This window comes from Leptidea sinapis, chromosome 45 (assembly GCF_905404315.1).
Source record: "Leptidea sinapis chromosome 45, ilLepSina1.1, whole genome shotgun sequence".
NCBI lineage: Eukaryota > Metazoa > Arthropoda > Insecta > Lepidoptera > Pieridae > Leptidea > Leptidea sinapis.
This window is the reverse complement of record NC_066309.1, coordinates 385,058-457,146: the sequence shown is the minus strand read 5'-3', so window position 1 is coordinate 457,146 and position 72,089 is coordinate 385,058. Positions and strand designations below refer to the sequence as shown.

The 72,089-nt window shown below is 34.9% G+C and overlaps 3 protein-coding genes across 3 annotated transcripts; all 3 read left to right on the top strand.

The window, feature by feature from the left end:
* Nucleotides 1-11,974: 11,974 nt before the first annotated feature.
* Nucleotides 11,975-13,105, top strand: LOC126977523 (enhancer of split mbeta protein-like). The gene has a single exon (XM_050826380.1). The coding sequence runs from the start codon at nucleotides 12,000-12,002 to the stop codon at nucleotides 12,747-12,749; it is 750 nt and encodes a 249-aa protein (XP_050682337.1). The 5' UTR covers nucleotides 11,975-11,999; the 3' UTR covers nucleotides 12,750-13,105.
* Nucleotides 13,106-45,793: 32,688 nt separating this feature from the next.
* Nucleotides 45,794-48,121, top strand: LOC126977369 (hairy and enhancer of split-related protein HELT-like). The gene is made up of 2 exons (XM_050826132.1): nucleotides 45,794-46,089; nucleotides 46,640-48,121. The coding sequence occupies exons 1-2, from the start codon at nucleotides 45,958-45,960 to the stop codon at nucleotides 47,603-47,605; spliced, it is 1,098 nt and encodes a 365-aa protein (XP_050682089.1). The 5' UTR covers nucleotides 45,794-45,957; the 3' UTR covers nucleotides 47,606-48,121.
* Nucleotides 48,122-50,080: 1,959 nt separating this feature from the next.
* LOC126977350 (uncharacterized) lies at nucleotides 50,081-65,840 on the top strand. The gene is made up of 3 exons (XM_050826114.1): nucleotides 50,081-50,446; nucleotides 57,743-57,963; nucleotides 64,821-65,840. Exons 1-3 carry the CDS (start codon nucleotides 50,329-50,331, stop codon nucleotides 65,721-65,723), a joined length of 1,242 nt encoding a protein of 413 aa, XP_050682071.1. The 5' UTR covers nucleotides 50,081-50,328; the 3' UTR covers nucleotides 65,724-65,840.
* Nucleotides 65,841-72,089: the final 6,249 nt, after the last annotated feature.

Below are 72,089 nucleotides of genomic sequence, written 5' to 3'. Positions count from 1 at the left end.
AAGAAAGACCTTGGGGCGAAAAGAGACCCAGAGGCAAACCACAGACATAAGAATACTGCAGGGATGAAATGGATGAACGTCTACATGAAGTCAATTAAGAATGGTAAAGAGAATCCACGAGATAATATCAGAAGATAAGCATTAAAAAACAACAAAAGAAGAGAATTTGATGAACCTTTAAAGGAAAGCTTTAAAACAGTTTATTGGGAAACAGACTAAACAGAAGAATGTTAGTATGTCATTTATACATCTACAAAGAACTCATACATATAATAATATAACGATAAATTATTACTAGTCAACAACCTTGTGATTTAATTATGCAATAATCACGGGCTGCTATATGACATATAAAAATCTGTGTCTGTTGAATATACAGAGTGAGATAAAAATCGCGAACAAACACAATATTATGTTAAATTAAATCAACATTAGGATGATATCTAATTTGGTTGTCATTAATATTTAGATTCGTATCTGAACATTTAATCTGTAGGTCACAATATAAATCTCCTGCTTCGTGTCATACTGTATTTACAAGCTTTTATTTATCTTGAAATGTTAATATGTTTACTCAGCTCAAATGTATTTAGCACCAGAGTTCTGAATCAGTAAATATTACCTAATTTAGAAAAAAACAGCTCGATGAGTTTGTTGCGCCCATTCTTCTTAGGCCTGAGGCATTCATTTTGGAATGGTAGTATTTTTTTTAATTTCAATAAGTGATGTCACACCCTATTTTGAATAAAAATACATATTTGAATTTGTCGAACACGTCGCGTATTACTTTGTTGACATTAACCATTGCGGTAATATGTATTACGTGTTGGGTTGGGTCGGCCATTCCGAACAAATTATAGGGCGCAACTTGATGACAGCGAGACCAGCATTTTATATTCACATTTATTCAATCTTATATATAAAATTCTCGTGTAACAATGTTCGTTCCCAAACTCCTCCGAAACGGCTTGACCGATTCTCATGAAATTTTGTGAGCATATTGAGTAGGTCTGAGAATCGGCCAACATCTATTTTTCATACCCCTAAATGTTAAGGGTGGTCTACACGAAATTTTTTTTTTGAATTTTTTTGACATTTTTTTTTAATTTGTTGGATTGTGAGTCAGCATTAAAAAATACATACAACTTCAAATTTTCACCCATCTACGATCAACAGTTACTTTACCGATATTAAAATCGCGATGATTTTAATATCGGCAATACAACGTTTGCTGGGTCAGCTAGTATTTATATATAAGTTACGAGTTGACACGTGGTGACATATGGTCACCAATAAAATCAACAAAATAATAAGTGTGCTTTAAAAAAATGTTGAACTTGAAAATGAATGAACTATGGATACACGTCAGTCTATATACGGATACACGTCACTCGATTTATTTATTGGATAATTATTTGTTTCAAAATTGAACATCATTTAAAACATAATTAGAACGAGAATCGGGTATCGAGTACTCCTCCTAAATATCGTAAGTATAAATAATATTTATAATATTGAGACACTTTTACACAAATTATCTTGCCTCAAACTAGACATAACAGTATAGTATAATAGTATCTCGCCAGTCATACTGAATACATATTATATCGAGGTGTATATTTCATGTCTTACTACTTTCTCATAGTCGACGCGAGCCGACTTTACCTGATCGAGCGTTACATATTCAGCGTGACGGTCCAGTCCCATTCAATTTGTTTCACAAAATGTAAAACTGAGCACACGTAAATAATTTTTCTCTTCAAAATGATATGTGTAAACAAACGTAGAATCTGTCTATGTAATCATAGCTCTATATTCCGCGATTTCTACATGAATTGAGTTATCATGGTAATGCGAATTAAATTGGCCCGGGACTCTTTGACACCTGTGTGTGTGTGCTGAGTACAATCAGGGGCAATATGTCCATTTGATAGGGTTCGTGACTTACCGTGGGGCGAAACGCGTGACCAAATCGGATTGCCTGTTTTTGCGTGCATTTGCCTACATCGTAAATAACGATGATTGCGACGATGTAATTGTGGGTATTGTAACCTTAAAGCTATTCAAAATATTATTTTATGTACCTACAGGCGTATTTTATTATATTTAAGCCTCAGGAAATAAATTATCATCAAATATAAAATAGAAAACTTATTGAAAATCTATAGAGGAAGATAATGTAAACTCACTTTTATATTTTTAGAATGATATGTTATTTTATGCCAAAAAATCAGCAACGAATATATATTTAGTTAAGTTAAACCTTACACAACAATATTAGCTTACAAATACTCATACAATACTCATACATAAAAAATAAGTACACCAAGATTTTATAAAAAAAGAAATATAAAAAACGTGTGCGTCTTGACTTTGTGTGATAATTAATATGATATTATGTTGACTGAACTATATAATATTGAAATTGTTTAACTTGAGGAAAGCTTAGGTTTTTACTTAAATTTTATGTTAACTTAAATAATGGTTATTTATTAATAAAATCTTGGATTGATTATAAAATATATTTTACTTATAGTTATAATTCTTGAATATGTTCATTAGAAATATTGTGTCTGTACATTAATATTATTATCATTATTTAATCCTATAAAAGTATCAATTGGTAAGATCGAGAGAGGAGGAGCCTGCCTACCGCTGCCGTATGTGTGAGAGAGAGTGAAGCCAAACAGACTGGCTCCGTAACACGTTACGTTACCAAGCGGTTTATCCTCCGATAAGATATCACTCCAAAAACGACGTTAAAACTTTTAAACAAGGTGACCAAAAAGTAAAATATAAATTTTTATGTGCTTAAAATTACATACTTATGTGCTTTGAATCATAATACTGGTATCCCACCAGAAATAAAAACAGAACTCGACGAAAAAATTTTTGTTTCTACCTGTTTTGCGAAAATTGATCCGCTACCCTTTGTGACCGTGCAACCTAATGTGTAGACTGTCGTATCACTCTGGCCAAAGGTTCGCCAAACATCATCTTAAATATACGATTCCATTTAATGTCACAATGTGGTTAAGTTGTGTATCTTGTAGAGTCTAAACTATCGTGGATCTGAATTAAGTTATTGTTTGTATAGAAATGAAGTTAGATAAGAAGTACTCCCAATTAGTTTGATCTGAAACAACCTTCATACCTAAAATATGTGTAATTTGTAATCACAGACGAAATAATAAATTGACGACCTGTATAGCCGAGTGGTTAGCGATCCTACCTACTAAGCTAGAGGTCCCGGGTTCGAATCCCGGTAGGTGCAAGCATTTATATGGTTAATATGGATGTTTGTTGCTAAGTCATGGATGTTTATATGTATTTATGTATGTTTAAGTAAGTATATTGTATTAAATATATCGTTGTCTTGCAACCCAAAATACAGGCTGTATATGCCTAATTTGGGGCAAGATAATTTGTGTAAAAAGTGTGTCAATATTATATTATTATTATAATTATAATAAATTACCCATATTTGGTATGTAGGTACTTTACAGATCAAAACAATTAAAATATCCTATCTTACAAACAATTTTCATTTTACAATGAGAATTTACTACTACTTTTTGTGAATTTCGTGAACTGCGTATTTTAGTATATTTTTTATAATAATAGATATTTTTTAGTAGAATCTATCATCTCAGAATGTGTAATCTTTGAGTCGTAAGTTCGACATTTACCGTCACAGAAAATAACATGACGCTCTTTGATGCCGTCATACTCCACTTCAGTGTGTGTGTATATCTACTACATATATTATGCACACATGTACACTCCTGAAAAAATTTTGCTTTTTTGGTTTACATTATTTAGAAATTTGAATATCACGCAAGCTTCCCATGACAGGCAACTTTTTAAATTGTTTTGAGATTAATATAGTTTGTAATATCAATTAGTTACGAATACTTGAACATAGACGACACAATACATTTGATATGTTATCACGCTTCATATGTCCACACGCGGGTCTCACACAACCAACTAATTCTATTGAATCGAACCTGATACTTGGCCACAAAGATTTATAGTTTTATGTAAATTGATACCATGAACTTTTTTAATATAACGTGCGTGACAGGAACTGCGCCTCTGTTGCGTTTACTGAATGGATTAACTTTGTTACTTGCGCTAAGGATTAAGTTATTTAAGTAACTTGGGTAGAATTTAAATTTTCCACAAACTCTTTATTTTTTTATGTCAACAAACAATAAAAATAACTTATGCATACTTGTTACTAAATCAAAAACAAGTAATTTGTTATTTTGAGATTCTTTCCTTGACTTAACGACTAACGGGGATTAAATGTACATATATATATTTATAATCAGACGGAATTTTTAATTCTGGTGAACGACCACCCCATACGGAAGAAAATACATGACGTATCCACCATCAAGTAAAGCAAATTAAATAATTCACCCAATAATAAACGTAAGATTTAAATTATATAATCACATTCTTTTAACAATTTTAGGTGTACGTACCTATTTTAAATATGTGTTACTTAATAAATGAAAGTAAGTATAAGAATATAATATCCAAACTTAAAACAATCATCCAAATATACAAATAATAATAAAGAGTTGTGACACGGTGACCTAACTCTAAATATTTTTATAAGTAAAGAACGGTAAGTTATAACATATAGGTGACGGTAGCTTTATCGACGGGTATTTTAGTGCTTTTAGGAAGACGAAGTTCAATTTATAAGTGATATTCTATAATCCTATCAAGATATTTATTTCAGTTCATCGGCATTGTTGGCGATATACGCTTAGGTATGTATTTGTATTTTTATTTAATAAAATGCTCGCAATATATCTTAATTTATTTACAGTCTGTGTAAATTATATGCATGAACTGTACACAATAACTCTAGCTTTCACGTATTAATTTACATTTACTTGATTTACTTGTTTTGACTTAGGTTTCAGTATTTTTGTCGCATCACTTTACATAAATAACATTATATTGTAATTGAATGGATTTGTAAAAATATGACGCTGTAAATGTTAATTTAAAAGTGTGGCTATGAGTTTCTTGCGACTTCTTCTCATTAAAGTTCAACCTTTTCCGAAGTGTCATTTCCTTGACCTACTTAATTAAGTGATTTTGAATTGAGAGACATCGCCGAATGTTTATTTTGTAGAAGAGGGGGCAAACGTTCTCGAAGCTTATCTGATGTGGGGATTAGCATAAAAATATTATATATATATTATTATTTATTTTTAAATTATGTATTATCATTATTATATTATCATCATTGTCATGCTAATGCAATTGCGGTCATCTCTTTGAAACAAGATGTTAAGTCTCTAACCTAAAGACTTCACTAAGACGCCCTACAAATCAAAACACAATAATGCTGTAGATATGTTCGTCTAGAAAGATAACATCCATCATATATTGATATAATCTAGTACCATATTATAGTATCCAGTAAATCCAAATACGGACAATGTTTGCTCAACCGTTGGTAGCTGGCGGCGTCTCGTGGACGGTCTCCGGTCGGTCCGCGGGCGTGCCAATGGGCGGGTATCGCTAAAAGAATTCTCAACATTCTGCAATACATTGAGGACATTAATAACAAACAGTTTACTTCATAAATATCTAACATTGATTATAATGTATGTCTATATAAGGCCGCCTTACGTTGTGATCGCAGCTGATTTATATTTATCTTGGGTTTTAATCGCTTAAATTATAACCTATCTGTTATGCGGCGGTCATTTTAATTAGTTCTCATTGGTTTTTAACTGTTTAAGCTCTGGTTCAAATTATAAGTGTTGAGTGAAATTACTGCGGTAGCTACGCTGGTTGTATTATATTTTTTCAGAAGGATGTGAGAAGGCATGGAGAGGAGTTACTCGAATTGTCGGGAATCCAGTCTTTTGTGAATGGATCATTAGTGATAGATCCCTTTGCGTTGCTTAGACACGTTGCTTCATTGTGTGTCTTCTACCGCATTTATCACGGGGAGTGTTCCGAAGAGCTGTTTCACCTGATTCCTGCCGCCGAATTCCACCTTCGCACGACACCCCATAGGTTAGGATATCATCCCCACCATCTGAATGTGTGGTGTCCTCCACAGTGCGCTTTTCAAGGAACTTCCTTTCACATACTACAAAGCTGTCGAATGAGCTTCTTGGTCGGTATTTCCAGGACGATACGACATTAAAAAAAAGCGCGAACACCTTCCTCAAAGGCCGGCAACGCTGCATGATTCCTCTGGTGTTGCAAGAGAATGTGGGCGGCGGTAATCACTTAACACCATTAACTTTTTCCATTAAAAAAAAATAAAAAAATTAAGCTTCCCATTCCTCCCTAATCCGTATATTAGGTACACCATCTGCTAATATTTTCATTTATTTCCACAAAAAGATCTAATTAATTTGATGACTTTTAAAAAATTCAGACGAAGTTGACCGTTGTTAGTTTTGAAGTAAACAGTCTGCTTATGAACTAACGACCACGGTTTCCATAATTTCTGGTGAAAGTTATATCTCAACAAGAACCTTTTATGTTAAAGCCAAGACTCACGAAGCTATCATGATTTTACGATCGTCATTTTAATTAGCTCTTAGAGCGCTTGAGAGAGCTTGTATAAGATCTAGGAGGTGATAATAATAATAGCTGATACTCCTCCTAGCCGTATGATTGGGATTAACTGTAAGACAACACTTTATAAAAATACCAATACATCATTCAAAAGATGGATTGAAAAAACAGATCAAAAGCGAGTCCTAGATAGCTTATTGAAATTCCAAAAGAAAGTAAATGGATTAAAATATCAAGCTCGCTCGCAAACTTTACCAAAATATAGATAACTTTTGAAAAATGTAATTATAAACAATAAGTCCGTATTATTAATAATTAGTTAAATTATTCAAATTTTTCTAGTTTTATTTTCATAAACACATTGTTTGTGTAAACTAATCAGACATAAGCTTTGAAAGTTCTTGACCTTATAGTGTAGGAGTCATTTGTTAGTAGAGCAAGACCAAATGTTACTTACAATTACTTTCCTTTTCTTTAATGTTATCGTTCAAATTCGCGTCTAAAGCCCTCGTTTATTAAAATTTATTTTTATATATGTATATTGTACCCTTATTTTTAAACAGTAATATTTTTAAATATAAAACAGTAAATCACAGGCACAAATTATATAATTCAAACTTTAGGTCTCCTGAACTTAACTCATTTTTTAACCGACTTCAAAAAAGGAGAAGGTTCTCAATTCGTCGGTATTTTTTTTTTATGTTTATTACCTCAAAACTTTCGACTGGGTGAACCGATTTTGATAATTCTTTTTTTATTTGAAAGCTGGTGCTTCCCGTGTCCCATTGTATTTTGGTCCAGATCTAATAATGGCATCCATGAGAAAACCATAAAAGTCTTATTCTTCTTTCTTACATAGGTATAGCAAAGTGGATGATAAATTTACGAATAACTCAATATTCCGTCAACTGATTTTGATGATTCTTTTTTTATTGGAAAGGATATACTTCAAAGATAGTTTGGTGAGAGTTTGGTTAAGTTCTGATTACGGAATACATGACAAAGTAACGGAACTCTTCAATTCTTAAGAGCAAATTAACGATACTTGGCCGAACCTTATTTATACACATATTTAGACAAATTGTTAGTTAGTGTACTTCAAATTCAATAAAAATCTTAAAAGATTTTATTTTAACAAAAAACAACCGACTTCAAAAACACTATTCATATGACTTAAAAACAATTAAATTATTAATTTTATTTTATTGCTAAAACTTATTTTCAATAATATATTAATCAAACTAAAACCCTTCTTCAACAATGCACAGTATATACACATTAAACTTTTCATTAAATCCATTCAATTTCAGTTATAAGATATACACAGCACAAATGTTGCACAATACGTCAGCTGTATAGCTACAGATATACTGCTATAAGCATTCCGGTGACTCGGACTTACGACATTTCACCCATCTAAAAAGTGGCCAACGTGGTTAAAGAAGTGTTCACTTCAAAAGCCGTGGTCTTCAGAATTCAATCAATCAGTATATGGCGTGTATTGAACCCGCTGCAAACATCGTATATTGACTTAGTCACTATATCGGCTAATCTATAAAAAATAAACACCAAACTTTATTTACACGAGGCACTTGATATGGACTGATTATCTGAAGCTTAGACTCGAAGTAAACAGGTTGTATCGGGAATAACTGCGCAATTCTAGCACCTGGTTTTTTGACTGATATCTTAGTTTTTTTGTCAGAATTTTAAGTATTATAAATTATTTTACATAAATTGTAGAAAGGAGATTCTCCATTTACCTATATGGTGTGATTTTGTGGTTGTGTATCTTGGCCACTTCAAATTCAATTAGTACATAGCGGTACCTATTACCTATACTATAATTAATAACTCAGTTAATTTGAATCATTTACATATAATAATCATTTGAAAATAACAATATTATTTTATAGGAGACTTTTGTCACAATTATTATTAAAATTAATGAATCCTGTAAATTATTATTTTTATTATTAATTAATATTGTTAATATTGTTATTATTAATATTGCTATTTTTATATCAGGGAACACTTTTTGCTTTCCTGAGTAAGTCGACAAAAGTTTTAATATGAAAATGATTCTAATAATACACACTTTTGCAAAAAAAGGCACCATTGAAAAAAATATGTTTTTCAATAATTAAGTTTAAATTTTCTCCAAGAACCGTTAATGCGGGTTATACGTAAGGAATAAAAACTTCTGATAAGCACCGGTGTGCATTCAAAGTGCCGTTTTCTATGAAGTCTAACTCCGTACGGTCCAATACATTAATCGCTGCCCAAGACACAAATGAGCCTCCACCATAACGGCGTTATTTCTTCAAAGCAAACTTCTTCGAAACGTTCCCCTTGCGTTCGAATTACTCGTCGACGTCGGTCCTCACCATATAGAGATATTCTGGATTCATCCGAGAATAATACTACCCAGTCCTCTTGAGCCCACGTCGCACAATTTCAAGCGAAGCTAAATCTAGCAACTAAATTAAACCCTAAATTACTCCGCGAGCACAGGCTCGCGGAGTAATTTAGGGCCACAGGCTGGACGTGACTCCATATATTGGCAGCGAAAAGCCTCCTCCTGACAGTCCATAAGCTGGTTTGCACTCCTCTCACTTCTTCTATAGTCCTTTTGAGGTCAACATAAGAAGATTTGCTATTTCTCATTGCCTGGTTCACCAGGAAGCGGTCATCTCGAGCTTCTGTGCATAGTTTTCTTCCAGATCCAGGTCTTCTATTGACGGAACCAGTCTCGTAATATCGTTGCCATATCCTTTGGACGGTCAAACGACTCACATTTAGCCTTTGGGACACATATTATTGACTACACCCATCCTCAAGTGGCGCTATGAGCTTACCTGCTGTTAACGTTCTATCAACCATTTTAGAGACCGCTAAATAATGGTATTAAGGCTTAAAAATATCAAGGAAATAGGATTATCCGACAATAATTTTCTTAAAATGATTTAGAGTTAATACGAACTATCAACTATTCCCGCCGCCGATGTTTTCAGCGGGATCGAAGAGCAAGTCAATGCGAACGCTACCATTTCACCAATCGGAGTTTCCTTGACTCCTTTTAAACCTCATTGTAAAAATATTTAAGTATTATATTTACTAAGAAACTATAAAATCTTAAAAGACGATTTATTAGTAAACAAAGTTCCCATAGAATACCACAGAAATATATAAAAATACCCTTCTGGGTTTGGCAATGGCCATAAAATAGTTCGGTGATATAGCCCGGTAGGTGCCGGTAGGTCCGAAAGGCCCTTGCGTCATCCAGTTAACATACCACGCGCTATTCTACACGCCGATTGATGAAGTATAACATTTCTTAGTATCGTCTCACTCACAATGGAATTATGATAATTTATCGCTTGGCTTGTGCCGCCGAGTGTGTGGGAACGCGCAAGGCACGAGCGTTCCCACGCCACGCCACCGAGAAGATAAACGTCTTATGAACTATCAACTGTCCCGCCACTTACGGCTGTTTACTTCCGCGATGCAAAACAACTCCGTTATTAACTGGTCGTAAGTGCCGTTTGTTGGTAACAATAGTGTTTTGTACGTGTCAATACGGACTATTTTGCGTGATATGACGTTTCGGATATAGGTCTTGTGAGACAGAAGTAGAGTAAGTAGCGTCACGGATTTTCGACCGCACAATGGCTCGGTTTAGAATTGACTAGCGGTGATGAGAACTCACACCTTCACGGATGTAATAATTGTTATTGTTTTAACTAACTAATTGAGTGGTGTTCTTTAGTAATTAACGGGATATTTCTAGTTATAATGTTTCTGTAAAGGTGTACATATTTGTACACTTCAATTAATGTTTACATTAGTTATAAACATATAATTTATATTTTTAGTTATTATTCGACCAACCTAGGCCAATACATTTTAATATACAGTAACCACATGCTACTTATAATTTGGTAATGTATATTATATTTTACTTTAGCCGTTATAATGTTTGAAAATTTATACATGAAAAACCGAATAGTTTTCTATAATATTTTTCTAACTTAAAAGTACTACTTACTTAATTTGTATCTGCCTCAGTCTGTCTGAGCTGGCGAAGGCGATAAGGCTACATGTCACCGAGACCGTAGCGCCCGAATCTCTAGGGCTGTCACTTAGGATATATTGAATCGCTCATACATTTAATCAAAATATAAATAAATTGAAATACCATTTATTTCATAATATTAAAATAATTTTTTCTCGTCACGTCGTTGGGGAATCAATGAATGTTAGAATAAATAGATAATGCTAAGTTTACGAAATGAAATATTAACGTTCAGCTATAAGTACGCAAAAACGTTTCAATGATTGAAAATAATATTATTCAAAAATTTTTGGTCATTGATCATCATTAAAAAACTAATTCTATCAGCGCCTGTGGTGTTCTAGAGAATTCAACGATTACTTAGCAAGATGAACTAGAGAAAATACTGTATAATTTAGATTGTACCTAAACCACCGTATCCTTACAATATTTTTATATATTTAAAGCATACTTAATTCATAGAAAGAAAAATTATTTGTAAGTAATGAAAAAAATCGTTACAAAAATAGTGACTTATCTTTATAATTTCCCCTTTAAGTACACGAGCGTGACAGTGATTTAATGTATCGCCCTGCGACGCGCGGACAACGGTGGCGAGGCGGCGAGGTGGCGCGTATTGAAAGACGCGCGACCCTCGTACGTCTGCGCAGCTTTCTGGAGGGTACGCGTGGGAATACGTCTGTGAGTTGCCAGGTGATGTCACATGTCACCCTTGGAACTTGGAAGTCGTTGAAGGTAAACAGCTGGTTTCTTTTTAATTATTATTATTTTAATTATCCTAAAATTGTATTGAATACTTTACGTTATTACGTTAGTTGTTAACGTGGTTTGATGTTAGGTTTATACTTGGCTATTAAAATATAACTCCTAAGATTAATTTCTTGTAAACTTCGCACTTAAAAAATTACCCAAATGTTTTTTAGCTTATGTCAATTCAAATACACATTTTAAGATTAAAAATATTTAGATAACTTCATAGATAAATATTGTATTTGTATGTGTTTAATTTTTTTAACATAAATGATACCTACAATATTTATTCATGAACAGTACTAAATTTAATAAAAAATGCCCTCCGGAATTTTAGTAAAAAAATTAATATTTTAATTAAAAACTTCCAATCGGCTTCCATTAAAAAAATAAGAACTAATAAAAAAAAAACTCTAAATGTGTACACATAAATATGAAAATATTTAGTTTATTATCTTACAGTCCTTACAATAAAAATAAAAGATTCCCAGTGCCACCCCTATCATTATCACGGGCGTTTTGCCACAATCGCTGCAGGGCGCATAAAAGCGCTGCGACGACCGGCGCGCGCGCCATTCGCTCAACCACCGCCGCGAGAGCAACACCAATGATTCTACCAGCCCGCAACATGTCCCCCTCTCACGGGGCCTTCCACCCTCCGACCTTACAACACCCTGAAGAGGAACCCGTCTCCCGGACCTACCAGTACAGAAAAGTCATGAAACCAATGCTGGAGCGAAAACGGCGCGCTCGCATCAACCGCTGCCTCGACGAGCTGAAAGACCTCATGGTGACCGCACTCCAGGCGGAAGGCGAAAACGTCTCCAAGCTGGAAAAAGCTGACATCTTGGAACTGACCGTGCGACATCTACACAGCTTGAAGCGACGGGGGCAGCTAGTGCTCAAACCTGAAGTGTCGTACGCGGAACGCTTTCGTGCTGGATTTGCTCAGTGTGCTACTGAAGTATCTCAGTTCATAACAAATGCCACAGTGGCTGCGAACGCGATGCAGCGGCAGGGTCCTGTGGATCCTCAGGCGGGGGCGAGGTTGCTTCAGCATCTCAGTAACTGCATTCGAAGATTGGAAGCGCCGCCGGTTGTTCAGCCCCAGCCGATAGCTCCCAACGTCGTGGCGAGGCCCACTCCGGTCCAAGCTGTGGCACCTCCACTGCAAGCAGGTCAGCCGCCGCAACAGTGTCCGCGGACGGTGCTGACAGACAGGAGCTTGAAGAGGCCGTTGGAAGAGACAATCGACGTGGAAACAATCGGCACGAAGCGCGTGTACGCCCCGCCTTCGCCGCCGAACAGCCCCGCCTCCGAGCCTGACCCCACCCAGTCGATGTGGCGGCCCTGGTGACCCACCACTGCCCCGCGCCACTCTGATGATCTCTCACTCCATCCAGGATTGTCCCCAATGTGTGATAGTTATAAACTTTGTTGTTTTACCGTTAACGTTCCTAGAACTATGTGTGTTACAAATGCATGCTCGCTTGTTGAAGTTTGTTTTTTTTTTTATTTAAATAAAGTAAGTTTGTTTGTTAACTGAAGTATTTAATGCCTTAGCGTCTTCCAAAGCGGTATTGTGTTAGCATCTTCAGAAGTACCGTATTGTTGGGTTCTTACTGTGATTCATAGTATTATAATATAGGAGTTAGATTAGGTTTGTTATATAGAAATGTACAAAGTAAATAAATAAATATACGATCCATTAAATGCTATTGTTTTGTTTTTCAAACCATTTCAATTTTGATGTTGGGTTAAAGATAAGTTAATATAATCATAACAGTATATTATCTGATCTAATTGTAGGTTTAAATAGTGCATAGATTATCAGAATCAAGCTATTCAACAAATAATAAAAGTTTCAGGAAATATTTAAGGATTGACATGCCACTGTTTGCTCTGCAGCACGTTTACGGAATACGAGTATATTTGAATTCCGTAAAGGTTCGATAAATAATTTTTATTTCTATGTTCATGTTAAAACATGAAAAGGTTTGAATATTTTCGACTCACCATCATTCTAAACTATTTGGTTTTATTTAAGGTGTATTTATTTATTAGGTACCTACAGCTATAGTATATACTTTTAAATTGGTTTTTAACCGACTTCAAAAAAGGAGGAGGTTCGAAATTCGTCGGTATGTTTTTTTTTATGTTTGTTACCTCAAATTTTTGACTGGGTAAACCGATTTTGATAATTATTTTTCTATTTGAAAGCTGGTGCTTCCGTATGGTCCCATTATAATTGTTCCAGATCTCAGATTGGCATGCATGAGAAAACAATAAAAGTCTTAAATTTGCTATACATACCTATAGCAAAGTGGATGATAAATTTACGAATAACTCAATATCGCGACAACCAATTTCGATGATTCTTTTTTTATTGGAAAGTATATACTTCAAAGATAGTTTGGTTAGGTTCTGATTACGGAATCCATGACAAAGTAACGGAACTCTCCAATTCTTAGGAGCAAATTAACAATACTTGGCCGAAACTTTTTCGGATGTTTCAGTCACCTACCATAACATAGTTATGGTCAAGTACCTAATTGTCGTAGTCGAATATGATGATCAATTGAGTCCTTCACGACTTACAGTGAGGGTGCGATCTGTGGCAGAATTTTATACTGTCTGTAATTAAATTGCAAAACGTTTACGTTCATTGCTGCATTGAAAATTGCGTGTTTTTATACAATCTAATTAATTAATCTAATTCTAGTTACGATTATTGTAATTTTTGGAGTCTTAGATCTTCTAGTGGTACTTCTTCGTACGCACCTGATTTGTCAAAACATTAAGGTACACAAATCCACCTGTTTTAGCTCATCTGTATTTTTTAAACACAGAGCTATATTAGATTTGACCACCAAAAACCAATCATTGGTGTTTGGTGAAAGTCTAAACATTCCATTTCATCCGTAGCGATCATCAAAAGTCAAAGCGCAAAAATTTACTCAAAATAGTTATTCCGAAGTCAAACAAATTTAAAATATCACTGATAGTTAGATTTCAAAATTAGTTTTCTATTATAAGTAGATCTATTCACAATCCAGAACCACAACAACACAACTCACCTCTTCATGTCACAAGTGCGACGTACTCGTAAACATGCCTACCGATGTTTAATCGTAACACGTAAATTTAATCGAGATAAATGAATCGATGGAACTTACACTGTTACATTATAACAAAAAATATAGAGCCACTTTATTAATCGCCAAGTATTTGTACAATTTTTTTATTTACACATAAGATTGTATTATCACGTAAGTATCTGTTTCCTTCTCTGTAGTATAATATAATAGATACAATTCGCAATTAAGATTACTGTAAAAAAGACTATTTATTTCCATATTTAACATAACATTTCCTTATAGTACGAATTTATTAATTTAATGGAACTTAAAGTAATACTGTTAGTTTAATGTTATATTTATGGTTGAAAATGAAGGATGGTTCTTTAAATGAAAGCCTCATGTCATTACGTCTCTATCTTTTCCTGAATTAATTATTATTATGACTATTATCCATATCTTCATTGGTGTTAAGGCACATAGCCCGTGGGGTCCAGAGGTGCGGAGAATGTACAAAGTACTATCTACGCATCTCAATAGAGCTACTGGAAACCCAAGCGCAGGCAGCTATTTCAGCAAATTGAAGAACCTAGCTATCCAACGTGGAAATACTGCCTATAATATTTTACTTTTAATTAAAATATTCGTATTTTTTTACTGGTTCTCTTTCTATTCTATAAAAAAAAATTGGAAGGAACAAAAAGTAACTTAAAAAGCATTCGCACAAGAAAGTTGTAAAAATATCATATTTAATAAGTAAAAAACAATAATTAAAGTACACCTACCTTTCTACTGTGCTTAAGGCCGGAAACGCTCCTGTGATTCCTCTGGTGTTGAATAAAAATGTAGGCGGCGGTGATCACTTGACATCAGGTGACCCGTACGCTCTTTTCTCTAAAAAAAATTATATATATAACAAAGAATATTTGTATAGTTGTTGGTTTTTATTCGTATATTTTCATTATTTTCAGTGAATTTTTCTATTGTATAATATTAATAATTCAGTGAATTATATATAATTAGTGGAACAGCAATCTTTATTGAAAAAATATTTGCATTTACTTATTTTATTTAGCAATTATAATTAATATCAATCAATTTCCTTTAATAAATAAACAGACTTAGAATCATATTATGTTAACTCTTTTTATTAAGACTCAATATTATATTCGCCCCAAAGACCTATTCACTCCCTCTGCATATCGTATTCTTCTACGTAATAAATAAAGTTTACTTATTCGAACATTAGGTGACATGAGCGCGGATTTTTTTATAGTTAAATTCCTCGATTGAACCTCTCGCTTCAAGACCGTATGACATCTCAATGCAGCTCAAGACTGTCAATTGTTCATTTTTCCCTCGACGAAAAGAAAATAAATATTAATAAATAAATTCGTTATAAGTTTACTGTTCTGATGTTGTCCGTGGTAAAATTATGCAGTATTTTTATAAATGTAACATTCAACTATTCATTCCGATTTTAAATAATATAAATATTTTTATTTACTACCTGACGTATATCACCTCTCTTTCTTACTTTAGGGAAATAAAATCTATATTTTCTACATTTATTTACAATATCTAGATCATGAATTTGAGGGTTATCTAATTTTCTTCTTGTCTTCTTGTTGTCGACCTAAATTTTCTTTTATTATTTCTCTATTTAAAATATTTTTATGCAACATTTCATTCTTCCGACAAAACTTTCCATGTACACATCTCATTTGAATCCGATTCTTTACATCTCTACAATATCTATTTTTATGTTGATTACCTATAGTTACTACACATACTTCATTTTTAGATACCTCCACATTTATTCTTTCGTCACCATTTAAAATATCTGGCATTTGCTTTCCTACTCATTAAAATTACTACTAAATTGATCATTTTCTTTATGCATTTCACATTCCTTTCTGTTCTCCTTACTTTTCCCAAATATTTCCTCAATTTTATCTAATGAATAGAAGTCTATATAAACTCCTTTAATATTAATTTTATTTCTCGGTATATCAATCACTGCCTCATATTTCATAAATTGATGGAAAATTGGGGAAGAAATGACATATTGTAATGTAATATATATCATAATATAGATACGTCCGTCGCATATCTTGCGTAGACTGTTTATTATTTATTATATTCTTTAGCATATGTGCACCTGTATGCTGTCTTGAAATGTAGGTAGCGTAGACCATCTAACGTCCCTCAGCGGAGACGATGCGATATATATATATATATAATATAACTTTTTGTCTTCGAAATTTGAGCTGATAGATTACTTAATTTATTGGGCATACTTCATCTTCACCATAAATGGCCTCTAATTGAAGAATTTACACTTAAAGTTGATTACCAATTTTAAAAATTTAACTATAAATTTTGAATCTTCTGTAATTTTCGCTGTTGTGGCTAACTCTTGTAACCTATAAAAATATTGTAAAATATCTTCACCTTCCATCTGTTTTGCATTATAGAATTTCTCTTCCAAATAAAGTTTTGTTGGAAATTCATTTAAAAATAAAGATTCTAAATCTTTGAAGGCCTTAATGTGGTCTTCTATGATTCCAAAAAAGTATAACTCCGATCCACATAGAAATGACGGGTCGGACACTGCGATCTTTTCCTCTTGTCATAATTTGTTTAGAATCGCGATTCTATTCCTGGACTTCACATAACCTTTCAATATCTCTTCTTCCTAAAATAGGCATGTATATAACCCGGGGCGGGTCCACCATTTTAACGCGTGAGTCCTCCTCACACGCGGTGTCGTTGCAGAATAAAACAATCTAATATTCTCTGGTACTTTTTTATTCTTATTCTGTCACTTTCTATTAAACATTTTTATGAATATTAAATATTAGGCAGAAGGCTCACCGTTTTAACTTCTCATTTCTATTCTGTTTATTTTCTTATTCGCGTGAATATTGAAATTTAAAATGAAATATTATTCTTTATCTTTACAGCCAACCTTATAACAAAGAGTTCTTATATGCGGTTAAGAAGTCATTGTTACAGTACATTACCTTAACTTGCCTTATATTAAAGGTAGATGTATTAATGCAAAGAAAAATAGGAAATTAGCTTCGAGCGTATTTCACCCGAGTAAGAATTATTTAAAAATTGTATGAAAGCGTAACAAGTTAACAGCGGAGGTATTAACTTATTAAAAAAAGTAGAAAATAAGCATAACAAAGTTAGGCGCAGTCTGGAGACGGAGCTAATTGGTCCAAATCTAATTGGAGGTTGCGTGAGCTACTTCGACCGTGGGAACTTGGGACCCAAGTGAAAATATACGGCCGCTTAACTTAAAATAGCGGGCGTGAGATCTGAGTGATCAATGGTATCACCACGAATATTAACTTGAATTGGTGTTTGACACGATCACTACATTTATTACACTATATTTACTACTATTTTGTAACACGTAATATATTTAAATGGTCGTCAATGGTGAATTGACAAAATTAATGGTGGACGAAATGTAGAGAAACAGGTGAATGGAAAGAAGTTGGTGAAAGATGCAGTTGACGATCTAACATTAATTTATGTAAAATAATATAAATGTATCTGAATAAAGGCTTAAGTCATTATTATGATATTATGTATAATTCAGACATTCATCATGCTTAACGTGTTATTTTTAGGATTCTGGATGCGAAAGGTCAACGGCGGTACTGCTATTACTAAGACATATGTTTATGTACTCGTCAAGATAGAGCCTCTCGCTGTTAGCAACGCATGACAGTAAGCCAGGTTTATTACTTTAGTGTGCGTGACAGCTACGTCAAACACTCGCTATACTTCACTCATTTACTTTTAGTCTGCGTGCGTTGCTGAAAATAGAGGCTACCAGTTAGCCACAATTTGTCACTGTCACTCTATCTAGACGTATAAATTATCCAGAAGCTGTGTATTGACACTGCTTGGTTCTTCGACAAATAACTTACATTATTGTAGTGAACTCTGGTTAATTATTATCAAAACGGAGGAAGGCTTTGTATATCGTCTCTATACGTAAGTAATAATATCTCTATGATAATAACTCCATAATTAAAATGCTAGGAATAAAATTCTATAAAAACGTCTCTCACTCTCAACAACTAATGAGGCATCCTCAGTAGTTGTTGACTGTCCGAATAGTGTAACAAGAGCCTCTCTGACCGCATCCTGCATGTAAACTAACAAAACGGAATTAATATTAAAGTTTTAATTAATAACATATAAGTAAATAAAGATTTCGTACGTGTAATTCATTAAAAAATGGGTATATATATGTATTGGGTATCCTATAACGTTACAAACTGTCAGGTCTACGAACCACGGAGCCACTTCCTCTCACTCACTTCACGACGGAAATAAATTTAAATTGATGATAACGGTCACTGCAGCTCGTGTTGGTTCATTAAGTTATTACTTTATGATTTGTGATTGGGAGCACAATACACCTGAAGCCCACCAGTAATTAAAACATTTTAAATTTTAACTGAAAATGTAAGAGTTTCGTACCCGAAGAGAAACCATCGACAACTCATTACCTACTAATGCTCCATTTCTGTTTATTTGTCTGAAGGCTGCATCTTACGAATTACAATATTACTACAGCTGAAAGTTTTAACACAGTAGAGATTTATTTTTTCCCCAATGCCAGTGTAACAAAGTAAATAATGAAACCAAGATGGCGAACGAGAAAGAGATTAAAAAATATATTAATAAAGTACGCACGTTTCTTTTATGACAATAAGGGACGAGACTAGCAGGACGTTCAGCTGATGGTAATTGATAAGCCCTGCCCATTACAATGCATTGCCACTCAGGATTCTTAAAAAACCCAACAAATTCTGAGCGGAATTACAATAATTGCGGTCGTCACCTTTAGACATAAGACATTAAGTCGCATTTGCCCAGTAATTTCACTAGCTACGGCGCCCTTCAGACCGAAACACAATAATACAAGAATTACTACTGCTTCATGGCAGAAATAAGCGACGTTCTGGTACCCACAATCTAGTACGAATCCTGATAATTGCGTGTGCAAATTCGAGTCAAACTTGAGCGGTTTTTAAGTAGTACTATAATATGCAATGTGTCGTTACCTAGTGTCATAATGGTGTAGGAACGCCTTCTTCATAATAGATTTATAGGTTCCTAAATGTCGGGGTAAAATAGACTCTTTAAAAAGGCTTCTATCACGTAATATATTCTGGAATACATCTCCTAAAGGAATTCCTTAACATAGCCTATAACTTCAAAGTGTCCTTAATTACGATTTTCAGGCTACAATGTATTGTGTAAATAAAGAAACATTTCAGTATTAAAAGGAATAATAATAAACAATAGTAATATTTGTGATATATTAATTTATGTGTTGAAGTACTCGTAGTAGGTAAACATTATACCTATGTTATAACTACAACTTCTAAGTCTAACTATATAAATTTATATTTATTTTTTTAATTATTTATTCATCACGTGCACCAACCAGCTTGAGCATATGCGGTGACGCGAGCCCAAAAGATTTTTTAGAAGAAAAAAAAGAAGTTTTCACATCAAAAAATTAAATTATTATGAGACTTATTGATTGTTTTTTTAATGACCTAATAACTAAATTGAAACAATATCTTAAAAGAGTTCATTACTACCTTGCGATGCATGCATGGATTTATGTAAATTATTCTGGGCATTACTTGAGTTGTAAAAAAAAGCCATTCTTAAATAATATATTGTTATATCGGGTGTAATATAGCGCGCTTGGCTTCTAAGAGCCCTTTACCTATGCATAAATTATCAATAGAATGTAATTTGCTTATGGAATATAAGTGACTATTTGAAAGGTAACTATTATGTTTAAAAAATAAAGTATAATGTTGGTAGTAGTCGGCGCTCGGTGCTCGGCGTTTGGTCACGACTGTTTTCAAACATAACACGTTACATGAAAGCACGATGCAATTAAAATCTGTTTCATATGTCAAGTGTACACTTACGTGAAGTGAGAGGTGTTCGTCGTGAGGGTCATCGGATGGTGGGTGATGTGTTCACCTCATGTAGAGTGACTATAATTATTAATATTGTACTGCTTCTACTGCCGAAGACAGCAAACGTCGTAACTATGTCGGTCGCGGTAAGCCATACATCCTTGTGCCGTTTGGTGTCCAGGTAGTAGGCCCGTGGGGTCCAAAGGCACGGAGAATCTACAAAGAACTATCTACTCAATAGGGCTACTGGAAACCGAAGCGCTGGCGTCTATTTCAGTCAACAGATCCAACGCGGTAATGCTGGTGGTATTCTTTCTACACTTCGCCGTAATGATAGTTAAATTTAATAAGATCACAGTATTGTAAATATATTTTGTACTAGTTGGCTTATATTAGTTATTTCGTACAAATATAAATACTGTGATTATATTGAGACATTGAAATGAAAACAATTGAACAGTTTACAAAGTCTTTTACTTGTTCATTAGCTGCACACGTTTTAAGTGATACATTTTGTGAAATACCTTCATAAGAAACCTAAATTATTATGATTATATATTATACAGTATTATTATTTTGGAATTATTTTTGTACAATAAAGCACTAACACTGAGAGAGAAAAGATACGGAGCAAAACACTTTAAGTATTGTTTAAAAAAAAAACTATTTATTCAATATTCTACTACGTTAAAGCTATTGCTATAAAATAGTCCTAAACTTGTTCCAGGCTTTATGTTCACTCGGTCACTCAGGTAAATGTATTCAATAGGAGGACCAACGAGTGTCATGGTCTTCTGATCGTATGTAATCACCGCCGTCTTCACTTGCCCGTTAACATCAGGGGAATCAAAAGAGCGTTGCTGATTTTTTTCTAGGTTTACGCGGTCTTTTAAATAACCCCGGCATATGAATCTGGGACAAATATCATTCCATACTTTAGTTGTATGAGGAGCAAAGTAACTTGAAAAACTGCACTGTAGAGGATGTTCCACAGCCAAATAGTAACGATAATATTTTAGTTAGTGACAAGTTTTTGAAAGTTGTTCTACATGAGCTATCAGCAGTCCAAACAGATCTAATTATTCTAAAATAATCTGGGGAACACAGAAAATATCAAACATATACAAAATAACTCCGTATAAATTGATGTACATAACATAATGAAAAGCTCTAATCTTGAAGGTCGCTAAGTCATATCGGTTCGGGAAAACGGTAGTAGATTGCAAAATTTAGGCGATATTGGTGTATTTATTGCTTCTAGTCCTTCTAGAAACAACGCACATTCTAGAAACGCACAAAATAATAAATATTCGATACGAAACGATAATAAAATAATTCCACACTACATAATAGCCTCACGTAAAGCTCATTAAAATCTAAAGGACGCGCCACGCTCCCAGTATTCGATAAAAAAGAAATAAACAAGGTTCGAGCGTGGAGTGTCCGACCGCGTCGCTTTGCGGCGCGAGCTGTGCGGCACGCGGCCGTGCGAGACACCAGGGACGGACTGGAGGCACGTCCGGGTGACGGGGAGAGTGCAGTTTGATACTGGAAAATAACAAATGTATGTATAATGTTAATTAAAAATAATGATAGCAAGGCTACTGTAATATAAAAATACTCTCTCATAGGTTTTGAAGAAGAAGCGCCATAGCATAGTGTTCAGCCCTGAATCTCTTTTTCCGTCTCCACCAGGGGGTGAGAAGATACTACTTCTTTATGCAGTGTTTATATCCCTTACAAGTACAACAGATGAAATATTATGTATGATAAATATTTTATTTTATTTAACAATTTTTGGAAAACTTACAGCTATTAAAAAATTAAGTTACATAAATAATTACACAAGGACAATTAAAAGTTATCACATATAGGAATGGATATTATAGTTATTAAAAATGCTTACAAAAAAGTAACAAAAGACCTAAAAATAAAAATGTTTATTTCCAAGTGATGGATGTTTATCTATGCTTGCTCTATTTAATATAGTTATCTGGCACACATAGGTGCAAAAGAACTTCTAATTTATAAGCTTACTAGTTGACCCTATAGACGTTGTTCTGTTCATTATAAAAAAAAACCTCGTGCGGGTGGAATTTCGTAAAATCCGGCTCTTCTTAGCTGACCTCTACTCGGTAAAAAGAATATTCCTACGAAATTTCAAGTCTTTAGCTCTAATGGTTCCAGATATATCGTGAACTATAACGTGTGAGTGATTATATACGTGGAAATCTCTTGTGAAAAAGAAATGATCGGTAAATGAATATGGTAATAGATAATAATACCTAAGAGATTGTTTAAAACTGCTGAACTTGTTATACAATTTTATGTTGGTTTCGTTAATGTTAGACTTCGAGTGTACGGGCACTAATAAAACAGATTTGAACTAGCTAAAGTGCTTTCAGAGTACTCAAAATAAATATTATTATGGTCTTCTAGCTTCTAGATTATAACTGACCGTCTATTTTGTTAGGTAACCTGATTCTTGCCGCCGAATTCCACCTTCGCACGAGAAGCCACAAATCACCTCCTATAAATTAATTATATCATCCTCACCATAAGGATGTGTGGTGTTTTTTTCACAGTTGCGGTTTTCAAGGAACTTTCTTCCACATACCAGAAAGTTGTGGAATGAGCTTCTTTGTGCGGTGTTTTGAGAACGATATGATGATCTTCAAAAAAAGTACGTACAACTTCCTTGAGGGCCGGCAACGCTCCTGTGTTGGTGTTGCAAGGTTCTTAACACCGGGTGACCTGTACGCTCGTTTGTCCTCCTTTGCCATAAAAAAAATCAACAACATCCGGGCTGCCACGTGCTGTTATCACTTAAATAGCTGTTAATGGTGTTAAAATCAGTATTCACCAATATCCTATAAGGAAACCGAGAGATCGGGTAGTAGTAAATAACACACGTCACTCCGTAACGAGGTCTAATTGTGACTAACAAAGAGAATATAATCACTACGTTCTGTAACTAGCCTCAAAGTGTGATCTACAAATCTATACATTATGCTATACTATGTACACCTATAAGTAGATACATCACAGAAACAAAAATATATCGCGAGAACCTAAGATTCCCTCCCTAGCGGGATTCCTCACTCTTTGTGTGTCATCAAAGAGCAATGTCAATACATACATTCAAAACATTTTATCCTAAATGAATCCTTACCGTTACAGAGAGAGGCTCGATAAATCGCCGCGAAACGGGTGAAAGCACATTGTATGCTCATAGCTCCATAGTAGCTAGCTCTCAGAAAAGTGAGACGTGGTCATGATCCTGCTTCAGTTAATTTCTCGGGGGTATCCTATCAAGGACTTAGAAAGCTTCATTTTTGTGCAGAAGGAGAGAAGATGTTAGAAAAGTTAAGAGTCTGTCTTAGATCGTGTTGATCACAAAATATAAAAGCAAATCAACCTCTATGACAAGAACACAAAAACTTTCGAAGAAATTGAAAAATCATGCAAAAACAGGTATTCATGTTTTTTTTTTCACTATAATAAAAAACTTAGTTGTATAATCTAGCAGTCTGGTATCACAGTTTAGGTGTAAAGACGACATAAATTAATGGAAGTAAAAACCAGTCACGACCAGAAAAGTGCTAAACAGAAAAATGTGGGAAGAAATGGATAACACTTTGCCTAAGCCTTTAGCAAACAGCCCAACCAATACAACCAAGTTAGTAACAGAATCATTTAAATAAATCCAAAGTATTGTAAACGTTCTATGTATCAAAGTCTTCGTATTATTATTGCTACTACAAACATCTTATTCTATTTGTATCTGTCTCTAGTCCGTGCCTGTAGTTGGCTCGCTACGGGCGATAGTTTTCCCACGGTCGGAGTCGGTTCGTGGCCAAGTATAGCGTTGCCATTTGCATGTCCACCACTCCGGGCCGCCTACCGCATTACACAGACAATTTAACGAATACCCTCACTCTCAATCATTGTTTATCTAACATCTACTATTTCAATAAGTCGGATTCGTTTTGAGAGTTTGTGGCAATAGAGATTTATGGTTTGCTTAGTGTGGGTTCATAATCTTTACGATAGTTGTTTTTCTTAAGTTAAGAAGTCATTAGGCGAACATTAGCCCATCTAATGGTAAGAATACCCTGAACAAACAAACCTATATTTAAATTAAAATACTTTTATTCAGAATATGATCTTCAAATCACTTATTAGAAGATGTCCACTTTTGGAAAGAACAGCCTCAGACCAAATAAGAAAAGGCGCTGGAAACTACTCAGCGGACTTCTTTATTTTATTAAAAAGTATTTAATTGAAATTTATTTATTAAAAGGGATGGTAAAGGTGTGGTACACATTTAGAAGATCAACTTTCCTGTAGTATCATAAATTTTAACAATAGATTTTTTGGGATCCTGTTTAAAAGCATATATAAATCGCCCAACAAAACACATATCTTCACCGAGTACTAAGCATTACAAGTTTATGTTTGTAGCTAATGTTAAATTTATCGACTTTACAAATAAAATTGGCATAAAGTTATAACTAATCATAAACCAAGAAAATGCAAAATTTTTACAAATAGACATTTTGCTTACGATTGGTGAATTCGAACGTATATCGTTTCCCGCGTTTATTTGCAAGGCTGCTTGTCATTCGGAAAACTTCAGGATTATCATTGTATTGACAGTGTTGTCAACGATATTGTAAACATTTTGCATATTCTTTGTTTATGCTTAGTTATAACTTTATACCAAATTTATTTGTAAGGCCCTATGAGTATAAGTAATAGCTTCTAGAACTAATTGATTACCATACCACTAATTGATTTTAATACGTGCCGTAGTTATAATTTTGCCCTGTGCTTTTTGCCCGGGGCGTAAAAAGAATAGGGTAGCCCCAGGTCCAAGGGTGTCGTAAGAGGCGACGACGGGCTTTTTGAAAGTGGGAGAGTCACGCTGCCGTCTTATGACGTCAGCACAATCGGGCCAGACTCGTCCGGGTTACTTACCACACTCGCACAGAATACCGGCGTGAAGTAGCGGCCTAGTGCCGCTATGTTTCGCATAGGTTAGTGTCGAGGACCGGAGGCCATTCCCCCCCCCCCCCGTCCTTCCCCCCCCCCCCCCCCCCCAACAAAATATGAGAGCAGTACTGAAAGAGAAACTACCCCAGGCAGGTACCGGATCTTGAAGAGCCGGAGAATCCCTCCCCGAGCATTCGCGCTCAGGTTGCCCCTCGTATTCTAGACTATTCTATAGACAAACAGCACAGCAACACCACGGCACCCCGCTCCACGCTTAACGTGGACTTTTGTAACATCCGGGGAATTCACTCCAACTTAAACGCCGTCCACCACCACCATGAGACGGCGCAGCCGGCCTTGTGTTTCCTTACGGAGACGCAGATATCTCGACCTAGCGATACGTCATATTTAACGTACCCCGGGTACAAAATTGAGCATAATTTCATGCCTCATGTCGGGGTATGTGTGTACGTTAGGGAGGATATCTGCTGTCGCCGTCTCGGCAATTTTGAGGGTAGGGACCTGTCTACTCTCTGGCTCCGCGTAGATTTAGAGGACCGCGTCCGCATCTATGCGTGTGTCTACAGGTCCCATAGTGGTAACGCAGAAACGGATCACCTCATGGGCTGCGTTCAAGCGGCATTTGATGACGTGCTTGCTCAGATCCCCTCCGCTGAAATCGTAGTCTTGGGTGATTTCAACGGGCACAATGCCGAATGGCTTGGATCACGTACTACAGACTACGCAGGGCGATCTGTGCATAATTTTGCATTGGCGTATGGTCTGTCCCAATTGGTTGAGTCGCCAACGCGGCTCCCGTCCTTATTACATCTTCTGCTGACTACACATCCCGATGGTTACCAGGTCTCTGTCGACGCCCCTCTCGGAACGTCCGACCATTGCCTGGTCAGGAGTGTAGTGCCTATCCGACGCCAACGTCGCAGATCACCAGCGACCCGCCGCGTTTGGCACTACAAGTCAGCAGATTGGGATAAGATGCGTTCCTTTTTTGCATCCTACTCTTGGGGCAGGGTTTGTTTCCCTTCGGATGATCCTAGTGCCTGCGCCGTTGCAGTAGCCGATGTGATACTGCAGGGCATGGATATTTTTATACCAAGCTCTGTAGTACCGATCGGTGGCAGATCACAGCCCTGGTTCGATGCCTCAGTTAAAGCAGCATCTGACTGCAAAAAACAGGCGTATCGAACTTAGGTTGCGGCGATGGGCTCAAAGGATCCGAACTGCAAAGTTCTGAAGAGGAAATATAACCGTGCCTCCAGATTTTTTAAGCGGCAAATCGCCCGTGCGAAATCGAAGCACGTTGTCAAAATTGGCGAGCAGCTTTCCAGCTCCGACCGGAACACGCAAGTTCTGGTCGTTGTCGAAAGCTGCTCTTGGTAACTGCAACTAGCCGTCCATGCCGCCGTTGCACATGAGGAATGACACCCTGGCCCATGCGGCAAAAGAGAAAGCCGATCTCCTGTGCACTCTTTTTGCCTCCAACTCGACTCTTGACGACAACGGAAAAACTCCGCCGACCATCCCGCGGTGTCAGAGCTCCATGCCTGAAGTACAGTTCCAACAGAAGGCTGTTAGGCGAGCTCTGTTTTTGTTGGACGTCAGGAAGTCGAGCGGGCTGGATGGCATTTCTCCAATCGTGCTTAGAACGTGTACCCTGAGTTGACGCCGGTGCTAACGCGTTTATTCCGGCACTCTTATTCAAAAGGCGTAGTCCCTGATTCATGGAAGTCAGCCCTTGTCCATCCGATCCCAAAAAAAGGAGACAGTTCGAATCCGGCAAACTACAGGCCTATTGCTATTACCTCCCTACTCTCCAAAACCATGGAGAGCATAATTAACCGCCAGCTCTTGGTATACCTTGAGGGTCACCAGTTGATCTACGACATAGATGGGCGGCGGCTATTGAAAGCAAGGAAGAATGCCTGGCAGTTGGTCTGGATATAGCGAAGGCCTTTGATCGTGTATGGTACAAGGTGCTCCTCGCAAAACTTCCATAATTTGGGCTTCCCGAGAGCTTATGCAAGTGGACCTCCAGCTTCCTCACTGGGCGCAGCATACAGGTCGTTTTCGACGGTTATTGCTCGAATCCCAAGCCCGTGAGCCCTGGAGTGCCCCAAGGCTGTGTGCTTTCTCCCACGCTGTTTCTTTTGCATATCAATGACATGTTGGACACCGCCAACATGCATTGCTATGCAGACGACAGCACTGGTGATGCCGTATACACGGGCCATGCAGATCTCTCTCGGGAAAACGTCGAGCAGTGCCGGGAGAAACTTGTGTCTTCTATCGAGTCCTCTCTCGAGAAGGTCGCGGAATAGGATAAGTTGAACCTTGTCCAATTTAACCCCCAGAAGACTCGAGTTTGCGCGTTTACCACTAAAAAAAATCCCATTTGCCGTATCACCGCTCTTTGAGAACACTTCCCTTAAAGCCTCGCCTAGTATCGGAATACTGGGTCTCGAAATCTCGAGCGATTGCCAATTCCGTGGCCATCTGGAGGGCAAAGCCAAATTGGCTTCGAAGAAACTGGGCGTCATAAATAAAGCACGGCAATACTTCAAGCCGGCCCACATTCTAGCGCTCTACAAAGCACAGGTCCGGCCTCACATGGAGTATTACTGTCATGTCTGGTCTGGCGCACTCCAGTATCAGCTCGATCCATTTGACCGCATGCAACGCAGAGCAGCTCGAATTGTCGGGGACCTAGCGCTCTGTGAACGGCTTGATCACTTGGCGTTGCATAGAGACGTCGCTTCATTGTGTGTCTTCTACCGCATTTATCACGGGGAGTGTTCTGAAGAGCTGTTCAACCTGATTCCTGCCGCCGAATTTCACCTTCGCACGACACGCCACAAGTTACGATATCATCCCCACCATCTGGATGTGTGGCGGTCCTCCACAGGGCAGTTTTCAAGGGGCTTTCTTCCTCGCACTACGAAGCTGTGGAATGAGCTTCCTTGTGCGGTGTTTCCGGGACGATACGACATGGGTACCTTCAAGAAAAGCACGAACACCTTCCTTAAAGGCCGGCAACGCTCCTGTGTTCTCCTCTGGTGTTGCAGGAGAGTGTGGGCGGCGGTGATCACTTAACACCAGGTGACCCGTACGCTCGTTTGTCCTCCTACTCCATAAAAAAAAATAATAATAAGATAGGTACTTAAAGGTAAAAGGCACTTAAAAAACGTAACGTTTCCGCGAAACCACTCTCAGCCAACTCCAAAACAATATGTTTAAATCATACTTAAAATCAGTTAGATCGAAAGAGAGAAAATAAAGATCCAAGGTGCAGCCCAGAACAAACAAAACGAAGGAATTTAACACTATATTTTAAAAATTTATGACACACTCACTACACATGAATCTTTGATAATGACAAATTGTGCACACAAACTAACATTAACTTACATAAATAGGCCCAATTTAATATTCATATGACGGATGCGGAATGACCATATAATTAATAGGGTAACGTAACATTAAACTCGATTTAACTAATTTCATCTCAAACGCTCTTTCGTAACTCCCAAACTGATGCGATAAAAATTATACCAATTAAAAATCTGAATGTAAAGTATTAAATAGGCAATCAGTGCGAACGCTGTAATTATTTATACCGCCTTTTGTATGACCTTAACATTAATTTGTTTGGTATTTTAATTTTGGCTCATTTGTGGATCCTATGCCTTGGTATCTGTTACAGATTTCCGTTCGCTCTGGATGGAACGTTTAGAATGTTTTTTTATTGTATGCGTTTTGAGGAGGCATCATAGCATTAAGTAACTGGGTTGCTCCAGTTTAGAATAACATAAGCAACCCAGTTACTTAATTAGAATATTATCCCACATGGTATGACGTGTCCACGCCTCCATTATTGTGGGTCAATTTGCTCCAATATATCTATGATTTTCGATATGGATCAAAGATACTTATGGTCTCATCTTAATGTTTATAGTCGGTTATGTTGATTTATTTTTCTTTCATAGCTTTCTGTGAACGAGGTTTAAATGAATTCTTTCAGGAGTTCATTTCCCACAGTTTCTGAGTATTGCATTCATTTAGTATGTGATTCACAAGGTGTTCCATCTTTATGCTATTAATAGTAGTTAAGTTAAAATGTGTCTGGTACTGGTGGTACTGGTGGAGGTAAGTGTGTCTTACTATGAAGAAAAGAAAGAAATAAAATAAGTATCGAAGCACAGCGAACGTGGGGATACTGTCACACCATTGAATATAGTAAAATCATACTTCGATTCAAAGGCATCTTTCTTTTACTTGGGGCTGTCTCTTACGAGCTTGATCTTTACTTTGCATTTTGTTTCAAATTTTTACCTTAATTTTCAATATTAACTAAAAATTTAAAAAGTTCAGAATAAGAAGAAGATTTAATACATACTTATTGTATTGTTTTCATACATAGAATAAAATCGGCTGGATTTTATACGAAATAAAATATACGTACGACTTACCATTTAATTCTCAAAATTCTTTTAAAGTTTGATTATTTTAACCAGTTTTAAATTTAGTTATTTTTAAACTATCATTTGTCAATAACCGAATTGGCTGTATGATCATGTTTCCTAGTTTCATTGTAAATAAAAGTCCAAGTGCAAAAATGTGCCATTTTCTGAAAGTATGTTGAACTCGTGACGTTAAAAACCCTCAGCTAAATCAAAACCAACCAGAGACCGTTGTTGCGCAATAGTTCGAACACGATACGACATGGGTAATAATACATATGTAACATATGTAACGCTACTGTGATTATTTAAGATAGAAAATGAAAAGTAAATAGGTATATTGGCTGCACAACAGCATTGCATCTAACTATACAGAGGCATATATACGGACATCGACATTGGCCGTAGATCCTCTGGCGATGGCCCCCACAAGATAGACCAACGATCTGGTCAAGATCACCGGAATACGTTGGATGAGGGCAGCGCAGGATCGATCGTCGTGGAGATCTTTGGCGAGGTATGTGACCAGCAGAGGACGTCTTCCGATTGAAGTGATGATGACACAAATTTAGTTTTGTGCGGATATTGTTCCATATGTTTATGAATTATTCCGTTAATCTGTTATAATCGACACCAGTATTTATATAAAAATAAATGAGATACTTAAGATAAAGCCAGTCTCGATTTATTGAGAAACAAGATTGTCAATCGTTCCCACGGCGCGTTTTCCGGCCGCGCCGAATTTTGACAGATAACTATCTATAGAATGACCAGAGTACAGACTGCAAATAAACTGCAAGTATTGGAAATTGCAAGTGGAAATATTTTATTCAAACTAAGATTTGCATATCAATTATTTATCATCAATATTGCGATTCGAACAGAACTTAATAGAATTGGCGCAAGAAACAGCAATTCTCATTTATTTAAGTGCATTACAATTAGAATTTTTCACCTGCCTACAGCAAATACAACCTCCGAGGCCAACAAATGGAGCTTTACTTAATAATGATAACTATAACAAATTTTTCAACAATTGTTTTGAGTTCCGCAATCTCATATTTTGTTATGTACATGAACATTTCCTGGGATCCTGCTATACTTATCTAGCAAACAAAGTATCTTTCACATAATGTTATAAATAATTCCCTTAATTGGTTGAAGTGACAGTAAGATTACAATGAAATGTTATTCTTACACTGGCCTGCAAAAGTAAGTATCACACTTTTCAAATTAATTTTTTTTCTCAACTATAGAAGGTAGAGATTTAAGATTAAAAACGTTTTGTTGCAAATTTTATAGGTTTTAATTCTTAGAAACTAAAATTATACATTAGGAACATTTTTAACTTAATAAAGATAAAACAATGAAAATAGACACTTTTAGTTTAGTGTAAAAAAATTCAACTAAAATGTATTACATGTTATTTAATTTTTAATAAATGGTATTGCCTCCTCGAGCTCTGATTACAGCTTCGAGCCGGTTTGGCATACTGAACACTAGGTTTCGGAGCCGATTTTAGGGAATATTCTCCCATTCTTCTACCAGGGCCTGCTTTAGTGCCCTGAGGGTAGTAGGTGGTGGTCTGCGATTTCTGACTAGCCTCCCAAGCTCATCCCAGGCGTGTTCAATCGGGTTGAGATCAGGACTTCTTGATGGCCAAGCCATCACGCTGATACCGACCTCCTGAATATACTCTTGTACGATATGAGCCGTGTGTGGCCGGGCATTATCATGCATCAGCATCGATCCATCACCCATATTTGCTAAATACGGCCCTGCATACTCATTGAGATTCTCTTGAGCATGTCTTTGCCCAGTGAGGGTGCCATTTTCTATGGCTAATAGCTCTGTGCGACCTTCTGAAGATATGCCAGCCCATACATGTATACTGCCTCCACCGTATTGGACTCTTTCTGAGATGCAGGCTTGAAGGTATCGCTCACCAGGTCACCTGTAAACACTTCGCCTTCCATCAGAAGTGTAAAGGGAGAATCGAGACTCATCTGCAAACAAAATTCTTGACCATTCTTATTCATCCCACTGCATGTGTTTACGGGCGTATCGCAGTCTCGCTACTCGATGCAGTCTCGCTACTCGATGCAGTCTCGCTACTCGATGCTATCTCTCGAGTTTTGGGCCACTCGCTGGTCTTCGGGGTTTCAAATTTGCTTCAGCAAGTCTTCTTCTCACTGTACTGTCACTAATGTAGTCCCTCCGGGTCTGAAGTAGCTGTTGCTGGACTTCAACTGCATTTTGGTGGCGATTTCTTAACACAGTGGCACTGGTACACCTGGGTGCAGACCCCATAATGGCAGCATTACAAGGTCTCCTCAGATGGTGTCCAGTCTCTTCGTACCTTCGCTTTACCTTTTGGACCGTTCGTACCGTCACACCCACCATTCTTGCAGTGCGATGCATACTGATGCCTAGTTCCAGAAAAGCTATGATCCTAGCACATTCTACAACTGAAAGAGGCATGATAAATAAATGTTATGTGCTTTTTAGCATAAATCTTTAAAACAAGACCCATCGATCTTGAAAAAAATTTAAAACAGAAAGAAAAAAGTGAATGGTAAAATTGTAATTCGGAAACGTCCACTTTGAAAAAGGAATGGTTTTGTTTTTGAAGTTTTTTTTCAGCCAATTCTTAAAAGAAGGTTACCGACTATAAAGTTTTTATGTACAAAATTAAATTCTCTTTGGAGTCCTTTTTATTTCGAAAGTATATCTTGTGAACTTAAAACGTTATCCCAATTTTTAAAGTGTGATACTTACTTTTGAAGGCCAGTGTATTAAGTTCGGACTCCGTCATTTTTAATTAAAATCAGTTGTTTTTTATTGTAAGAGGATTAAAATTTACTTAAGAATATTTCTACTTATATTTGGCAGCAAAAATTTGAACAATATTTGGTATTCATAATATTATGAACGAATTTTTTTAATATTAATACCTTTAATTTTAAAGTAGCTGTGTGATTCCTTTATCGACTATAGCAGATTATTCATTATTAAGATAATCATGTTTCTTGTTTCTTGTTTCAAACTTATTTTACTTAGTCAACGATTTTGCTTACACACATCAAAACTTGTTACCTACATTATCGATACTAGTTCTATTTTTAAATATTCTCAACGAGAAAAAAACACGACCACCTTACATTGTAAAAGCTGTAATATTAAACAAGTTATGGATAATCCCATTTGTCATTTTCAATCCCCTTAATTGCTAATAAGGGAAAAAATCACCTTTTTTGCTGACGCTACGCTGACCATCAATAATTAAGCACGGGCGCCGCGCCGGCTGGAACCGGTTTTGTAAACCATTGATCCTTGTTTTATTACTGGTAATCAACTAGAGTTACTTAGTCAAGGTTTTTGCTTCATCAAAAAGCCTGTGTAAAGCTTATTACCGTTATATTAGCCATGTACATGGAGTAAACATATTGTGTTTCTGAGTTATTGGTGGTATTTTATGTAGTTATGATCATATCATATTTTGATGGTATTTTTATGGGATTAGAAGGACATCACCTGCTATAGCGGTTATAATAAGATGAGAGTCATAACGCCTCAAAAATAACCTAAGTATAATACGCGAGAAGACCCCTAATATTTCACACTGTGACCGTCACTCTATTCACTTGCGATGATATATCTCGTTTTTTAGTTAGGTGCAAATATACTGTTTTTAGATGTGGTGTCAGTACTGCCCCAGACTTACAAAATGATCAGATGTACATACAGTTAGTATTTAGTTCAATAGCTACTAAATTAATGATACTCGAATGAAACTCTTAATTCTTTATACGAGGGTTCTTTTTAGAGGGTATATAGTTCTCCGCCATCCTGGTTCCACTAGTCACCAGTGTTCTCATTAGCTCACTTTAACTCCCCCAGGTGATAACTGTTCTACAATAATCGCTCGTCTGCTCTGCTTGGTACTATTCACGGTCCTGTGGTTGAACATACGGCCTAGTGAACAATCGTCTAGGTAACAAAATAAGACCCTTCCTAAAGTCAATTTGAATATTTTTAAACAACATTACATTGGTTTTTTTTTTAATTTTTTGTTCTTTGATATATGGTTATGGTTTGTAAAGTGGCTTTGATCCAGTTCAGTTTAGCCCTGTTACACTGCGACCAATGTGATATATTGTGATAGCCACTGTTAACTATAGCTCAGTGAGCTAAGCTCACTGCTTAACATTGTTTATTCTTCGATATATATTTTTTGTGGAATGTTTTTTTTTGAAAAAAATTTTTTTTTAGATATATTGTTTTGAAATATTGAAGGAAAATTTTAAATATTTGTATTTAAAAGTTGTCCCTTGAAATTTCACTTCTACTATGTGTCCCAGCACACTTTTTGATTTTTTTCCTTTATTTAGTTACAATTTATAAAGTATCGTTATCGTTATTAACTTTATTATTTTAAAATAATTTAATAATAATAACAGTAACCTGAGGGCGTTCGCTCCATTCCCCGTCTGTCATATCATTAAGAAAATTATTTATAACAACAGATATTCATTGCATTTCACTTCCGATTCTATTTTTGAAGCGTTAATATATTGCTCTAACATTTCCTACACTTAGGACAATTCTTATCAGGTCAAAGATATAGCAGCTGGTAGATTACTTTATATATTGTGAACTAATCATTCGACAAAGTATAAAGTATTGGGTAAAGTATATCATGCCTCACGTCATGAGACATACAAAGTAAAAAGCGAGCGACGGGGCTGCACGTAGGAACAAATGTTGGTTCTGGAACATCCTGGAACGGACCGATATCTACGAAAGTAAACCTCAAAGTTGAAGTCAAATGAACTTCAATCAAATAGGCTCAAACTATGCGATTTTGAATCTATAACATAATAATGTTCGGATAAAGTCGGCTTCGTGACTTACCAGAAACTCAACGGCCACTCTTTTTAAATTCAATGAGTATTTTACAATAGCCGTAATATACTAACATAACAAATGTAAGGTGCTGCATCTAATATAAATCATGCTCAAATTGAAGGTGGAATATTTATTTCACGTCGTTCGCTGGGCTAACAGCTAACCTAATGTACTACATTAAGAGAGATATAAAGTTAAGGAAGGAAAATTAATTATTGGAACCTTGTCACACACTAGTAAGTTAAACTGATTAGCTGTTTATCAATATCATATCACAAGTGTGGTCGTCTAATAACGACACACGACACAGTTATCAACAACCAATACAATGTGTAATGTTTGAAGCGTCCTGGTTCCCACGAGGGCCACGGCATTGCGCCTGATAGCCGCCCACTGATTGTCATTTACTAATTGATATTAGCCAAAAATTAGCTGTTTTTGTTTTAAAAGTACTTTTTGGAATGACGATGAAGTTATAGAATGAATGAGGGTGGAAGTTTTAAGATACGGTCCTACGTGAAGGTACATTCCCTGAATAGATCGGGAACGAATTTAAAGGGTGCTTGATGTGAAATAGACCAAGAGAATTTTGTCACGATGGTGGTAAATTGGGAGCTTTAATATCTGTCTATCTCTTTGGAAGAAATGCATCATTAGACGACTAGCACGCCAACTCTCGTTGAGGACAATTAAAATGTTTGTAGTGAGACATTCACGCTGCCTTCATAAGATGTTAGCAGGAACAGTCAGACTCCATCAGATTAGTTTCACACTCACTATACAAACTCGATCGCCACACCTTAAACCTTGATGCAGACATCTCAACCCAGCAATATATTGGAAATCAAAGATATGTTGGAAGACCCTAAGTCATCATATACTATTATGCCGAAGACACCGTCGATTCGGGGCTCTCGTGGGAAATCTTTAACTAGTGCCGGAAGAAACACGTACCTTCTGTCGAGACCTATGAAAGATAGCGAAATGGAGTAACTTAGTTCAGTTACACGCCTGGAAGAAATAAGTTTTTGCTTTATTAAAAGCTTTAAGTTAGTTTAGGTAATTAATTCCAAGAACTACGGCTGAAACTGAGGATCCAGCTTCCTAGCCCGGTGTTTTAGATCGATATTACATGGGTACCTGCAAGAAACTTGTACATCCTCCTAACAGACCGATACTGGTGTTACAAGAGATATGCTCGCTAGTTCCTGAATGATAGAGTGAGGGTAGAACGATTTTTTTTAAAGTAGTTCCACAAAATATAAGCGAAAGATATTGTCTTGAAGCTTAGATTATAAGGTAATAATAAAACCATTATTAAGAATCAAACTAGAAACTGAAAAAAAGTATTCTAGATAGTTGCCAGATTTATCATTCAAATTACATTAAAATATGTAATCATATTTATAAGACATATTGGTCTCCGATAATTATTATCAATTTTAAGAATAACAGCAACAAAATAAAGTGGACGAATACATATAAGTATATGTAATTGATCACAAAACTTGAATGATTATAAACAGATATGAGTTTCAAGAATAATTTTCCTAAAACGATTATTTATTTAGCCACAATTGCTATGCTTTTGTGTATACTAGTTTATAATGTCGCTACTTTTGCACGGCGGTTTATGTACGAAGTATAATTATTGTGTTCGCTGAATAAAAAGGTTTTTTTTACGTAAACTGCAAGTTTATTTTTTTTACAGATTCAATTAAAATTAACATTACACAGTTCGGGTCCCTACCTAATGTCAATTAAAATCTATTTTAATTTACAAGAACACTCAAAAAAGCCGAAACTTATATAAAAAAAATTCATAAACCCCTTATAAAGTTACCTTTAGCAGTTACCGTTCTCTTTGAGAATACTTGGACTGAAACTTTTTGAATGTCTGCCCCTCTTCTGTTGATTGCTATGCCTAACGAGGTGCATGTGATAATTTAGTTCTTCAATTATTTGTTTAGTAAGTCACATTCACATGCAACGCAATTTATGAATAAATAATTAAGCTACAAGCTAGCATACATAGAATTCGAAGTGGGTATTGTTATCTATTAACTTGAACTTTTAAAACACAGTATTTTCAAGTAAGTAGGAAGACATTATACCTCATTAAGAGGAAAATTCTGTAATATATCTGGGCCTTTCGTGGTTTTATTTTGAAGTAGATCAAAAAAAGATGCCTGTATATCTTTGAATAGTGGTGCTACCACCGAATGTTGCGTATTATCTGTACATAGCGTCCGAAATTGTGCTTCACTGCATTCATATGCCCTTAAAATTATGCTTAGGTATGAAAGTACCTGATAGTATGATAGAAGAGCAAGATAGAATATTTTTATTTCCAATTTATGCTCGCATACAATAGATATAAGCTGCTTTAGCTCGTCATGAGGGCAAAAGTCAAGGGAAATAGACGTAAAGACAGGGTAAAGATGGAAATCCAGCTTACATCCTTTCCGGTTATGGGGATAAATCCAAAAGGTTGATGGCCAACCGACATATTATATGTTCATGACTGCATAGGCATTAAATGAAGAAGAATGATTCCAGAATATTAAGTAACTAGTAAATGTATTAAGTTTCATTTAAAGCAGTTTGAGTAAACCTTTAGAAAGAAAGAAAAATGTTTATTTTGAAACGTATAGGAGGTACACATACATACAAAATACTTAAAATAAGCTTTACTTATGAAAGAGACAAATAAAAATGAAAACAGAGACATTTATAATATAATTTGTTACAAGAATGGTCTCAACTCAGCATGTTTGCTGGTCTTCCATTTGGTGAGGTCACGATAAATATATTATTATATACAGCAAATATAATTTAAGTAGTAATTTAAAAAGTAACTTGAAATAATTCCTATAAACTTACGTATGTATTTTATAAAAACATATTCACTGAATATTTGAATAATGTTTTCTACGAGTTCGCGACAATTAAATGATGTATTTGCAGAAATATTGAGAACAGTAAGTACGAATAATTCACAGTTTTACGATGATATAAATAAACAATAACTAGCGCTTACATCAATATTTAATTGTTGCTGCGTACTGATTGCGAAAGCAGGTCGCAATTTATGTTTAGATATAATATAATATATACTAGTATAATAAATATGTAAGGTTTGTGGTAAGGGGAGATTCTACATCTACTAAACCTATTTTGGACATTCTATTACCAATAGAAAACCACATTATTTGTGAGTTTCACAGGCTATATATGTTAATATATGAAAAGATTTGTTCGTGGCAGTCGGAATCGCTAAGTAAGTCGGAGACAAAAACTTGTGAAGGAAAACGTATCTTACGAACGCTGATGTAATATGATTGTTTTGTATAGAATATCTATGTGGCAGGATTGAAACACCGACTAATATGGTTATATTGGTAATAATATCATAATAAAATATAATATTAGTATAACAGCTAGTAATATTATTAAGCAGAAGAGACTGTCTTTTTGGTTTCTTTAAAAGCTAATACCTGGATCAAACAAATGGATTCTCTACTTTTAAAGGCTTTACGTTTCTTACTGTATATGATATTCAATTTCATAATTATTATTATTGTTGTTATAAGGCAATCTGACATTAAGATTTAAGTTAGCCTTATTCAAAAGCTTTATCCACCCATGCCCATATCACAAAATATATATATCACGAATAGAATCTGTACAAAAAAAGTTTCTTTCAATGTTAAGTTTTTTTGCAAATAAATATATCCGTAATGAGCTATGAGAATAGATTAAATACATTTCAAATGAAGTCTCTGCGAATACGTAGAAATGCTCCACAATTGCTGTGTTTACATTAACTTTTAAGCAATGATATGGACTGTCCTTCGCTTTTATCACAAATCGGTTTGCATGTGCCTGCCTTCAATTGTCGGCTTAGTATTTTTCCTCAATGCACATTAAATTCCACCACAGTAATTATGGCTTAAACTTTCCTCTACAGCTAATGTTACAATTATATAATTGTATTTTTAATATAGATGAAAACATTGATATCTTCTTTTCAAACTTTCTTAATTTTAAAAAACAAATTTATATTGCTGTCCAAAATTTATAGATTTTAGATTTTAAAATATCACGTGTATTTCTTATAGTAATGTTGTGCCTACCTATAATTTAAGTACATTTAAACTATTTTATTATATTCGTTTAATTCTTAGTGCATAAGTTAATAAATTGTATTTAGTTGGTAAGCCTTTATAAATAAATAAATTTATCGGCGTACGTGGCATAATGGTAGGTGACACAGAAAATATAAAACAAAGATACCATTTTACAATTTAAAAAGCGAGAAGAGCTTTCTGTTTCTTATATATAGCCGCAATAGATGTTTAAGACTACATTTTATCATATCCTGGTGAAACCACAACAAGTATTTTGATATGAAAATTTTATTATTTAATTCATGTGATGTGGTTTGGATGGACGAAAAAAGATTGACTGCATTCATTTTAAAAGGTGAAAGTGGATCGAAGATTTGGTAACGTCTGCGAGGGCACCATTATAGAAGTCTAAGATGCCTTAAGGTTTAACTAAGCATTGGGCTTAAAACTATATTTAGAAAAATTTTATCAAGAGTTGACAACACCAAAACAGTTCTATAGTTATTCGGGTCATAAGTGTCCCGATTTAAATATTATATTAAACACTTGTTAGATATTATGCTATGACGTCAATAACTGAACTAATTATAATATATTACAGGTATGCACCACATATCAGCAGCTTTTTTAATTCCTAGATATCTGAAAGATTTAATTATTTAATTATCCAGCGCGGAAATGCTGTTAGTATTCTTGGTACGCTTCCACGTAACAATAGTTTTGATTTTATGTAGTTATAGTATTGTAAATAAAGTTATAAGATTTGTTTAGTTTGAATAATAACGTTTTATTAATGCAAAATATTTAATTATTGAAAGCTGATGAGGGAGATAATAATATTATTATTTCTAACTTTTAACATGAGGTCGAAATTGTACCACAAAAATACAGAAAGTAGTCATTGATCTAATAATAGCTAGAAGAGCCAAACTTCTAATAATTCACATTAATTTTTCTTAAATGACGCCATTCTAATTTTTTAATAATTAACCGAGTGAACCTGTATGTAGAAGAACCTCTTACCGTTCAAGTATAAATAATAGTTGTAGCTTAGTGTACTTTAAATTTAACATATTTTGTAATGAATATTCATTTGTATACCTCCAATTTATCAGATAATCATAATAAACGTAATTGTATCGCCACACTTGGAACTATACATACGACAAATATAATACTGTCTTGACAACAATATTATATTTTTAAACAATCAGGTTCTATAAAAACCTATTTAAGATTGAGATCAACATCGTTGGAGTGGAATTTTCCCTATGATCTGAATGCTACTAAGTCTTGATGTATTTTTCCACAGTCAACAAAACACAAGCCTTGCAATCACTTGATGATCTGATAGTTTTAAAGCCTTAATATTAATGCAATTAATAAACATAACAACCTTTTAAAAGGTTTTTAGTAAAATCCATATCTAAAATGTTCTTCATTTATTTTTATAATTTGACGGATTACATTTCTGGCCAGATATACAAGTATGTGTCAGTCTAATCTTGTTAATTTATAGTCTGCCAATAGACTTCAATTAAACAAATTGAACGCCGATTTTAATTTGTCTAATTAAAATGTTATACTTGCAATCAAATTACTAATATTTAGTGTAATAATTTGTTTTCATTTACTTGTAGATAGTATAAGAACTATTTATCACTCGAGGGAAGAGCGATTACACTATTAGGATTTATTGAATTCCTTCAAATTCGTCTCATGCCCACAAAATGAACTATCGTTATCAAAGTATGCCGATGGGGCGGGAACGAACTCTACGTACCAAGCATCTGCTCTGTTTTATTTAAATGTACAGTAGTGTTAAAGATCTCTTCAACGTATATAGATGACGAATCGCGGTGACCTATCACTTATCAGGATCCGGATAGAAAATACTTCAATTTTTATTCTTATTAATCTACTAGAGTAGTTAGTTAAGTTACTTAAGCACCCAAGCCATGACTCATACTGGGACACTGATGACTCAATAAACACCTCGCAAACTTGGGCCCAAGGTACTTAAGAGTGTGAAGAGTCACACACAGTATAGATTTCTTGTTCATTAGAGGGGCAAAAGGGCAAGAGGCTCATGTGACGGGAAGATGCATGCGTGAGGCAGCCGACCCGTGGACGTCCGGAACACCAGGGGTCAGGAGATTGTATCGGTTCCGGGCGACAGCAGCTGGTCATTGATTCCACAACTTAGCTACGTTGTACGCACATATGTAGGATAACAGCTGTTACAAGAAGTTACAATAGAAGCTTAGATACAAGATGTTTCTCGTAAAACGTGCGCTTGTAGAATAGCAGACGTTAACATGGTGGAATTAGGAATGGATGGAATTTGGTATTCTGATAATCTCAAGAAATTTAATTTAACTCAAAAAATTATCTCTAAAATTCTCCTCTAAATACTACTCGCGCTATATTCGGTAGAAAATCCAGGGAACCCAAGTATACATATGATACACTCTAGATTACGTTGGTTCATGGTTGATGGATTGACACATAAGCCACTCGGACTACGGTCTTGTCTCAACTTTATATAACAACTAGCTGACCCAGCAAACTGCCATACAAATTAATAAAAATATTGCAATAAAAAAATGGGGTACAAAAATATATTAGGACTGATTTTCAGACCTACCAAATATACATGTATAATTGCATAAAAATGGATAAAGCCGTTTCGGAGGAGTTTGACAACTAACATTGTAACATGAGAATTGTATATATATATATAGACAACACTTTGATAAGTTTAATATATGCAATATTTTAACAACAGAAAATATTGGTACACCGAAATATTGGATTTCAATTATTCATACATATTTGATTTTCACACTTCATTTCAAATCGACGCCATTGGTCAGAGCTGATTTGACAGTAAATGTAACATTTCCTCATGTTTGTTTGTTTGTGGTTTGTTAAGACTATGAGTATGACGTCACGCCAATCACGCCAAAATGACATTTAAAGTTGTCGCGACGGTTAGTAATTTTTAATTTGTTTACACTTTAACTTATTTTTTGGTGTTGACTTTTTTGCTATAATACATATATACTACTGAAGAACCACTCGTCTCTCACGTGTCTGCGTGCCTGGTTAAGCATATGCAATGATAGTTAAAACTTAGAAAAAATGTTTCAATTAGCATAAAGGCTCGTGTCATACAATGTTAATAAACCAATTTGTTTAAAATGTCCATTGGTAGCACGTTCTAGTGAACAATCCTCATTTTCCGATGTAACTCTTAGGAAAATTTTAGAATCTGAATAACTTATGATCCGAACCATCAAGAAACTTAAATGATTTTATGCTTTTCAACATGGCAGAGTTTTCTAACATTAATCGTAAGAAATATTCTATAATTTAAAGTTAATAATAGAAAGTGTAAAATTTTCAAACAAACAAATTATATATTCAGGGAACTTTTATTAAATTATATATTATTATAAAATTATATATGTATTTATAATATAAATCAGTTGCGAACAAAAACTTGTATACAAAAGGGTACTATAATATATTTTATTTGGATATAAATAACACTTGGGACTTGGTACCTATGTACTTAGATGAACATTATGTTTTGTTATTTAGTAGAGTTTTCGTGACAGGCATCGTCATGCTCGCTTAATGCCACTGCGTGTGGCGGCGACGTGGGGCGGGTCTTTCCCTTCCCTAAAATATGGTCGAGGGAAGCGATGGCTGGTCCATGCGTCATGCTCGTGAACGGGCGCTGCTTGTAATACTCTTCATAATACCTCTTCTTACACCTTACTTATCACTTACAACACACCCAATGCACACACCTTACACACCTTATTTCTTACTATACATACTTTTTAGATATACTTCTTAGTAGTTACAGTTTGATTGTCTATAAATAATGTAATAAATATTAATAAGCTATGAAAGAGCGGAGTCTTCTAACACAGGCGCTATAGTGCCTAAAAGGAGGCTCCAATCATGAATATTGATTAATGTACATACTTGATAAAGAAAATAAACATTTTGTATTTTGTATTTGTATTTGTGGTGGCTGGGTGATCCTCTCACAGAGAAATCTGATTTATGTTTTTTTATTTCATTTATTTTCTTTATTTTTTAAAATTTAAGTGATTATATATTTTTTTATAAGCTAATGAAATACTCGCGTAAGGCCTTTATTTTATTTACGGTATGTGTGGATTGATGCATCTACTGTATTGTACTTTAGGTATGTACTCAATAACTATAAATATGTCTTAACTTATTAATTTACATTTTTTTGACTTACTTGTGTAAGGCATTTAGTAATTGACGTTTGAGTATTTTGTTGCATCACTTGGCATATATTGTAATTGAAATGCTTTGTAAATTTAATTGAAAATGTTATACCATTCTGTTTTGGAAAGAGCAACCTTAGAGTTTCTTGCTTGTTCCTCTCTAAGGAAATCTGCATTCCGAACGAGCTGTATGAAAAAATTACATATCGCATAAGAAGGCACGAAGTAGGTGTCAGTGACTACGATAGCGCGCGACCACTAGATGTGTTACAGGTTGTTTTAAAATAATATCAAAGAAAATTGATTCATTTGGGTGAATTGTGTATTTTATTTTTGAATATTTTTTTATGATTACTGTTAAATTAGTTGTACCGTGTGTTTGTTGAATATCGACATCGTAGCGCCACACTGTAACATTACATATTATTACTATAATAAAATATTAACTTGTCAATGTCATTGTTTAGTCTGAGTGTTTCCGTTTACAATTACTAATATCATAGTCATTGTGTATAATGGAGGTAGTCAAAATATTTAAATAATCACAGGAAGACTCGTGTTACTTCTTATAAGAATTTAAACCTCTCATAAGAATTTATATAGGTGCTGGCTCCTGTTCCCGAGTTCGTTCACGTGGAATTTTCAATAAAGTGGAATTTCCTTGAGGAGAAATTATCCGAAAAAATTGACCCTGTATCCATTTTTGTAACCTTCAAAACATACGTGTGGGTGATTTTTCGTGATTATGTGTTAAATATGTAAATCATTTTTTATTTTACATCGCAGCTTACTTCACTTTACGGCTTTGTCATACCATCTTTTTTCTCATTTTTCTAAGCACTTCTTCATTTGTTAACTGGTCCGTCCGTGAAATTTTGAGCATCCGTCTAAGTGCTAAGCAAATATATCTAAAAATCATTAAAATGACAGCTGACAAAATAGCAAAATACAATGCAATGCAATACAATTTTGGCGGAATTCACATTAAAATTAACTTAGTCTATTTAATAAAATTAATATTGTACAATTTTCGGTGGCCTGCGGTAGAACCAGACAAGAACCATCCATCATTAGCCACTATATATAATATATATTATACTATAGTAAGCTTTCTTTTTGAAAGAAGCTTTAATATATATTTTGTGTAGGAGTCTTATAATAATTTAAGTCCCATTTTCATACATACTTAGAAGGCAAACCTAAAAAACTATCACATTGTCCCAATATATATACATATTTTACGAGTACAGCACCGCTATCATAACAGAAGAGAAACTAAAGGAATCATAATCATTTGCAATCATAAAACTAAACCTTAAGACGATTGTGTAACCACGGACAAAGAGTCCCGATGACAATAGAAAAGTGGTCAGGCTCTGGAATGTAAAGGAGCGCGCGCCAATATCTACCTGAGAAGGACCCTTCGGCCCGTTTATTGCACGGTCTTAGGAACATTTAAAATAAATGCCGACAAAGTTAAGAATTGGAACTGCTATATGAGGCTGGGTGAACGGTGTTTAAGTAAATCTGTTTATTATTTCATTTATTTTATTACTGTTACGGTTCTAATCAATAAAATATAATAATGTTTGTTATTTTAAAAATTGTGTGGCTTAGAGAAAAAATTTTGTACAGTTTGCAAAACTCTGATGTTTTTAAAATATCAAATTGTCAGTACTATTTGTGCTCGCTATAGTTGGCACGACGTAGGTTATGAAGTGCGTGCTAAACATAATGTAGTAGGTGTAATAAAAATACGTTTCTACTGTCAAGCCCTCTCTATCAACAGTGTAGAGCAAATAATTTAAAAATTGATAATATCAATGGAAAACAATACCAAAATATCATAAATGATTCTTTTACCACATGTCACTTAGCATTGAATGACATAAATATAACAAATAAACAATTTACTGTACAAACATATTTGCGATTTTTTTGTGTACTTATAAGCGATCCATTTCGGATTTCAAAGCATCTTCCAAGACCTCATTCCATGAAGCTAATATGTCGTCCAATGCTCAAAAAAATGTTTTCAGTGTAGAAAGCAATACACAGGCAAATGGTAGTGTAGTAGGTGAGGTTTGGTATTGTAGTATATAATTGCTTAGTAATTATCTTACTTAACACTCTAGAATTGCGAGTTGATGAACTCCTTAAATAATTTTCTTATAGTAAGTAATATTTTTATTAAATGCATAGAGCCTTCGAAATTCACCAATTTTGTTTATATTACTTATGAGATGAGCGACAATAGTTATTTTTAAATTACTCTTAAATTATTTGTACATCAATTACTATAACGAAAATATAAAAACAGTTACTCATCAAATCAACACAGATTGATGCGCGAATCTCTACAAAAAATCCAGATGATATTTCATACTTCATAATTACGCACTCCATATCCTGTGAACCCTGGGAAAGTATGTTACGCATGTTCGTAACTTAATCGTTTTGCCACACGTGCGCTGGCGCAAGCTATGAATGGTAGGGCGTAGGACGATCTCAGGGGAGCGGGGAGGCGGCGGGAGAAGGCTTTTTTCAGGCAGTACATACCAACACGGCGACGGGAGCGCACGCGTCTGAACCTCCCGGTAATATTGATCTGTTGGTCAATTGATCTGTTCACGTATCAAGGCTAGCTAATCTGACTACACAATTAATATTAGATTAGTAATTATTTTAAGTCTTCGTTAAGTTAGCTGCTGTTTTTGACTATCAGATAATGGATCCGGCTCCGTTATCGAAAACTGCGAAATATAAGAAGATTACAAAACCACTTTTGGAGCGAAAAAGACGGGCTCGTATTAACCGGTGCTTGGACGAACTGAAAGATCTAATGGTCGGAGCTTTAGAGGTAATATTATAAATTATTTACTTTATTACAAACCTTATATTTTATAGATTTTTTAAATTAAAAATTAAATGTAGTAGCAGTAATAATTTAACTAGTGTGATTATATTGATGATAACAGTTTTATCGACATATATTTCATTTATTATTTATTCATTCCTAATTATTTATTATCCATTCGTATCAATTTTTTTCATTTACAAGATCTAAGAATTTCAATTCTTTTGCACTCAGATATTTTTATAATATGATTTCAAATCGTATGTTTAGGTAATTGTAAAGACGTGTTTTTTAAACAATTTCGACTATATTTACTTAACATTACTTGTGTATGTCTAATAAATTAACGACTTTTTTGATATTAACATGAATTCTTCCTCAACTTAAACGCTACTTGTTTTATTGAACCAGTTCCCTGTGTCGTTTCCTACCTGTACTTTTTTGCCGCAAACATTAAAAGTTTAGCCTTTTAATAAACAGGACATACAATTGTGTAACTGTGACGTTATCCTTTGCATCAACACTCACTTATTATGGTTTTTCTTTTTTGCAGATTGATGATGACAACCTGAGCAAACTTGAGAAGGCAGACATCCTAGAGCTGACTGTCAACCATTTAACAAAACTGCACCGACCAAAAGACCCGGTGTTGGAAGCTAAAAAGTTTCAAGCGGGCTTTGGACAATGCGCTACAGAAGCCTGCAGGTTCATCATGTCCGTTCCTGACTTGGACTCAAATGTGAGTCAGAACTTAGTCGGTCATCTATCACGGCTGGTCAGTGCACAGCCTCTCACGATACAAGTTCCAGAAAGACCTTCATTTTCACCGCCCACTTCCCCTTCATCTGTTCTATCTGACAGACAGAATTACTACAGCGATAATGATAGATCATCTTCAGACGCCGAAGAGTCAATTTATTCCGAAGCGCCAAAACATTGGCATCCAAGACATAAGACCAGACCACAAAACATTCCAGGATTATTAACAACAGTTGACAAACTCGCACATCATGACGCAAGCTCACAAAGAAACGCGTCTTACTTCAACCGTGTCCCTGCCGAGGCGAAAGATGTTATATTGCAAAAAATAAGACAACACATTATGGATAAACGTGGCAACGAAAATATCAATGACGTCAATGTTGATATTGAACAAAAGTATTCTCCGAAAGACGAGGCGTACAAAAGTGAATATTTGTATTATACGAGCTATCCCAACGATACATTAGACTTGAGAAAAGTACGGTCTCCAACAAAACCTGATTATCAACCAACAGAAACCAAAGAACCCGCGATTGATATTAAACCTTCAGACGTTAAATTCAGTCTCCCAGAACCGTGTGAATCGCCGATGGATTACAGCAACTTACCACCTAAAAAGAAAAGGAAATTAATTGAGTACCAGGAGTACAAAAAACAGGAGGAGATCAGGCGGCAACAAGAAGCTTTTTATGCGGATAAAAAACTGCGTGAAGGACCACCGGCCGATGAGTTAGACGCTAAGTGGCGCCCGTGGTAATAGAGTCGAGCAGTTTTAAGTATCTTGCCAAATGGAGACGGCATTAGAATAAAACAAACTAAAACAGGAGGTGTGGTAACATACTATTAGAAAACCGTAAGCAAATGGGCTTGTCCTCAGCGTTACGACTTCATCTTGGGATGTTCAATGAAACTATACACACACAATAAACAAAAGTTGAGTACCCACTTTAGTATCAATACAATGCGATCTCCTATTTGGTTTAGTATTCAAGGATTTATAACGTCATTTCGATATTGTGATATTATCTTCCATGACAGCTTTAATTTGATTTAATGTATTGTTAAGTTTATTATACTAATATGTGCCTTATTATGCATTTATATAACGGTTGATATCCCGTGCCATGTATAGATGATCTCGTTATTTTCATAGTTCTGTCGTCATTAATTTGTCTTCCAAAATTTGTAATCGATATTTCAAAACTTGTGAAATATTATGTGTGATTATGTTTAGATTTATTGTTAAGAATTTAATTAAATAATTTATACCCAACGTTGTGTTTATTTACCGACAATATATTATAAGCATAATTAATATATAATTAAACAACAAATGAACTCGATGTTAGATGAACACTTGTCACATCAGATTTAATACACCGTTTATCAAGATATTATTTTAGCTTTAGTGTGATTCACGAATTGAGTCCGAAATGTGCAATCTACACTTCACAGCCATTTGTGAATTATGATTCACTTCCCGGGAATTAATTAATTAATTAAAACACTAATTATTATTAATTCCTACTATTTGGAATACAACTCTAAGTCCCCTTATATGTAAATAATCCAATGTTCCTAGTGGTAATCAAACCCACCCACCCAACAAATATTATATCTCAGGAATGTGAGGAAGGTATTGAGTAGAAACAGATATTAAACACTGGTGTCAACGACATCACAAGATACGATATTAATTATTGATACTGATATTACATATTATATTTTTAATAAAAGTGCAATTTTAGTTTGTTAAACAAAAATAAAATATTTTTTTTGAGCTTAAAAGACTATATATATATCGTATGTAGGCATTGATGTGGAGGTTTTACATATATTAGACAGTTGACAAGTGTGCCAGTCTTACATTTTTTATGAATTAGAAGGTCAGCTTACGGGTCACTTGATGATAATAATAATACTATATATAAATAATAATCGCTAGCCTCATTGTTCGGCAACACCAGAGGAATCACAGGAGCGTTGCCGAGCGAAAGTATACGCGATTTTTCGATTTAATATAAAGTTTTTGAAGTTGGTGAAAATCAGACTCAAAGATTACATTACCTGCATTAATATAAAATAGAGAGAGTAAAGCTAATATATCCGTAATACGGAACCCGTAGCGCACCGTTAACAACTTGTACTATTATATTTATTCTTTGCCGTTAATTAAAAATTAATAATAAATATAATTTCCATCAAAGTGTCTTATAAAAAGACAACAGGAACATATTTGACGAAAAATAATAATTGTAATCTTGATTCTTGACTAGCCAATTAATTTCTACATCTGGGTATTTGTTTACCAAAAGAGCGTCGGTGATCACTTATCCTGAGGTCACACAATAATATACCTAGTAAGTATAGGTATTTATTACCTTCAGCGCAACATTTTTAAATAATAATACAATTCATTCATTGAAATAATAAACGGGGTCATTAAATATTCTGTCTATTATATTGTATTGTATGTTTATTATTATATTCTGAGAAATATGAACTCAAAAGCAAAAATATTTCATAACAAAGAATAGTTTTGACAATTTTAACGAATCGAATATCTAGTGCCATCTCTGTATCTACCTAGGCGCGATTAGCATCTCTATTTGCTAAATACAATGTGTTTCAGTGCAATCAGGTAGTAGTTTAAGTACTCCAGTATAGATGGCAGTTATAAGCAAAGATTAAGCAATTGTCGTGAACACTGCCATCTACATTTTACCATAGACATCGTTGTTGTTAAATATGTACACATACCAGATGTTAGAATGGTGAATATATTCGTGGATACAATAATAATTTAGTCTATCCACCAATAGATGTCGGATATGGAATGCTATATTAAAAGCATTTAAAATATTATAGTTACGAATACCTACGAGGATATAATATTATAATTTATTAACTAGTAAATTAAGAAGCAGCCAGCATTGATAAGATTTTGATGGTAAATTTTTATATCAGTATATTGACTAAAAAACATTTTTAATTTAGATTCATAACATTATCTGTACTAATAACATTAAAGATAATAAACATAATATCTACAAAGAAAATAAATGATTACTTAGCATTTTTTTTTATTTTTGTAATCATGGCAGGTTATTCTACTCGCTCATAGATGGCGATTTACTTCAAGATATATCCAAATGTATAGCGTAATCACTAAGCATTAAGCATGCGTAGTAAACCAAGTAGTGGGGTTGCGTACAGAGCAACTTGGATCACGAACACGATTCATTCATTGAAATGCCGCCAAGTCGTGCAATCGTGAACCGCGCTCTGCCTTGTCCGAATGAACGATAAGAGAAGCGCGCTCAAACAGCAATATAACGAACATTCTAAGTTTAAATGCGAATTTGACAGTTGACAAAAAGTAATGATTTGATTTGTGTCGTTTGAAAATATCTGTTGTGTTTTGTGTTGTTGGGATTATTTAAGTGTGGTGTTTTGTTGGAAATGTTGTGGTGACGGGCAATGCTTGTGGGAGAGCCATCACCGGCGCCTCGTGTGGTGGCCGGCTTGCGAAAACTACACCCTGAATTGACACCGGGCCCATTCCCAACGCCTGCTGACCCAAATCTTCGGATTTCAGGTACATTTAACAACATTTTAGAATACCAAATAGAATCTGCCTAGTTTAACTTGTGTATATCTAGAAAACCTGTATCTGAGTGCTTTCTAATATGCTAATTCATAATTTACCCTATTCATAATTCCGTTTGATTACGATCTTTTTCATAGTGCCTACCTACTTTTTAGCAAATACATAGCATACCTAATTTGTTCATATAATATTACACCGAGATGCTTTGCAAACCTATTTTTAAGAATTATTCAAAAGCCCTACTTTCAAAACAACAATGATTATTTTGTTTGTAAACATGCAATGTCAGTGACCTTTGAAAATTGTTTTTTTTTTTTCAAAACATCTTGAGTAAAACAAATCTAATAATATTTTTAATTTATCTTGAAAATTTAAATGAATACGACAAGATGGTTTTTCTTTTGTTAATTGCCATCAGAAGCTAGACATTAAATCAATTGCGATGTAGTGCAGATAGCGTTTTTGAAGAGTAGGGCCACTGCCCTCTAATCAATAGTTAGGGTAGGGCAATACATTAGCCCTTTTTTGGTCTAATAACCCTTAGTGGTTTGGTGAGAGGATTTAGGTGTAAGAAGTAGGTTATGGATTTAAAATTTTTAGTTAACTACCGATTGTATTCCGCATCACTTGAAGTTGGTTCCCGTTATTTTGTTCAACGCTGAGATCTATAGATGGTACTTAGACTTTGCTAAGATTTTACTTACGTAAAACTTGACGAGTGTAAGCTTAGCATAATCTTTGATGGCGTTATAATAGTTATTTGACAGCTGAAAATAACTATTATAACATTAAAGTCTGAGCAATGTCTAAGTACGCTCTATAGATCCCAGCCCGATATGAATTTGATGCCGCTCACAATTTTGTGTTTTCCATTAATCCTGAGCAGCACTGCATTGAGCGCGGGGTCAGTCAAGCCCTCATCAATAAGTCATTTGCGTGTAATGGACCGGTGGTGCGGGTTACACACAGGACGGGGGTTCAACATCTGTTGTATCGTAATTGTTCGCAGTCAGCTGTTTGGGAACCAGTGACTCAGTGTGAACACCCACAGCCTTTATCGTTAACTATTAGAGCTATGTACATTAAATATCTATAATGCATTTCATCCATGATTCGGTTCTGTAGTTACTATTCTGAATGCCACGGCCAGCTAGATTATGCCACAATGGCGGCTATATCTGCTGTGAAGCAGTAATGTGTAAACATTATTGTGTTTCGGTCTTAAGAGCGCTGTAGCTAGTGATATTACTGGGCAAATGAGATTTAACATCTTATGTCTCAAGGTGACGAGCGCAATTATTGTAGTGCTGTTCAGAATTTTTGGGTGTTTCATTAATCCTGAGTGGCACTGCATTGTAATGGGCAGGGCGTACCGATAACCATCAGCTGAACGTCCTGCTTGTCTCGTCCCTTATTATCATAAAAAACTAACCCTTGTAACGAACATCTTTCTGCGCGTGTGAGAGTACACTGGAGTACACCATGCAGCTGGAGGTTCTTTTGTGACTGCTCCGGAGGTAGTAGTGATAACTGTCATAATAAAAAAGTAAATATTGAATGAATTATATATACCTATTAAACTTCTAATTACAAAATTAATTGAACTCAAAGAAAAAATTGTCAATACGAGTATAACAAGTAATATTGTCTTGACTAATTGTGTCCTAATTTATTTGTGTTATTAGATTGCTTGACCACATTTCACTCGGAGCTTTCCTCAATGTCTCTCTGCAATCATTTAGTTTTTTATCGAAATATATTTAATCTAGTCGAATATTTTATTATTATATATATCTTTCCTTAACTTTCTTGTATACTGTATGGAACGAAACTAAAAAAATCAATATGAAAAAAGAAACCAAGGCTTTGTTGTCACCTGTAAATATATAGGTACAAAATATACATTTTTTGAAATGCACGATGATTTATGACTAAATCAAGGCTAGAATATAGCCTTACTATACTTTAGTATTTCCTGTTACAAAAATGTATAATACTAGTTACTTTACTTACACCATATAGCGATCACAATAAAGTTATTTATGCCCGATCTAAACTTTGACAGATACTTTCACATGCTCAACTAGACCTAGATTTAAAAACGTAAAGAAAGAGTCGTCAGTAACTCAAAATGGACACAACTCACATCCTTTGTTTATTTATTTAGTTTTTTATGGTACCTATTTTATTCTTGTAATTTGGCCAAGAAACTCCCAAACTATAAAGATCGTTTGTGCTGCTTCGGTTTAGAGTCCTTAAATAACCGCAGAAAAGTACAGGATGCTGTATTTTTTTACAAACTTGTCAATAGCACAATCGACATTCCTTATCTAACTTCAAAATTAAACAGTTTTGTTCCAAGAAGACTGCCTAGGTCCAAAAAATACACTCTATTTATAACGAGTTTAGCACGGTCCAATCTGGGCCTCCATTCTCCTTTGAACAGAATTACAATTTCCTAAAACGCTGTTTATAACTGCACTGTCACTGGCGATGATAATTATAAGGCGAAGGGTAAACAGAAAACATGCAAACAAGGTGTTTTAGACAAGTTTTGTGGTGAAAATATAAGATTTGGAGCTATGAACACTACTTTATCCTGTTACACATGCCCTTAAGTCTTACTTGTAGGTTGCTAATGCTTATTGTTGGTTAAAGTTAACACTCCAGAGCTATTATGAACTACCAGTTTTCTTTGCAGTTAAACAAGTTTTTTCTCGGCATCATGCATTTGTTTAGTATACTACAATCATTAAAGTTGTTCTTATAGATTTTACTTTTTTATGTATGTACATTTATTCAGATTAGTAATCAATAATGAGGATTGTAAGCAATTAAGCAGTGTGCGCCTGTTAAAATGTTACATTTTCGACCCAAGAATTTTGAAAATATTGGCTTTGTTACATAGGAGCCGTGAACTCATATCGCTCAAGGTCGCCGGCATTTAATGTCGCCTTAAGGGTGGTGGGCTGTCGATAAGACAAGACACCAAGCTATTGATATCTTCTCTGATCACCTTCAGAGCTACAAAAGAAAAATACAGCACTCTGTTATGTCCTCACACTCTGTTATGAATTAGCTAATATGTGTATTACGTCTTATTTTTGCAGTTTAGTCGCTAATGTAATAACATTGATTTATTTGATGAGCTCTTTTTCCTTGGTCATGGTCGAATTTAGTTTATTTCTCACAGTTTTAAATCATTTTTTTTTAAATAATTAGTATTTAAAAAAAATAAATTATTTTTTTTACATTTATATTATTTATTGTAGAAGAAATTTGTTGATGATATTATGTCTTTCAATCTTTCTCTGGTCTCTTTCAATATTTTTTTTTCTTATTTAATAAGGTTTTAGTAGACATAATTTTGCCTAAACGTATGTAACGCCCTGTTTATGTCACTTGAATAAATATATCTGTGTTATGTATAAAGCAATTGTATCGGTGCTCACCTTGTTAGAGCAATAAATAAATAAATAAATAAGCAGCAAAAGCTGAGCCTCCTCTTTATACAAATATATATACTTTGTTGATTTTGTATATTACCTAACCTTATTTGAAGGCATAAATATTATACTTATTATTTTATCCTTAGATAATATATACATCTAAGTATATTGTGAACACGTCGTAACAAAATAGCGGCGAACTGTTAACCTCTATTTACAGCAAATGCACGTACACTAAAACAAAGTGACATACATATCGCGAGTGTAAGACGTAGGTTGTCATGCACACTAAAGTAAGGCTCTAACAAGACTAGATTGTATCGTAACGATGAATTGTTATGTATCTTGTCTAATTAGGAAATATAATATAAAGTGATACAAAGTATAGAAAGAGCATTAATGTGAAGAGGATATCCTGTAACCTTCCGGTACGTTAAGATAATTATGGAAGGTTATGAGAACAATACAATGCAGTATCAATAATGTGCTACATTAACATGATACCTACTACTTTTAATAATTAATTAGCTATTGCTCATGACTTGCTACGTCAAATTTATAATCAATAACTATCGACAAAATTGAACCATTACCCATCTTAAAGTCATCTTCCTACAGTCATAATAAACAAGGAGGCCGTAATTTGTTTGAACATACATTTCCTAAGTAACTGTTATCATTGTAACAGACACATACAATCCACTAATAATCATACAATATTTCTTGTACAAATCAATGACGTTCTATACAAATTACGTCGTGTAAAAACTAAGTCGAAATAATATGGAACATGCCACAAACTACATCTTAATAAGCTTTACCGCATTTATTCCAGTTATTTATGTAAGACATTGCATCAGTTCAGATTTGATTCCGACAGTGACAGTTCACAATAGGTACTAAGGAGAAAAGTATTCTTACAACAATGTAACACAAGTTTAAGCACACTTTTGCCGTTTCGCTTTTAGACTGAGAATGATGTTGTTATATGTGTATATAGAACGTCATTGATTGATGATTGATTCAAATATAAACCTAACTGATCTTATTATTTTAAAAGAATTATAAGCAAAGTGGGTTATGAATCAATTTTATCATTGTTTTTTTTTACCTGCAATGTAGGCGAAAGAGAGATCTGTACACAGACCAAGATGCGTCAAGAATACTGCAGGGATGAACTGAATGCAGGAAGCGCGTTTATTTATTTTTAGTTTTCTAGAGATAGTTGAGAATGAAATGTAGAATAACGGGAAAAACATTATTTTTCCTTCGGTTAAATGGTCTTTGTTACAGTTAGGTTGTTAGATCTATACATAATAGAGCGTACTTACATTTAGCTCAGACTTTACTTACGTAAAACTTTTGATTTAGTTTAAATTGTCATTTGACAGCTGAAATTATGTGGAGCTTAAACTGACAGTGAGTAAAATACAAAAGTCAAGTCCACGTTATCACAGTCAGTGTGTACAATCTGAGCAAAGTGTGAGTACGTTCTACATATAGATCTTAGTCTTACACTTTTTATGCGTGAAGCGAGTACAAACCAACACACAAATTTTCGCCATCTATGAATGACGATTGCCAGACCTGCCTGTTCCAATTTTTTATTATATCATGTAGAGGTACCTATAGAAGCGAGTATGGCAAATTTAATTATAAAAACCCACCATTAGTACAAAGATGTTTCAGAATTCATATATTAAATTATCATATGCTTCCAGTTTTTCTAATAATATTAATCGTGAAGTGTGTAAAGGCCAATGGAAGGTAAATAGAATATAGATACAAATACAATATACGATCAAAATACAATTAAAATAAAATAAATAATTAATCGAATCTGATTAAATCATTTGGGTTAAAATACATCATTTTTATTTATGAGAAGAATTGGAAAGTAAGTCATTGCCACTTTTTTAAATCAATTCATTTTTTCACATTTCATTCATGAAACGATGCCACTAAAATACTTACATGTTACGACTTAGACTATAGAAAAAACTGCAAGAGCTTATTTTGTATAAATATATAGCTTATTTGTATAGCTTTTTATATTATTAGATAGCGAGCGACTACAGACGGTGGCGGTATGTTAATATAACTTAGCACTTATTGGCTCCGTCTGTGACGTCACTAAGCTGTATATTAATGCTGCTTCTTTAGCAATTCAAAGAATATAATAGCCATTGCATAGTATGTAGCGCTATTTAGTATAACGTGTATGATCGGCCCTAATGGCTAATGTCCAGGAGGACATCGCCCCGAGCTGGCCGACGTACGCGATGTAAACATGAATATTATCGATGTTGTGTTCGCGTGCCGCGGCCGGCTGTTATTATTAAGAAAGTAGGTTTATCGAACGAAAACTGACTTGGAATTAGGTCGATCAGATACGATGGCGTTCAGTGACATGCGACCACTAACTACTAATGAACATGAACAATACACACAAACATTACTTATCTTACATCTAAAATAATAATAATGTATTACGATGTAGGTGCTGGGGGCTATCCGTCAATTACGCCTAAACAAATATATGGATTTTTAAGTTATTAGCTTAGTTTTCCAGACATTATATTCAATTAAAGTAAACTCAAGCTCAAATATTGTTTTGAGCCATTAACAACTCGGGTCATAAATAAAAATCGTCAACAAAAAATCAGAATACAGATAATAATATATCGTAAACAACAACGTATCGTAACAAAAGAGATAATTTTAATTTAAGTCTGTGTTGATCCTTTATTATCTTTTTCTCACATTATATGTTTAAGGAAAATGTCATTTTAACCCTTTGCTATTTTCTTTTAAACCGACTTCAAAAAGGAGGAGGTTATCAATTCGATCGGTATTTTTTTATATTACACCTTTTACTCTGAGATTTATGATCCGATTTACGTAATTTTTACTTACCTCGATGATATCATTGTTTTTTATGTACGGCTTTTTTAGTAGTTTTCATTCAGGTTGATTATATATTATACTTATTCACTGACACTAAAAAGTAAAAAATAAAAACAAACAACATTTAAAAAAACCGACTTCAAAAACTGAAAAGTATCAAATGACTAAAAATTTAATTTTATTCACCATTACCTTTAATATTAATAAAATACTATTATTTGTATTCGCTACATATTGATAGCTTTGAAGTCGGTGCCAAGCCCTAAACAAAATAAAACTTAATATTATAATTAAATAAAATTTTTAGTTATTTGATACTTTTCAGTTTTTGAAGTCGGTTTTTTTAAACGTGGTTTTTTTATAAATTAAGCGATTTTTTTTTAAATTTTGTGACCAATATCAAACATAGCCGCTTTTAAAGCGTAACTACACGCTTTAAAAGCGGCTCCAGTCCACAGAAGCCAGCAGCGATTGCTTCCAATGTGTTGTTACTATTACTAAGTAAGAAAAAAGACAAGCAGGACGTTCACCTGGTATGGTAATTGATACGCCCTGCCCATTACAATGCGGTGCCGCTCAGGATTCTTGAATAACCCAAAAAACTCTGAGCGGCACTACAACTGCGCTCGTCACCTTGAGACATAAGATGTCAAGTCTCATTTGCCGAGTAATTTAACTTGCTACGGCGCCCTTCAAACCGAAACACAATAATGCTTACACATCTAGATCTAGCTTCACGGTAGAAAAGGGCGCCGTTGTGGTACCCATAACCTAGCCGGCATCCTGTACCAGGAGTCTCACTGGTATTACCTGACCAATGAACATTCGGAATTCTGCTCACCTCAGCTGGTTGACTGAATGGTTTGGATTATGAATACATAGTTAAAAGGAGTCATAGTCAATACAGTAGTATATCCTTTGTCCCCAGGTGTTCTCCGACAGTATTACAACGATGATGCCGTGTCTTGGGCCTGGGTCCGCGTCGCCGTCCGAGGCGGGTGTCTCCTCGCCTGGAGAGACGGCACCCTGCCCCGCAGACCTGGCGCCAGGCTGCCACTACGGCACCTGCACTTGCGTGCTGCACCCGTTCTGCCCTACGCGTTCCAGCTGTCCAGATTACGAGATGACTCCACAGTCGCCACTTTTCAGGTAAATTGATATCAGTGTTTTTATTAATATTCGTATAAAAATGAAATACATACTTCTTAGATGAAGTAGCGCGTACACCTTCCTTAAAGGCCGGCAACGCTCCTGTGATTCGTCTGGTGTTGCAAGAGAATGTGGGCGGCGGTGATCAATCAACACACCAGAGGGCCATCATCTTTTAATAAGCAATGCGAATCCGATGCAGTTTAGGTACCTAAACTGAATCACTAAAATTCGTACCATGAAGTGCTTTTTCCTGTATGGCGTTTGGATCGCTTATGAAGAATGAACGAAATAAAATTGCGTTTCGAAACCTAAAATGATACGAATTTTGCGGGTTTTTGCGTAGAAAATACTAAAAATACATTTTAAAATTGCGCAATTGCGTCAAATTATAAACCATTAAGCCCTTTTTTATACTTAATAAATAGTAGTAATATAAATAAATATAGTTCTTTGAATTACAAATTAAATGTTTGCTTAGGTGTTTTTGTAAAAATAACGAGTTAGCAACGCACCTCCATTGATGTTTGATTTGACAGGACCACAGAGTACATTTTTTTAATTCGTTCTTGCGAACAGGCTATAGCCCGGGCCCTTTCTGCCTCGTCTTAAGTATTTTTATTTTTGGTATTTATTTTTTTAGTATATTGTTTTACAAAAAAGTCCAATAAAGTATTCTCATCTCATCTTTAAATCAATAAAAATTTTATTTTCTATGTTTTCACTATTTTTTAAAAGTTATTAACAACACGATTCACTTTCCTCTAAGGAAGTAGCAACTTTTTTCGAATCGGTCACTTTGACAAATAAGCTATCCAGTTTAGGTTGAAATAACACCTCATGGTACGAATGAATGAACGAACTAAATCAGTTTGCGATTAAGTTGATATCATTTTTGACATTCAATTGACATCATTGCGATTTAATCAGTTGATTTGACGACAACCTAAATTAGATAGCTCTAATCACGTCGTGGTACGAAATAGCGAAGCAGTTCATTTTAGGTTGTCAATTGAATCGCAATAAGATTCATGGTAGGCCCGCAGGTGACCCGTTCGTTCGTTTGTCCTCTTATTCCATAAAAAAAGTATAACGCAACCCGGCACATCTTACTTAGCACTCGAAACAAAAATGCTTATTATAACATAAATGACTTTCTTAATTATACCACAGATTGGGAATGGAGCGACCGCCCTCAGGCTATTAAATAATAAGTTTATTACATTGTTACCAAATTTTTTATGAAAAAAAAGAAGCCCGCTGAGTTTGTTGAGCCCGTTCTTCTCAGGTCTTACTTTTTCGAATGGATGGTAGTTTTTGACTTTCAATACGTAATTTCATATCCTCTTTTGAATAAAATTATTTGAATTTGAAACTGTATCATCATACGTCTCCAGCACCATATCTCAAATGCTTCTATCCTCTGTCTTTCTCGAACATACAGCATAGAGCCCCTGGTTTTGAGGATGTTCATAGACGCTTGCCACGACGTGAGTCTTCTCACCGTTTGCCTCCTCTTTTATAAAACAATATGAGTGCCTCCCCCATATAGGATACTTACGTGAATGTATGTATTATTTTGTATTTTGCTTCTTACCATCTATCTTCTCGACATTCAGCAATTGTTTTGAGCTTATAAGTCACTCTCGTATAGTGCGTGCGTCCCTTTGTCTCAATAAATAATTTACATTAGTAAATCTTGTGCGATGATTCTTTTTAGTCTCCGGAGCAAAGTTTGGTCTCTCATTAGATACGTACTTCAAAGTATATTTGGATGTTGTCTCTTCAAGATGGAGGAATGTATGTATGTAATTGGATCTTATGAATATTTAATTATTAGTGAGTTACGAATAACGTACAATTGGTAACTCATGAAGTACAAATACACATGGTTAATGTTCATTATCGGCTATTAGATAGATATCTTGATAATGTCATCTGAAATTTTAAAATTGTAATCAGAGAATCAGTAGTCTGTGTCCTCTAATTTGACATTGAAAAATGAATTATTTTTTGTCACTTTGTTGCTTTGCATCACCAGATGTACTTTATAGTAGTGACTATTTGTTTCATGTTATTCCGAATCATTAACAATGTAAGTCGTATCCAGGATACCTGTCATATCAGGTATATGAATACCTGTTAATAAATTGAAATCCACTCCCGTTATCTAGTGATAATATAAAAGTGGAGTTTTTGAAATAAAAACGTTTTAAGGTGCGCTAAACGCTTTATTTATATTTTTTTTATGGAAAAGGAGGACTAACGAGCGTACGGGTCATCTAGTGTTAAGTGATCACCGCCGCCCACATTCTCTTGCAACACCAGAGGAATCACAGGAGCGTTGCCGGCTTTAAGGAAGGTGTACGCACTTCTTTTGAAGGTACCCATGTTGTATCGTCCCGGAAACACCGCACAAGAAAGTTCATTCCACAGCTTTGTAGTACATGGAAGAAAGCTCCTTGAAAACCGCACTGCGGAGGGCCGCCATACATCCAGATGGTGGGGATGATATCCTAACTTGTGGCGTGTCGTGCGTAGGTGGTATTCGGCGGCAAGAATCAGGTGCAACAGCTCTTCGGAACACTGACACAATGATAAATGCGGTAGAAGACACAATAACACAACGTCTCTACGCAACGCCAAGTGATCCAGCCGGTCATAGAGCACTGGACAATGCTCCGAGCTGATACTAGGGTGCGCCAGACCAGAGATGACAGCAATACTCCACATTATGTGGCCGGACCTTCACTTTGTAGAGCGCTAGAATGTGGCTCGGCTTAAAATATTGCCGTCCTCTATTTATGACGCAAAGCTTATTCGAAGCCAATTTGGCTTTGCCCTCCAGGTGGCCTTATTTTGTTGTTATTGATTGAGACTGATACGTCACGCTCTACTGTGTAACGCTATTTCGGTTAAAGTCGGCTCAAGTTGATTTATAACTAAAATATAGAACTAAAAAATGTTGTATTTTGTATTAGTAACCTCACCACGATAAAGATAACACTTCTGTCGGTTTTGTTGATCACTTTAGTCTTTCTTTTTGGATCAGTAGTTGGTTTTGAATACTGTTTTATATGACACAACATAATAGGCGTCTATACACCTCTTAGCTAACTATATTGGTTTTAGTGAAAGTTATTGTTTTCACAGCGGCTCTTTTTTGTGCCGTGCAGCAAAGATTGTTAAGTTATGTCTCTGTTTAAAGAGCCGTCGTATCTCGTGTTACTGGTGAGTACTGGGCTCATGAGACAACTACTTGTCTCATTGTGCCCAACTTTGGGTTTTTCAAGAATCCTTAGCGGCGCTGCATTATAACGGGCTCGGCTCATAACGTATTCTCAAAAAATTCAGCTTATTTTTCGCGTATTACATAAGACTTTCAAAACTTTTTTTTATTACAGCGTCAAAAGATTACTGCATTGTTTTATTTATGAAGTTTCTTAACAATGCCTTTTTATTATTAAAATAAAAAAAAATTATAAAAACAACCAATGTAATAATTGTAACTATTAGATTAATTAATTAGATTGTAAAAAAAACACACAACTGTTTTTATACTTTTTAGTGCATATTAGATCTATTGTTTTGGAATAGTTTTTTTTAAGTTTGTTGTTGTTTGTTTTTTGTTAATATTTTTTTATTTTTAGTGAATCTAAAGTACACTAACTAATAATTTGTCTAAATTTGTGCAGATCTCCTTAATTTTTCAATGCAGCAATGAACGTAAGCGCATTGCAATTTGATTACAGACAGTTAGAAATTCTGTCACAGATAGCACCAAACTATCCTTGAAGTATAATCCTTTCCAATAAGAAAATAATCATGTAAATCGGTTGGCGCGATATTGAGATATTCGTAAATTTGTCATGCACCTACAAACACATACTTCTAGCAACTTTAAGATTCTTAGGGTATCTTCTTAGGGTATTTAGTCTAGATCATCCATGGATGCCATTGTCATATCTAGACTAAATGACAAATTACAATGGGACCACACGGGAAGTACAAGCTTTCAAATAAAAAAAGATTTATTAAATTCAGTTCATCCAGTCTTAGTTCTTAGAATTGAGAACCTCGTCCTGTTTGAAGTCGGTTAAAAATGTACCCCCTGATTATTTAATATTTGAAAACATTGTGAATCTCTTACAGTTGATCCGTGTCGCATTATTGAATGGTTGCTCGTTACAACTGATAAAGAACGCCAGTAATGTATGTTAAGTCATTCATCTTATAGTTACATCATATCCAGTTACATCTTGATAATTGTTTTAGCTGGCTGGCTTCCATTTTCATTGAATATTTATTATGTATAAAGGTAGGTAGGTTCCCATAATGGACGGATGCGGAGTGAGTAATGCTAAGTTAATGCCACGCAAAAAGTAATTGCTATGGCATATATTATTACAAGTAGCGTGTCATAACAACTGCACGTGTGAATCTGTAAGATTATAAACTAGATACTACTTCTGATGTATATATATATATATATATATATATACATGTCTGCTGCATACGCCGTTAGAAAGATTAGAGAGTATACGAATGTTGCGACCGCTACATTAGTGTACTTCAGTTATTTTCACAGCATCATGACATACGGTATTTTACTGTGGGTGTTTACAAAAAAGAGCTGTTCGTGCTATATATCAGCTTGGTTATAGACAGTCTTTCAAAGAAAAATTTAAAGAAATAAATATTATGACTGTTCATGGTCATTTATGAAAATTTAATATACGTTTACAAAAATTGTCAGTGCTCTAAATAGAGACTTTCATTATTATAACACTAAAAACAAGGTATTGCTTGTAACTCATTCTAGTAGGATTCATACTATACATAACAGCTTTAAGGGTAAAAAACTTTTATAATAATGTCCCAGCCACTGTTCAGGCATGATCTATAAATAAATTAAATGTTTTATTAAAAAATGAATCTGTCGTTAATCCTACTACTCCAGCTGAATATCTAAATGATTGGACAGCCTGTATGCCCCTAAATGTAGTCCACATTATGATTATTTTATAGCAATAGCAATGACAGTACAATATTGTATATTTTATTAATAAAAAAAAATACGTTTAAAAAAACCGACTTCAAAACCTGAAAAGTATCAAATAACTAAAAATTTAATATACTACACCTCGCAAACCTTTAATATTAATAACATACTATTATTTATATGTGCTATCTATTGATAGGTTTTAAGTCGGTGCCAAGCCCTAAACAAAATAATACTTAATATTATAAACAGCTTATTTACTGTAATTATTAAGGTTGTCTGGCCACGCCTATCTGTCCGCTTGGGTTGTTTTGTTCTAGACGAATCTATACCGCTCAAAGTTACGCGGCACCGACTTGAAAGCTATCAATATGTAGCACATACAAATAATAATATGTTATTAATATTAAAGGTAAAGTTTTGCATAAGAGGTGTAGTATATTAAATTTTTAGTTATTTGATACTTTTCAGTTTTGGAAGTCAGTTTTTAACGTAGTTTTTTTTATTGTTTAGTTTTTAGTGTCAGTTAATAATAATATGTATTATCAACCTGAATGAAAACTCCTAAAAAGCCATACACAAAAAACAATTATATCATCCAAATAGACAAAAAATTTCATAAAAAATGTTCATAAAATGAAAACTACTGTGCCCAACTATGTAAAATTTATAGGCCCAAATGGCATCTATTCTACATCGAACTAAAGAAGAATTACCTAAATCGGATCATAAATCTCAGAGTAATCGGTGTTCATACATAAAAAAAATACCGATAGAATTGATAACCTCCTTCTTTTTGAAGTCGGTTAAAAAGAGCGTAAAATAGAATGCTGGGAGAGTTTCTTGCGCCGCTTCTTCTCTCTCAGAGCACCATTTGTTTCCGAAGCGGTGGTAGTGTTAGGAACAGGTGGTAGGTTATCAAACATAATGAAGTCTAAAGGAATCAATTTTTAAAATATAAATGCCTTTTATGTAAATAGAAATAACTTTATGATATAACAACATAATATAACGTGACACATAATTTTATCAATCGATAATGCATATGATTTATAAGAGTTAAAGATTTTCTTAATAGAATCGAACGCTTCAAAATAATAATACCTTCATATATTTGATAACTATTTTATTTTTATCAAGAAATTAATTTTTAAAAACAGTTAAGTTTTATATAAAAATAAAAAATTTATATGAATATAAAACATCTGTTAGCATTTGGGAATATGTAAGTCCTAATAATTTAAAGAAGTTTTATGTATGAATGTGTCTAGTTTGATGAATGTTGATTAACTTTATGTAAGACGAGTACAGAGATAAGTAAATGACCGCACTTTTACACGTGTATATAGTTTTATTATTCGTTGTTTTTTCAGATGTATAAGGTGTCCATACAATTTCATTGTATTGTATTATAACGATCTATGATCCTATTTCCCGGTCGTAAGCAACTCACAATGGATTAAGAACCTCTTACAAGACGCTCGTCCCCTCCAAAATTATCTTTCTCACGATTTACCTTAAATAGACCTCAATAAAGCACAACACCCGTAAATCATCGGCCATTGTGAATACGACCTTTGATGGGACTATTTACCATATGAAGGGCTAGAGCGCGAAGGTGTTGATACGAATATGAAACACGTTATGACGAGAGGATGTCGTTCATTCAGTCGAATAAAAGGCGAAATAGTCAAACTAGTCCACCCTTAGTATCAGCTGTCTCATACTTTCTCAGTTTTGCTTGAATTATAAATATTCAATTTGCATTCACGTTCTATTCAATTTTGATTGAGACATAATTTCAACGGCTCTATTACTTGCATGTTTTATTATATTATTTATTTTATTGTTGCAGGCTTGCAATGCGACGGAATATGCCCGATGGGTACGAGCGCTATGCGTCGAGATACTCGGCCAAACCCCGTTACCACAAGTCAGATTTCTGGACGTGTTACCCGCTGCCTATACATGTAGTCGTCTGCCAAAGAAACCGCATCAAGAGACACCTGTCTGTCCACCCAGACCACCTCCCAGAGCGCGACGGAGATTGCTAACAGCCTCAGAGACCCAGTTGCCTCACAGAGATCACTCGCCTGCAGCAACAGATGAGGGCATCGTCGTAGAAGACGACGATTACGACTCATCGTCCGACCGCAGCCTCGACTTGTCTCTATCCCTTGACGCAATGAAGACCATAGACGTAGTCGATGCTCCAATACAGAAAGCAAATATTATAAAATGTGATAATTGTAGTAAACTTAATGCTAGTCCACCCCAACATAACACCTTGCCCCGAGCGAAATCAATAGACGCCGAATTGGGGAGACACAGATATTTAAAACGCTGGGAGGGATCCGGCGGTGGCGCTGACAGAGGCAGGTTTGCGATGGAAATGGCAAGAAGGAAAACGGCTTCATTGGAAAGTCGGGCTAGATCTTGTTCGCCGAACTCCCATGAAATAACAGCGAAGTACATTCCCGTTAGAGAAAGACGAGCTTTGTTTGAGAGTCTTTCGCAGACGGGCGGAAGTTTGGCGCGGAGTAGCGAACAGCTGGCTCGGCCGGCCGCTGTGAGTGAGAGCACCCCCCGGCGTGCAGCCTCCCTGCACGACCTGCAGGCTCCTCCGACCAGGTCCGTGAGCGACCTGCGCCAGTTCTTCGAGGCGGTCGCGCGCGGCGCGGGTCCGTGCTCCGGTTTGCAAAGACAGAGTGCTTCAACACCCGCGCCGCGCGCTTTCGTGTCTCTTACCTGTGCCTGACCTTTGTTTGTAAATATTGTATAGAATCGCGTGGATCGCTCACTAAGTCGTTTGTTGTAAGACTGTTAAAAGTATTGTTATAAAGTACCTAATATAATTGAAATGTATTAACTCTTATCTTGTCGTTTAATTTACCTCTTTATTCGATGCAGTGTTCAATAATTGATAATAATAAGTATTATGTGGTCACTCCCCGACTGACAGTTATGGTTATTGTCTGGTCAGTTCTGCCATAACCTCATCAAACAATAAATAATTAAATATATTTCGAACATTTACATCACGCATTATACATACAAGACAACATCCGAGAATTACGAAGTTACTTCTTTAGTTACGAGTTAATTCATTACTTATGTGGTTGTTATTATTATATAGTTCTTAAAGTTGATTCTTTAAATAATAGCTCTGGGAGTTGGGACTTTTTGATTGAAAATTACCTAAAAGTTTGAGTTATTAATAAAAAAAGGTAATACTATCTTTTCTAATCTTGGTATTAACAATTCCAAATCGAATGAGGTGTTGCTCTTTTATTTGGACTATCTAGCTATTAAGAATAATTAATAAAATCGTAAGTAATAAGCTCAAAAATCAAGATTTCGCTCTTGGAAGTTCCTATTCCGAAAATTAACGAAATTTTGGAAACTGATTGGGAAGGAAAAGGAAATATCGGGCTATTGTAATGTTTTACTAATTGTTGCTTGCGACCATATGATTTATGAAGTACTCTAGCACTTACAAAAACAAAACAAGGAAAACAGACACAAATAATAATGATATTGAACTTATTTAAAAAAATATATGTGCCTATAATTTTTAAGTTTGGCGAAAAATAGTAAAACTTACATTTATCCTGATACTCTATATCTATCACATCCTCTCGTAGCCTATTCCAGATTAAAAACACTCACTGTAAAGTATTATTTCATATTTTAATGTGAACAATTATTTATATATACGACAAATTCTGCAGTTTTACAAACCTCATATACCTCGCATGAGGCATATATTATTCCACCTCCATATCTTGAGCTTATCAATTTGTGGTACTCAAGCTTACTATTCACAGTTACCAAATCGATGCAACCCATGTATTTTAAATGGTGACATAGAGATCTTACCACAACAGCTATATATCCAAATATTTTCTATATATATATTCACAAGGTTGGTTATGATCTAGTAAACGAGACATTATGCCTCCATTTTCTTCGAAGTTATCTGTAATATAACCGTCACTTTCATTCTCATTTGTATCATCAAGCGAAGTCCGTGAAGATGGAGCAGTTATATTAATATTATGGAGTGAAGAAGGACACATCAAAATACTGACCTTTTCTAGTGTTTCGTGTTCGTGTTCATTTTTCAATTTCATCAAAGATACCTTCTAGTTGTTTGGGTTATCATTATAACCACCACGCATACGTGACGCACCTTATAAAAAGAAATTTCCGCGGTGACCAATCTTGAATTTCAAAAATGAACCCTAAATTCGTTTTCTGTACCCTCGAGAACCTCGGATACTATACCCAAATAAGACTTAACATCTTTTTTTTTATGAAAATAAGGGACGAGACGAGCAGGACGTTTAGCTGATGACGCACTACCCAATGCAATGCACAATGCAGTGCCGCTCAGGATTCTTGAAAAACCCAAAAAATTCTGAGCGGCACTACAATTGCGCTCGTAACCTTGTGACAAGATGTTAAGTCGCATTTGCCCAGTAATTTCACTAGCTACGGCGCCCTTCAGACCGAAATACAATGATGCTTACATATTACTGTTTCACAGCAGAAATAGGCGCCGTTGTGGTACCCATAATCTAGCCGGCTTCCTGTGCAAAGGAGACTCCCACTAGTAATCTTTTGTCTCAAGGCGGCAAGCGCAAATATAGTGTCACTTAAAATTTTTGGGTATTTCAATAATCCTGAGTGACACGGCATTGTAATGGGCAGGGCTTATTAATTACCATCAGCTGAACATCCTGCTCGCCTCGCCGCATATTGTCATAAAAAATTCCTGATGGTATGTAAACACCGGTGCCAATCACCGCCTTTCGACTAAACTTAGCTACATACGAATCTGAAAACCGAACGCGTATGTGGCAGACTAGGATTGAACCAAGGGGCTCCGTGGTAAGAGTCAAAGGTAGAACCTTTGCGCCAGCGATGCTTAAACAACGAACAAATAGCCATTATGTTTGATAGAAGACTGTTTGGGTCAAGTATCCAATAAATATCACATCCAGCTTGTAAACTACTAACTTTTAATTTTGGTGATATTCTGTTTATTTAGTAGCAAAGAATCAGTCCAAATATTATAATGGAAATTTGATTTTGTAATTCCTATTCTAATTACTATATACATATATACTTATTTTTTATAACATAACGATATTTTTTATTTTTATGCGTGTGTATATTAAGAATCTCGAAAGTGATTTTCGTCCAGTGTTAGACGTCCAAATTACTTGAAAATTTCCACACGTATCAAGAACCGTGGCCCTAAAATATTGTCATCACCAAGAAACTTAAAAGATATCGACATACTCAATATAAGAAGAAATTGATCATTTTAAATTGTAAAACTGGTAATGCTGCTTGCAATATCTTCTACATACTAGTTTTTATTATAGAACCAAAAATCACAGTAGACTTTTTAAAGCTAGGGGACTCTCCTTATCCCATTTAAATTTAAATCATTTTCTACTTTTAAAGGAGATACTCTTAATTTATTAATTAAACTGTAACTTACTACTTCCAAGAATCTATAAAAATATACTCGTGGACAACGTAATTTAATGCTCTTCATATTTCTATACTATATTATTATCTCCGGATAAAGAAGTTCTTCTGTCTCGCACGCGGGGTCTATACGCTAGTATATTGTGTCTATAGTGTATAGCAGGCAATGAAAATGTCGTTCAATGAAAATGAAAGGTCGTCTCGTACAATGTCCTTCACACGGTCTTGTTGCTCAATTCACTAACAACGACTTCAATGTAACCACTTTTTCTCTATTGTATAATAGTAATTATAGCCATTGTTCGATAATTGTTCAATAAATCTCACGTAGATGATATAAGAGAGATCGTAATATGTACTTCTGTTTATTTAGTTGCAACCTAATGATTGTTTTGACGAGTCTAAGTACATTATTACATACATAAGAAAAAAAAATATTGATGGCTCCAACAGCTTCTGTTACCTAATGTAACTGGAATACACACACGAACATTAACAGACTCATATTATCACAAACTAAACTAATTTGTAGATAATATTCGTAACAAATGGTCAAATGATACATAATATTACTGTATCATGTTCGTGATAATATTATGAGTCAGAGCTATATAGATAGAGCTTGATGATTGTATGAGAAGTAACTTATTGTTGTGGAACTTACTCGTGTCTTTACTTCTATATCTCTTTTATTGCAATAAAAATAGAAACTAGAACAGAAACATGTAGCCTAATAAAAAAAATTCAACAAAAACATTAAACATCATTATTATTCTACACACACATCTGATATATTTCTCGTATCAAAAGCTTTAGTTAAATTTTAAACCTGAAAAAAACTTATGAGGTATGCAGGTTTAAAAATTCTTTAAAAATGTCAAAGGTTATGGCATGTACGGCCTTACAAATAGAAAGAAAGAAAGAAAAATATTTATTTCACAATACACTCACAGGGTACACTTAATATAAAAAGATAAAAGTACAAAACACACCAAAAAAGAATGTATTTAAATAGTAATAGATTTAATATTGGAGAGTTCCTTTGCAGTGCCGGAAATGGGTCACCGACTCAGAATATCTGTGACACGGCCGTGGCTATGACACAGCACTGATTTTCAGCGGTGCGGTGCCCGTTTAACTTTGGAGATACAGTGCGCTCGACATATAAATAATTCCTAATAATAATATATACCTAAAATTCAATACAAAATAGTCGATAATAAAATATTTAGATGTTTTAAAATAAAGTAATACTACTATTAAAAGAAACCTATATCAACAAACATATATCTATAATACTGGAGAACACCTATACTTTCACCACCAATGCTCCCAAAGCTGATCTTGTTTTTGTCGTTCCAAGAATCTTGACTTACATTTCCGACGAAAATTTTCGATGGTTCGTAATTCACGAAGAGGAGGTGGAAGATTATATTCTAGCATTTGGTTGCATTATAGCGAAAACTTCCACTAAATGCAGCACTATGCTGTTTTAAGACAGCCAGTCCATATTGCGAGGCTCTTGTTAAATAAGTGGCGTTGAGATCCCCTAGCCAAAACAATTTACTATACAGGTAGTATGGTGTTTTGGATTTTATTACACCGAAAAGCATAACTGCAAAATGAACTTTTCTGCGGCAACTCATTTTAAGAACTCCGGCATCGTTCAAAAACGGAGTTATATGGGATCGGGCAGGTATGTCCCAGCAGTAGCGTGCATACGCGTTTTGTACACGTTGTATTGCCTTCCTAGAGCGAGCCAGTAATCGATCCCCATACACCACGTCTCTGAAATTCAGTTTTGACAAAATAAGTGAATCGCATAGTCTAAGACGTAATTGAGTACTAATGTAATTTCTTATACGATAAAGTGTTTTAAGTCGATAGTAACAGTTAGCTATAGTTTTATTCACATATTTTTCGAACCTCAAACTCTCGTCAAAAATGATGCCTAGATTACGAGCCTCAGAAACACGTTCTATACTTTTATTTCCAATTTTAATATGGAGATTTAGGCGCTCAGTCTTTTCTAATTGAGAAGGCGTCCCCAGTAGCATGTATTTCGTTTTCTCAGGGTTAAGTACCAATGCATTTCTTTCTGACCATTCTGCTATACTATTGAGATCGTTGTTTAATTCCTCTATAGCCAAGTGTACGTTATCGGGATGGAACGATATGTATAATTGAAGGTCATCAGCATAAATATGGTAGCGGCAGTATTGTATGTTCTGTACTACATCCGCACTGTACAGAATATATAGCAGTGGACCTAAAATTGAACCTTGCGGTATACCTCTGGAAAGAGAACAAAACTGAGAAAAAGTCGTGGTTCCGCCCTCCTGTACAACTGCAACAGCTTGAATCTGTTTTCCTAGGTAGCTGGTGAACCACTGCGCGACCGTGTCACTGAATCCATAGTGTGCGAGTTTTGCTAACAGAAGTTGGACATTCAAAGTATCAAAAGCCCGTGAGTAGTCAAGTAAAACTAAAATCATAGCTTTTCCTAAGTCCTGAGACATCAAAACATTGTCAACAACATCAGTCAAGGCCGTATTTATGCCTCTATTTTTGCGAAATCCCGATTGAAATTCTGGCAGAATATTATTTACTTCCAAGTATTCAATAAGTTAGTTATATACTATTTTCTCCAACACCTTGGATAAATATGGAAGAATACTAAATGAGCGAAGGTCTTTATAGTTTAATACGGTGCTATTTTTCTGTATCGGTCGTTGCCAAAGTTCAGGAAAAGTTCCCGTGCATATTGAAGTGTTTAAAATATGAGTAAGTATGGGGACTATTTTTGATAGTGTAAGTTCCACCATATATAGTGAAATACCGTCAACTCCAAAAGCCTGGGATTTATTGAGACTACGAATAGTTCGAGTTACTGTATCTTCATTTACAGTTTTTAGGTTTAAAAACAGCAGAACAAAATCGGCTCTCCTGATAGGAGTCCAGATTTGCTTGCTGAACATCATTATTTCCGGGAACATTAAGAAAATGCATATTTATACTATCGGGGTCATTTAGATGTACTGGAAGAACTAAGTTTTTCTGTGTGTTAATTCGTACCTGCTCCTTTATATGCCGAAATCGATCACGTGGATTGCTAATATTCGAATTAATATATTCTTTAATGTATGCATTTTTTTCACAAAATAATGCATTTGTTACATACTTTTTTAAATCTTCATAATATTTTCTCGCCCCCCCCCCCCGTGCTGTTTATCACGACGTGCTTTGACTAGAGCCTCGTCACGCCTCCTCATCATTAATTTAACATTATACGTAATCCATGGGTAATTTTTATCTTTGATAAGAACTTTCTTGTTAGGAGCATAAACGTCGAATAAAGATACAATAAAGAATGTCAGAGCAGTTACCATATCGTTTATATTATCATAATTATATATAAAATCCAGATCAGTTCCTTCAAGACTTTTATTGAAATCATTTAAGTTTATTTCTCTAATTGGTCAATACCTTATCCAGTGAGGTGTAAATTTCTCTTTAAGAATATTTAACGTACTTGTTAAAAATGCATGATTACTTAGATCGCCAATATGTTCAACACACACTTGATTTAGAGGACCATTGGAACACATTATGTCTATAAGTG

Excerpts from the sequence above, each read along its gene's own strand:
- LOC126977523 (XM_050826380.1), top strand. The coding sequence starts at position 12,000 with ATGATTCTACCAGCCCGCAACATGTCCCCCTCTCACGGGGCCTTCCAC.
- LOC126977369 (XM_050826132.1), top strand. The coding sequence starts at position 45,958 with ATGGATCCGGCTCCGTTATCGAAAACTGCGAAATATAAGAAGATTACA. Across the intron at positions 46,090-46,639 it reads TAATGGTCGGAGCTTTAGAG|ATTGATGATGACAACCTGAG; the intron begins GTAATATTATAA and ends TCTTTTTTGCAG.
- LOC126977350 (XM_050826114.1), top strand. The coding sequence starts at position 50,329 with ATGCTTGTGGGAGAGCCATCACCGGCGCCTCGTGTGGTGGCCGGCTTG. Across the intron at positions 50,447-57,742 it reads CCCAAATCTTCGGATTTCAG|GTGTTCTCCGACAGTATTAC; the intron begins GTACATTTAACA and ends CTTTGTCCCCAG. Across the intron at positions 57,964-64,820 it reads CCACAGTCGCCACTTTTCAG|GCTTGCAATGCGACGGAATA; the intron begins GTAAATTGATAT and ends TTATTGTTGCAG.